At 42.6% G+C, this 72089-nt stretch overlaps 3 protein-coding genes across 5 annotated transcripts in view; 1 reads left to right on the top strand and 2 right to left on the bottom strand.

Annotated features, from left to right (window-relative positions):
- mylk5 (myosin, light chain kinase 5) overlaps positions 1–13755 on the top strand; it is a 15215-nt gene extending 1460 nt beyond the window's left edge. The window contains exons 2-17 of one of the 3 annotated variants that reach the window (XM_024390171.2): positions 2381–2536; positions 3132–3284; positions 3541–3720; positions 5720–5764; positions 7137–7261; positions 7380–7533; positions 7613–7930; positions 8328–8430; positions 10385–10588; positions 10758–10975; positions 11273–11396; positions 11581–11733; positions 11869–11998; positions 12121–12208; positions 12545–12685; positions 12983–13755. In XM_024390171.2, coding sequence (XP_024245939.1) covers positions 2381–2536; positions 3132–3284; positions 3541–3720; positions 5720–5764; positions 7137–7261; positions 7380–7533; positions 7613–7930; positions 8328–8430; positions 10385–10588; positions 10758–10975; positions 11273–11396; positions 11581–11733; positions 11869–11998; positions 12121–12208; positions 12545–12685; positions 12983–13188 — 2498 coding nt within the window. In that variant the 3' untranslated portion in view covers positions 13189–13755. The other 2 variants (XM_024390173.2, XM_024390172.2) reach the window with 2 other exon arrangements.
- Positions 13756–18383: 4628 nt separating this feature from the next.
- On the bottom strand, positions 18384–23524 carry si:ch73-141c7.1 (coenzyme Q-binding protein COQ10 homolog, mitochondrial). Its single transcript, XM_024390168.2, has 5 exons — positions 23310–23524; positions 21854–22006; positions 21393–21585; positions 19604–19705; positions 18384–18931 (listed from the first exon to the last, which is right to left on the bottom strand). Exons 1-5 carry the CDS (start codon positions 23411–23413, stop codon positions 18767–18769), a joined length of 717 nt encoding a protein of 238 aa, XP_024245936.2. The 5' UTR covers positions 23414–23524; the 3' UTR covers positions 18384–18766.
- Positions 23525–35353: 11829 nt separating this feature from the next.
- On the bottom strand, positions 35354–37631 carry LOC112225834 (estradiol 17-beta-dehydrogenase 1-like). The gene is made up of 6 exons (XM_024389934.2): positions 37232–37631; positions 36699–36860; positions 36332–36511; positions 36095–36188; positions 35805–35988; positions 35354–35618 (listed from the first exon to the last, which is right to left on the bottom strand). Exons 1-6 carry the CDS (start codon positions 37326–37328, stop codon positions 35451–35453), a joined length of 885 nt encoding a protein of 294 aa, XP_024245702.1. The 5' UTR covers positions 37329–37631; the 3' UTR covers positions 35354–35450.
- Positions 37632–72089: the final 34458 nt, after the last annotated feature.

Here is a 72089-nt window from a genome sequence, read left to right as displayed (position 1 = left end):
AGTGGGAAGAGCCTGGGGAAGTGGGAAGAGCCTGGGGAAGTGGGAAGAGCCTGGGGAAGTGGGAAGAGCCTGGGGAAGTGGGAAGTGCCTGGGGAAGTGGGAAGTGCCTGGGGAAGTGGGAAGTGCCTGGGGAAGTGGTACAGGGCTGAGCTCAATGACAGAGAGTGTGAAGGAGATGCTCTTTCAAACTGACATGTGGATGACATCTCTGAAGAAGAGCGGCCTGCCAGGAAAGTTTAAGGCATGTGGCTACCAACACAGGGTACTTCCCAGACTCCTCTGGCCACTGCTTGCCTATGAGGTACCTCTTTCAACAGTGGAGGCACGATAGGAAAATGAACAACTTCCTCAGGAGATGGCTGGCGGTCCCAAGAAGCTACTCCTTCATCTGCCTGTACAGCACAGACAGCAAGCTGCAGCTGCCAATACATTTTTTTTTGTAGAGGAGCACAAGGCAATTAAAGCACGTCAGGCTATGATGCTATGGGACAGCAAGGATGAGAGGGTTTGCCAGGCAGAGATCGAGGTCAGGAAAAAACAGGGCAGCTGGACATGCTGGAAGAGCGTGCAAGAGAGGGCACTTACCTGGCAAGACATCTGGAACATGGAGGTTTATGCTTTTCTCTGTGTATGATGTGTTGCCCACACCAACAAACCTCCACACATGGGGGTTGGCAGAGAGCCCCAGCTGCACACTATGTGGATGACCAGCCAACCTGGAGCACGTGTCCTCTTGACAAACAGCTCTGACCAATGGAAAGTTCAGGTGTCAGCATGACCAAATACTGACTCGGGACTGGCCGCGGGACTGGCTGCGGGAATGGCCGCGGGACTGGAGCAAGCAGGAAGAAAGCCCAAACAACTCACCTAGGCCCCCTTTTTCATCCACTTCCTCAGGCCAGGAGAGAGCGCAGCAAAGGGAACAAGGACCAAAGGGATCCTTTTCACAGTAGGTGACTGGGAGATGTCGGCCAACTTCAAGAAGCAGCTCCAGTTCCCAGAGAAGATAGCCAGCACAAGCCTCAGACCAGATATCGTTCTCTGGTCTAGAGGACCAAGTAGGTGGTCCTCATCGAGCTCACAGTCCCCTGGGAGGAGAGGATAGAGGAGGCACATGAGTGGAAGCTCGAGAAATACCAGTCCCTCATCCTTGAGTCAGCAGAATGGATGGAGAGCCTGGAATCTATCAGTTGAGGTCGGCTGCAGGAGCTTCGCAGGCCAATCACTCTAGAGAACCCAGGGGGTGCTCAGCATTGACGGAGTGGCAAGGGAGAAGCTAGTGGCTGACGTCAGCAAGCAGACAGTGTCATCCCGTTGCATCTGGCTGAAGATTAATGCCAAGGATCAATGTTAAGATGCAAATAAAGATAAATGTTTATTGTTGTCAATAAATGTGTATTGTTGCATAACAAACAGATTTACAATTCAGATACTGTAAGATGTTTTAGTGCCAAGATGTTGGCTGTGTGCTACTGCGCTCTTTATACTAATTTGGTGATCTGGTGGAGAAACAGAGGAAGTGTCTCAGTGTTTCTGCTGCAGATGTTTTGGTTCAGGCTTATTTTCCCAATATACATGTGTGGGTTTGGGCTATTTGTGTCTGTGTTGTAGACAATATAGTAGGTGTCACGGTATGCTGGAGTCTTTCCTGTAACAGGGAGAGCTGATAAATACTCTGCTAGATGAGAGATGTGGTTAACACAATAGAGCAGAGGAAGACCAGAACCACAAAAGCAGCGATAAGGAAACATTGTCAGCCATGCAAGATGACAGGCCAGGCAGAACACCCCACTGTTAGTACCGGCAGGCTGACCAAAAGTGTTTTAGCAGTTGTTTTCCCCCAGAGTGAGAAAACAGAGTGGCCAAATTCCACCCAAATTAGTAGGTCTGCCGGTATCCAAGTGCTACAGTACATGTACAAATTACCTCGACTAACCTGCACCTCCGCACATTGACTCGGTACCGGTACCCCCTGTATATAGCCTCGTTATTGTTACTTTTTATAATTTTTTACTTTTGTTTATTTGGTCAATATTTTCTCAACTCTTCTTGAACTCCACTGTTGGTTAAGGGCTTGTAAAGTAAGCATTTCACAGTAAGGTCTACACTTGTTGTATTCGGCGCATGTGACAAACAAAGTTTGATTTGACTGTTGATTGATTGATTAACTTCAGAGCACATGCACAAAGACGTTATATGTACGTGTGGTTGTTTCACATGCCAAAGCCACACAGCTATAGGAGCCTGCGTATAAGGCTGTCATAGAACAGATGGCCTGCTGTATGAATTTCAAATGTCTTATGATACTCTGTCCCCTGACCCCCATCCCACTCACCCCCTGTTACCCTGTCTCTCACCCCACCTGCACCATCTCATCCAGGGAGCAGCTGCCCCACACCTACCCATCTCAGAGGTCTGGATCCACCCCTGTTCACAGAGCCATTGGAGGACTGCTCGGCGGATGAAGGAAGTGACATCACACTCCGAGGGGTTATCACAGGAAGTCAGCCAATCAGTGTGTCCTGGCTGCACAATGGTGAGCTGAGGACGGGCCTTATTCTCCATGTCCTGCACAGTTTGGCTCTATGCCATTTAGAATTCAACATTATGTCCTGGCTGCACAATGGTGAGCTGAGGACAGGACTTATTGTCCATGTCCTGCACAGTTTGGCTCTATGCCATTTAGAATTCAACATTATGAATTTGAATAGAAAATGTCTTCATTAAAATCAATTTCCACTATGACATTTTATATCCACTGCCAAAGTGACTTGAACGTCCAAACAACAAGGTAAATAAAAAAAGCACATTTGTGTCACTCTGCTGCCCATGTTGCAAATTAGTACTACCTTGTGATGTTTTTTAGTTCTTTATATATCACCACGTTAGAAGGATAAGAAACTGCTTTCAAGTGATACTGCTTACGCTCCTCCGTTAACACCTTTAATTCAATTTTCATTTCAGGGTAGTGGGTGTTCACCCTCCCACACACTCAGTGGTCTCTCTCTTTCACAATCACACTCTCTGAGACGAACAGACACACACACACACACTGAAGCTGAGGACCAGTGTCAGTGGCCTGAGCTCTGAGAGAGTTTCATGTGGCTGTATATGGGTGTTCCCGTGGGCAGGTGAAGCAGTGTTTTTTGGGGAGCCCCTCTTCGATGGCAGTGAGACGAAGCTGGTGGTGAGGGAATGCCTACCTGAGGACGCGGGCGCCTACACCTGTGTGGCAGAGAACCGAGCGGGCAAGACCTCCAGCAGCGCAGCTGTGTGTGTGAGAGGTAAGACGACACACACACACAATGCTGAAGTGAGCTCAGATCACTGGTGTACCACACACAGGTCAGCGAAGCTTTAGTATGTCACTTGCTCAGATGATACAGCCTGTGGCTTTATTTTGCATGAACACCAACAACACAAAGGGTTAACTGCACTCCAGTAAAAGTTTAGATTCTGATTGTTGTTGTTTTTTTCTTCTTTTGTCCCTTCTGTTACGGGACACGAAACTGAAATGGTCCCCTGATGGAAACAATGCAGACTTCGAGACTATCTGCGGTGTCCTGAACGCAACTTCACACACTTCCCCTCCCCTCAACAACAGCATTATGGAGAACAGAGGCTCAAAGTTACTACTGTCATCCAACAATGACAGTGTGTTCAGACAACCCAGCTCCCCAAGAAGCTCTAACACCCCGAGCCCAGGAGGACCCCGAAAAGGTAGAACATTAACTCATTATAGACTCTCTCTTATACCCTGAGTGTACAAAACATTAGGAACACCTTCCTAAAATTGAGTTGCACCCCCTTTTGCTCTCAGAACTGCCTCAGTTTGTTGGGGCATGGACTCTACAAGGTTTTGAACGCGTTCCACAGAAATGCTGGCCCGTGTTGACTCAAATGCGTCCAACAGTTGTGTCAAGTTAACTGGATGTCCTTTGGGTGGTGGACCATTCTTGATACACACGGGAAACTGTTGAGCGTGAAAAACCCAGCAGTGTTGCAGTTCTTGACACATTCAAACTGGTGCACCTACTACCATACCCTGTTCAAAGGCACTCAAATATTTTGTATTGCCCAGTCACCTTCTGAATGGCACACATACACAATCCATGTCTCAAGGCTTAAAAATCCTTCTTTAACCTGTCTCCTCCCCTTCATCTACACTGATTGAAGTGGATTTAACACGTGGCATCAATAAGGGATCATAGCTTTCACCTGGATTCACCTGGTTAGTCTGTCATGAAAAGAGCAGGTGTTTTTAATGTTTTGGGCACTCAGTGTATATCTATTTCATATTGTATACAACTCTTTAAAAGCAGGCAAGGTTATTTCTGCAAAAATGATACATTTACTTTTGGCTCATTTCCAAAGACATTAATATGCTTTCTGTCCAGCACACTATGGGTTATTATGGACACCTGGTTATTTTCTCGTCATTCAGAAAAACCACATCAGCCATATTTGGCATTAATCACTTCAACCAATCAAGGCTTAATTCAACAACGGGAGTGTCTGCATGGACGTCTCATCCTGCTGACTGCCTTTGTACCGTGTCCCTTGTTCTGTATATCAATGCTGCTTTGTTCTGCTCTCTGTCCAGCACCATGTATGGGAAGACACAGTCCACAGTAGCATAGCTAAACCTAGAGACAGTGGGTGTGTCCAAATACCCATACTAGCGTACTACGAAGTAAAACTGCATAGTCATTTTGGTGTTTCAACTAGTAGGCAGGTAGCCTAGTGGTTAGCGTGTTGGACTAGTAACCGAAAGGTTGCAAGATCAAATCCCCGAGCTGACAAGGAACAACTCTGTCATTCTGCCCCTGAACAAGGCAGTTAACCCACTGTTCCTAGGCTGTCATTGAAAATAAGAATTTGTTCTTAACCGACTTGCCGGGTAAAATAAATAAAAACATGAACTCGTCTTTTCCAACTCATGTGTTTGACAACAACTGATAATCAGATAACTTGATCTGCTCTACCAAAATGAACGAATGACAAGAGTCAACGCAATCGCGCATTAGATGATGAAATTTCACATACTAAAAAACATTATTTTTTTCGCATACTATTTAGTACGCTGGTATTCAGAAAATTTTGTCAATAGAAACTGTAATTGTTAATTTGCTACGTGAGGTTTATATGATCGAATAGAAGTTTTGCAATTGTTAGGTTGTTACGAATGCTCTGATAAGTGGGCAAGTGTCATTTTCGGCAATTTACCCCAAAAATACTTTATATTGGAGTTTTTCCTGTTGTCATAGAGATAAAGGACTCATCATGGATATAACCCGTTTTAGCATGGATGTTGCCATGGAGGGCTTCCACCATTTTAAACTAGTCAACCAGGTGGAGATTCCAATGAGTTGGGAGCAATCAGCCAATGATGAAGGAAATTGACTACTTTAAAATGGAGAAGCCCATGCTGTCACAGACACTATAATGGCACAGATAAAAATATGAGCCCTCTATTTATCTCTATGTCTGGTGTTCACACGCCCTCTCATTGGCTAGAATGGTCTGACCTGATCTTGCTTGCCTTCCATATTTGAGGACATGTATTTCCATTGTTAGAGCTTTCACTTGAATATCTTGTCAATATAATAGACCATCTTTGTTTATGGTCCAGAGAGAGAGCTTAGCCACGCCCTCCCACACCCCTATCACTAACTACCTGCACCTGTGATCTCATCTCACATCACCTCCGTTCCACCAGTCTCCACAGAAGTCACGCCAAAGAAGAGAGCCAGCTCGGGGACAGGTAAGATACACACTAGTCTTTCTCTCTCCCTTCCTCTGTGAACAAGCCAAGTCTCTCTTTCAATGCATTTATTCTGTATATCATGTCCAGTTGTTGTCCTTTTGCTTTCATCTATTGTGTTAATATCAACCCACCGCTTTTGAATCCTATTGTCTCCCAGCCTCAGATACTAGAGCTACACATTTAGTTTGACCCTTTGTACTTCTCTGTAGTGCCAGTGTGTATTGTGCTGCTGTGGTGAGGGACTTTGCTCTGGTCTGGGTAAGGCTAGAGTGTTATTGTGTATGAACTGGGTAAGGCTAGAGTGTTATTGTGTATGAACTGGGTAAGGCTAGAGTGTTATTGTGTATGAACTGGGTAAGGGTGTTACCAGGTAGAACCATAAAAGGATGTATAGTTCACACGGGCCACCAGTTGCCCATCCCTGACTTAATTGCATACTTTTGTGTAGGTAACTTGTAACTTTGTCATTAGATTTAGGCTTACATCGTTCTGTGGATTGCCCAGAATCTGCTTTGTCATAATTTAATGTATGCTGGCTGTCCAGTCTTATCAGTTGCCTCTAATCTGTGTGTAAGAAAGAGGAAAGTTGTTTACAATTAGGCCAGTAAATGAATAATTTTATTCAATTTGAAATGGAGTGATTTTTTAAAATAGGGCTGTTTTGTTAGGCTAGACGGGCATCAGTTGAATGCATTCCATGGGAGGTTTTGTGACGTCAGTCCTTTTCGTCTCAAAGAGAAAGTGCTTTATACACTCACACCAATTAAAACAGAAGTACAGCTTTATCACAGTGGTTTTAGTCAAATGTACCATACCGATTTGACTACTGACCAGAAAGAGGCCGTGTCCACAAAGCCTTTTGGGTATTTGCTCTGAAAAGGAATTCTCTTCTGTAATATAATGTCAGGGTTATAAGGAAGTCATCTGTCCCTGGTTATAAATGATATCTAACCATTTCTATCTTCAGCATACTTGATAACAGTATTGGCATTTCATTTACATTGAAAATGAATGTTTGGTCTGTATGCTTTACCATGTTATGTACTGGTGTGTGTGTGCGTTTTGTAGTGTAACTTGTTGGATCCTCATGGTTTCATAAGGACTGCTCCTGCTTGTGTGGAACGTCATCTGTGTTTGGTCATGAAAACCTCCCTGCAGACCCGCACACTTAAACCCATACACACAAACACAACATCTATACAAACAAATAACCAGAACCACTCATACACACACCATAACACTTACATGTACAAGAACGCACACAGTTCTCACACGCAGTTAATAATATTTTGTAAACAAATAATTATTGTGGCCTCTTGAGGCCTCTAGTGGACTCTAGTCAAAATGGGGTTTACGCTGTCGTTCACAGCCTCGTTGCAGTTTAAGGATCCCCCATCCCACATTGAGGCACGGCTAGGAGAGACAGCCCGTCTGACGTGTGTGTTCAGTGGAAGTTCCCCTGTGGTGTCCTGCTGGATACGAAATAAAGAACCGGTACCAATATTATTTTCTGAAGAGTAAACAAGTATCACTAGCCTTCTTTTCAAAGCCTTCTGAGCGTGTGAGTGTACAGTTTGTCTCTCTGTGTGTGTGTGTGTGTGTGTGTGTGTAGGTTGTAGATGGGTCTGAGTTGTGGGTAGAGAGCAGTGATCAGAGCAGTACGTTGGTGATAGCAGAGCCAGGACCTGAGCACTCAGGACGCTACACCGTTGTAGTACGAGACCGCAAGAGCTCGGCGCAGCACACCCTCGCTCTTTCTGTCATAGGTAAATAACACTTGCAAAATATTTCTGTGTTTTTGTGCCGAACCTGTTTGTAACCTGTGCCGTGTCTTCTTGGTCCCAGAGCGGCCCCAGTCCCCAGCCTCCAGCCCTGTGGTGTCTCTCCTCTCTGTCTCTCCTCTCTGTTTGGTCCTGTCCTGGTCTGGGCCCTGCTACGACGGAGGCAGTGCCGTCCTGGGCTACGTGGTGGAGGTGAAGAGGAAAGGCCCCACTGAGTCTGGAGACTGGAGTGAGCTCACAGCCCATTGCAAGAGTACTTCTTACAAGGTGCGCGCCGGGCTTGAGCCTCAGGGGGAGTACTACTTCCGGGTGAGGGCCTACAACGTGGTGGGGGTGAGCGAGCCCAGTGAGGAGTCTCAGCTTATCAAGATGGAGCAGATAGGTGAGCCATGTCGGTGTCTAGTTGATTGGTTCCAGCAGGAGTCGTATACTGTGAACTTCATCATGTGTGGCTGTATATTGTGTGGCTCAGTTGGGAGAGCATGGTGCTTGCAACGCCAGGGTTGTGGGATCGATTCCTGCAGGGGACCAGTACAAAAAATGTATCCACTCACTACTGTAAGTCGTTCTGGATAAGAGTGATTGCTAAATTACTCAAATGTAAAATGTTAATGGAGTTTGTTTGTCACATGGACTTCATGCCAGCTGCAGAAAGGACCACATTTCAACAAGACTTCAACTCAATCTATTTCCTATAGATTTGTATCAATAGCATTAGGTGCATCGTATCGGATGACTGACAGCTCACATGTCTGTCTCTGTGTGTGTGTGATCTGTAGCTGAGCCACAAGAGGAGGAGTCTCCTCGGACATATGAGGACGTCACCATCGACTCCACCCACAAGGTCACTGATCACTACAATGTACTGGAGAAACTGGGAGTGTGAGTATCTCCCATGAAGCATTACACAAAACACACACATGCCTGTGTATGATGCAGTGTAGATAACAAAATGAGTTCAACTCACTGCCACCAGATCAGCAGGTTTAGCGATAACCTCTCTTATCCTCTGGTAGGTTGACATGAACAAAGATGTCTGTTCATCTAGACAAGGGACACTCACTATCTCGTTTCATGCCAGCTCTTGTTCACAAATGTTTTTCAAGTGCGAAAAAAAATGTTCCCTCCCCTCTGAAATGTCAAAGACATGACTGATCTAGCCTTGACAAAAACACTTGTTGGTTCAGTGTTTATTCAACAGAGAGGGGAATATTGCGTCACAGAGGAGAGAGAGAAGTGTTCAAACCCTAACCCTGATCATCTCCGTTTAGTCAGAATAAGGGATGTGGTTTAATTTTCTGACCCACTCACTCTACCATATCTTTTACACGTGTATGCAATCCTTCCTTTACATTCCTGGTCAGATCTCTATCTCAGATCTCCAGATAGAGAAAGTTGTTCTGGAGCCTTGATTATACAAACGGTTTGGCACCGATTACCATTGCATTATTGTCCATGGTGTTCGCAGCTCTGTGTGTCTATGTACTGTATGTCTATAGCAGGGGTGGGCAAAGTACAGATCCATCCCACGAGGCCATTCGATTCGGCCTGCGGGAGGTTTGAGAGTTTTTATACATTTTGGGGGGAAATTCTGATTATTATAGGTAAAAAAACAACACTCCAGATGACTCTTGAACATGTATAACTAGATATAAAGTTTGTAGAAATGATAAAGGACTGATATAACTGCCCTTTTTCTGGCCCGCAAATTTATTTTGACAAACAAATCGGTCCCCCAAAAAATCTGCGGGCCCTTTGTTGAATATTTAAATCCAGATGTTTGTCCACCCCCCTACACGCCCACCCCCTTACACGCATTAATGTAATCATAGACTGATTCTGATTTGTATGGACAAAAGTGTCTCATCAATCCATTGCATGGATGGCAATATTAATGCAAAGCAACTCTATTCGCTCTGTTTATGTGTAAAGCAGTTAAACTACTCTGTTGGTCATACTTATTCTTCCGCTGCCACCTGTAGGGCCAAAACCGTAAAAGCTACCAACACCAAAACAACTTTAAAATGTGCAGGCTGACCCTCCGCAGTGTGCCTGGGAAAAAAACTTTTTTTGATACCACTTATACTTTTCAGCTCCATAGGCTTGAACCATTAACTACCAAGCCAAAACAACTAACAGTGGTACTGTTGGTAAAAAAATAAAACCGTTTTGATACATATACGTTTCACACTACCACACTATTTGCATGAATCCCAATGGATTTCAGGGGTAATAGACTTGAATGTGAAAAATGACTACTAGTCCTCCACCGTTTAAGCTAGAAACGCCATTGAAAGTTTAAAACGTGCAGACCGGTCTGGAATAGGTTGCTTGTATACTGACCACAACCACGCAACTACTGACCACAACGACTGACCACCGCTACAAACCCCACCCTGACGTTGACATGTGCAGACTGACTCAATATAGATCCCTTCAACACAACTTGTTGCTATCATTCCTACTTCACAAACTATAAAGCTGGTTGTATCCCCGTTCATATCACTGGCGGAATGCAATCTTCGACATGAACTGAAATCAGTGCCACAACTTTTAGACAAAACATGTTGAGAGCTTAACACTTTATATGGCTTATGATGATATACTGTCGTGCTCCCTCTACCCTACTATACCAGCCCATTATAGTAACTCCACACCTACAGCCAATCTAAAATAGGTCACTATCACTAACCTGTAGCCTATGAAAAACATATTACTAGCATTATTACTACAGCCGCCACTACCACTTCTTTAATTCCTCTGAAAAACACCTAAAGAGGAGCAAGCAAACCACATTTTCTAGTTAATGACGTCGATCCCCTGTGACACTCCGCAGGGGGAAGTTTGGCCAGGTGTTCAAACTGACTCACAAGGAGACGGGTCGTGTGTGTGCCGGAAAGTTCTACAAGGGCCGGCGGGCTAAGGAGAGGGAGGCGGCCCGTAAAGAGATAGAGCTGATGAAATACCTGCACCACCCCAAACTGGTCCAGTGTCTGGGGGCCTATGATCTCAAGCCAGAAATGGTCATGGTCATGGAGTTGTAAGTTATAGAATCTAGACAACAACCATTGACCACAATACATGGCAGTGGTAGCCATGGAGCCCTGTAGAAGTAAATGCATGAGGTCCCCTGTCACTGATGTGAATTGAGTTGGATTGAATCAAGTTGAAAATACAACCTCATTGATCCTGTGATTGTATGTGTGCAGCATTGCCGGAGGTGAGCTGTTTGAGCGTATAGTGGACGACAGCTTTGTGCACACAGAGCCGGCCAGTGTGCACTACATGCAGCAGATCGTGGAGGGGATGGGCTACATGCACCAGCAGAACATCATCCACCTGGACCTGAAGCCTGAAAACATAGTGTGTGTTGACCACACTGGCACGCGCATCAAGATCATTGACTTTGGCCTGGCCAGCAAGCTGGGTGAGTGTGGGGCTGGCTGGGAGACAGAGCCAAGGGTGTTGAATGGTGCTGCAGGTTTTGGAAGCATTGTTGGTTTGCATTGCAATACCTGGAAAATGAATGTCTGCCTCTGTGTTCACTGTGATATATGGGCTGTGTCTTAAATGGTACCCTATTACCTATATAGGGAATCACTTTTGATCAGGGCCCATAGGGCTGTGTTTAAAAAGGCCCTGGTCCAAATTAGTGCACTATGTAGGATATAGGGTGTCATTTGGGATTCATCCTCATTACCCTGAGGTGTTGTCTCTCCTCCAGACCCCTCCACTCCCCTGAAGGTGATGCACGGGACACCAGAGTTTGTGGCTCCAGAGGTGATTGGCTATGAGCCTGTTAGCTTAGCTACAGACATGTGGAGCATTGGAGTCATCTGCTATATATTGTGAGTACTAAGGCAATTTTCTGTTTCATTCGTTCTCAATTAGACATTCTTCTCTACCTACAGCAGGACTTGACAAAATTGAGCTTTTCTGCCACCTAGTGGCCACACATTTCTATTGCTCATATATCAAGTTCAAATGTGTGTGTCTGCATACGTGTGTGTCTGCATGCGTGCGTGTGTTCAGACTGAGTGGCGAGTCTCCCTTCCAGGGTAACAGTGAAGCAGAGACCCTGGCCTTGGTGACTGGTGCTCAGTGGGAGTTTGACGAGGAGAGCTTTGAAGAGATCACTGACCAGGCCAAAGACTTCATCAGCTCCCTGCTCAACAAGGAACCAAGGTCTGGGACAACACCATATTCCATATACCTGTACCAATATATAGTCTCTGAGTGACTGTCTATGGATGAGCCTAGCTCTGTCTCCCCTCTAACCCTCCCCATCTGTCCTCTAACCTGCTCTCTGTTCCCAACCAGGCGCAGGATATCCTGTGACGAGGCTCTGGTCCACTCCTGGATAGCTGAGCCCATCTCGGCAGACCCCAGCACCACCAAGTGTCTCTCCAAGGAGAAGATGAAGAGGTACCTCGCCAAGCAGAAGTGGAAGGTAGGTAGTGGGTTCCCCACCAAGATGACACTTTGTATTTTACATTTCAGTTATTTCATTCTTCCATCATCCCCCAGTTGGTGTGTGAAACTGACTGAAGCCTCTCTGTGTATCTCCTGTAGAAAACAGGGAAAGCCCTGCTGGCGCTGAAGAGGATGGCTCTTCTGTCTAAAGCCGATGGACCTGGCTCTCCCACCACCCCTGCAGAAGGTGAGACCTCCCTCCATACTTCCAAAACCTGCCATACCCAATACAAACCATGGCAGTTTCTCATAACCCTACCATTCCTCATGTGATATACAGGCGTGCAACTTTTCATTCTGAGTGGTGCAACTTCATTCACCCCCCCCCGTTGAGGCAACGGTATGCTTTAGGACCATGCGGACCCACTTCTAAAACCACAGTTGGGCCCCTAGTGAGATATGACCCTGTTAGACCTGTCAACCAGATGAGCGCTACGCATACCATTGGTTGACCTGTCCTCAGTCTGGCTGACCAGGCTATGACTCTGATGTGAGCCTTGACCCTGTGTCTGACCCCTGACAGACAGCCCCCTGAGTCCTGAGGCAGAGCAGGCCTTGCAGTCTCTAGAGGTCAAACTCCAGGGGGTGCCCCAGTTCTCCCTGACCCCAACGGACCAGACTGTCTCCCAGGGCTCCACCGCCCGCCTCTCCTGTCACCTCACAGGTACCTACCTATACACTGCATTACACTACAAACGGCTTCCATCTCAATCGCTTTATTGGACATGATTGGTTGACCAAATTACACGTTCAGCTGGGGCTTGTAAGGATTTGAAAGTCTTTGTTTGAAAGTTGGACATGGATTAAGAGCCATCATGCCTTACTAAGTCCCTTGTTCAAGGACACACCTCTGCATCCTGCGGTGTAAAACACGTTAAGCTTTTTAGTTCGAGTGTGTAACTACATTCCATTCCTGAGCTCTTTTCATTGGATGTTTCCTCTCTCTCACTCCTCCTTACAGGGTATCCTGACCCAGAGGTGGTGTGGTTGAGGGGGGAGGAGCCTCTGGAGGAGTCATCCCGGGTGCAGATAGAGTATGAAGAGGATGGGCTCTGCACCCTGGTCCTGGCCCAGGTCGGGCCAGAGGACTCTGATGTTTACACCTGTCGGGCCTCCAACGACCAGGGGAAGGCACTGTGTTCAGCCAAACTCATAGTAAAGGAATAGGTTTGTTCAGAACTGTGAATATGTATTGAAACACAAACGAGCAAATGTGCAGAAATTCAGACAACCCATGTTTGTGAAATGTCTTTCAATCGTTCCAGAAAATGCTGTGTAGCGCTTGAACCACTAACTCGGTACATTACGGCTCTGGTGAAACAACTCTTTGATTTCTGATTGAAAACCTCTAAGTCCTGCTAATTATTTTGGACATGCGTACGTACGGGTTTGAAAATAGTAATCCTGTGAATTAAGACTGCTATTAAGACACTGACTCTATTGACAGTAAATTAATCCTTTTGCCAAATATGGTTGTTAAACATTTGCCAGATGTAAGTTTAATGTGATGTATTGTAACTGCTATGAATTTGGAATCATGTCTTTTTTCCCAGTGAACCATTACTGTACAAACATTTTATAGTTGCCTCTAAGACCAATGGCTTTTAATTTTTTACAGTTATGTCCACCAGATGACAGCATCTTCTTTTGAAAGAGTTTGTCTTGTGGTGGAACAGCAGCCTTTTGGAAAGTGTGACAATAAAAGACAGGAAGCATAATTCCACAGCATTGTAACCCCACTGTGTTACAGATGACTATTTTGTGTCTACTAACTTAAGGACTGGATTCAGATTCTTTGAAACTTTTTAAAGGTGATTTCCAATTGAGGCGGTTTGCTGTAAATGCAGTTGCCACTGACATTGCCTTTTTAAATGTCAATCGGGCTACAACGTGGAACTTCTGCGATACGGATCGAATACAACCCTTATATAAAGTAATTTCAACAATTTAGCTGTTGAAATGTGTTCCATGTTTACACGGGGAAGAGCAGGAATCCGCTGAAGGTGTTGAAGTACATGGTGTTGTCATAGACCAGCCTGTTATCCTGTAACAGCATGGACATGATCTCCCACCTCCAGAGGAATGACCACTGAGTTGCTGCCACTGTCATGGGCATCGGTTCCTACAGTGTCCCAGACGGACACCAGCCTCTGGCCATTCTTGGTCAAGCACACCACATAATTAGGGGGGTGTTCAGGTTGTTCATCATCGTGAAACAGAAGTAGTAAATTCCATTGACAGTGGCAGTGAAGATACCTGTAGGGACATAGCGTTTACTAAACACAACACATGATGCAACACACACACAGGGAATATCTAGTACCTGTGGCAGGGTTGTAGGTTTGAGAAGACCTTGTACTGCAGGGGCATGGGAGCGGTGAGAGTTCCCCCGTGCCTGTCTCCCGGAGAGACCTTGTACTGCAGGGGAATGGGAGCGGTGAGAGGTCCAGTGTCCCCTGTGCCTGTCTCCCGGAGAGACCTTCTACTGCAGGGGCATGGGAGCGGTGAGAGGTCCAGTGTCCCCTGTGCCTGTCTCCCGGAGAGCGATACAGGATGGATGAGATTATCTATCTTGAACTGTCAGTTGTATTAATGTCGTCAAAGATCAGAGGCTGTTAGAAAGTTAAATATAGGATAATCCCTGTAATAGAGGCAATGGGTGGATAGGAGGTTGGTGACATGTGAAAAGCGCTATATTACCTCCAGTTAGTCTCTTCAGCTCCTCCACTTCATTTGCACTGGTTTGTAACCGGGTCTTCATGAGTCTTGTTATCCCCCATAGTTCCCAGTTTCTCCCCCATGGATCCTAGTTTCTCTCCAATGGAGATCAGTTCTTTCATCCGAGAACCAGTGTCGGATGGGCAGCATACTTTCAAATCAAATCAAATCAAATCAAATCAAATTTTATTTGTCACATACACATGGTTAGCAGATGTTAATGCGAGTGTAGCGAAATGCTTGTGCTTCTAGTTCCGACAATGCAGTAATAACGAGCAAGTAATCTAACTAACAATTCCAAAAAAAACTACTGTCATACACAGTGTAAGGGGATAAAGAATATGTACATAAGGATATATGAATGAGTGATGGTACAGAGCAGCATAGGCAAGATACAGTAGATGATATCGAGTACAGTATATACATATAAGTATGTAAACCAAGTGGCATAGTTAAAGTGGCTAGTGATACATGTATTACATAAGGATGCAGTCGATGATATAGAGTACAGTATCAACGTATGCATATGAGATGAACAATGTAGGGTAAGTAACATTATATAAGGTAGCATTGTTTAAAGTGGCTAGTGATATATTTACATCATTTCCCATCAATTCCCATGATTAAAGTGGCTGGAGTAGAGTCAGTGTCATTGACAGTGTGTTGGCAGTAGCCACTCAATGTTAGTGGTGGCTGTTTAACAGTCTGATGGCCTTGAGATAGAAGCTGTTTTTCAGTCTCTCGGTCCCAGCTTTGATGCACCTGTACTGACCTCGCCTTCTGGATGGCAGCGGGGTGAACAGGCAGTGGCTCGGGTGGTTGGTGTCCTTGATGATCTTTATGGCCTTCCTGTAGCATCGGGTGGTGTAGGTGTCCTGGAGGGCAGGTAGTTTGCCCCCGGTGATGCGTTGTGCAGACCTCACTACCCTCTGGAGAGCCTTACGGTTGAGGGCGGTGCAGTTGCCATACCAGGCGGTGATACAGCCCGCCAGGATGCTCTCGATTGTGCATCTGTAGAAGTTTGTGAGTGCTTTTGGTGACAAGCCGAATTTCTTCAGCCTCCTGAGGTTGAAGAGGCGCTGCTGCGCCTTCCTCACGATGCTGTCTGTGTGAGTGGACCAATTCAGTTTGTCTGTGATGTGTATGCCGAGGAACTTAAAACTTGCTACCCTCTCCACTACTGTTCCATCGATGTGGATGGGGGGTGTTCCCTCTGCTGTTTCCTGAAGTCCACAATCATCTCCTTAGTTTTGTTGACGTTGAGTGTGAGGTTATTTTCCTGACACCACACTCCGAGGGCCCTCACCTCCTCCCTGTAGGCCGTCTCGTCGTTGTTGTTTCTAGTCCTTGTGGTCTCCCTGACCCTGTGTCAGACAGACAGCAGCATAGTGCCAGCAAAAAAGACTGCAATACCCTTAATTCTCAAAGCCTTCTGAAACCTTTCCTGCAGCATCATTCTGTATTGTTTCTCAGCCCAGTCTTCCTCTGTATATTGTGCACTTGTCAAATATTGCACAAGATGCTGGAAATTTTGAGGTGGTTAACAGAGGGAAAATACAGACTTGTGCAAAAAGACAAATGAACCTGCTTTGAAAAAAAGAGTAATGAAAAGTAAAGTCTGTCCTCGTGCTCCTAGACCTTAGTGCTGCTTTTGATACCGTCGATCACCACATTATTTTGGAGAGATTGGAAACCGAAATTGGTCGACACGGACAGGTTCTGGCCTGGTTTAGATCTTATCAGTTTGTGTCTTGGTTTGTCCTCTGACAAATCAACTGTAAATTTCGGTGTTCCTCAAGGTTCTGTTTTAGGACCACTATTGTTTTCACTATATATTTTACCTCTTGGGGATGTCATTCGAAAACATGTTAACTTTCACTGCTATGCAGATGACACACAGCTGTACATTTTGATGAAACATGGTGAAGCCCCAAAATTGCCCTCGCTGGAAGTCTGTGTTTCAGACATACAGTGGGGCAAAAAAGTATTTAGTCAGCCACCAATTGTGCAAGTTCTCCCACTTAAAGATGAGAGGCCTGTCATTTTCATCATAGGTACACTTCAACTATGCCAGACAAAATGAGAAAAAAAATCCAGAAAATCACATTGTAGGATTTTTAATGAATTTATTTGCAAATTATAGTGGAAAATAAGTATTTGGTCACCTACAAATAAGCAAGATTTCTGGCTCTCACAGACCTGTAACTTCAAGAGGCTCCTCTGTCCTCCACTCATTACATTTATTAATGGCACCTGTTTGAACTTATCAGTATAAAAGACACCTGTCCACAACCCATAGAAAATCTTTGGAGGGAGTTGAAAGTCTGTGTTTCCCAGCAACAGCCCCAAAACATCACTGCTCTAGAGGAGATCTGCATGGAGGAATGGGCCAAAATACCAGGGATGGGCCAAAATACAGTGTGAAAACCTTGTGAAGACTTACAGAAAATATTTGAACTCTGTCATTGCCAACAAAGGGTATATAACAATGTATTTGTCACGGTCTGACCATCGTTTGTGTGTGTTTTCCTTGTTTTAGTGTTGGTCAGGACGTGAGCTGGGTGGGCATTCTATGTTGTGTCTGGTTTGTCTTTCTATGTTTGACCTGATATGGTTCTCAATCAGAGGCAGGTGTTAGTCATTGTCTCTGATTGGGAACCATATTTAGGTAGCCTGTTTTGTTTTGTGGGTGATTGTCCTTAGTGTCCTTGTTCCTGTCTCTGTTAGTTTACACAAGTATAGGCTGTTTCGGTTTTCGTTACATTGTTTTGTAGTGTTTATAATTGATTCGTGTTTTACGTTTGTTTATTAAACGTGGATCGAAATCTACACGCTGCATTTTGGTCCGACTCTCCTTCACCACAAGAGAACCGTTACAGTATTGAGAAACTTGTTGACCAAATACTTATTTTCCACTATAATTTGCAAATAAATTCATTTACTTTCTCCTATAGAGCTCCATTTTTATGGAATGGTCTGCCTACCCATGTGAGAGACGCAGACTCTGTCTCAACCTTTAAGTCTTTATTGAAGACTCATCTCTTCAGTAGGTCCTATGATTGTGTAGTCTGGCCCAGGAGTGTGAAGGTGAACAGAAAGGCACTAGAGCAACGAACTGCCTTTGCTGTCTCTGCCTGGCCAGTTACCCTCTCTCCACTGGGATTATCTGCCTCTAACCCTATTACAGGGGCTGAGTCACTGGAGGGGGGAGGAGAACCACATCAGCGACTTAACCCACTCACCCCTCCTAGGGACAGCATGGAAGAGCACCAGTAAGCCAGCAAAAATGCTACAGGGTTTAAATTTTGTCATTCATCTCTTGGCAAATAGCCTAAAAGTGTCAGGTCAGTTTACAATCAGTCTTCAGGGTTTTTGTGTTCCTTCCTGGCTCTTACGCAACCAATTCTCAAGTCATGTGCCTTCCTGGTCCTGATGGAACAGAACATTGGTAGATAGTAGGAAAACAGGTTACTACAGGACAACTTTCTCTTAAATGGAGCCGAGTTGTTCTCTTGGCTGTTGAAACAATACTTTCTACACATCTGTAATCCTACCAACTTTAACCTAGCTCAATCTTGACGATTACAACAATGAACAGAAGACACGCAGTTGACAACATACAAAATAAATGCATGAGGCACAAAGAGTATCAAAATACGAGCTTTTTAATTTCAGTCACACACCAAAAGTTGTATTAGTGTCAGAAGAAAAAGCTGATGTTTGTGAACACCGCAAAGGAGTCACTTCATCTTCTGTAACACATATAAGGTCCCTTTCAAACATGAACATTTAACAACAAACATCCACTTCCATCCCAAATAAAAATAGTATGTACAGTCAAGTAAATTAAAGTTTCTGTAATGCAAATAAATAGGTGCTTTTGTGAACATAACAAAATCCAAAAGAGAAGACCCGGTCTCTTGCATAAGGCATTCCATGTTGAAATTGAGTGGTGAGGGGTTTCAGGTGGTGGTGGTAGGAGGGAGTGGGACTGTGTCGGTGAGTGAGGGGCCAGGTAGGTGTCTTCTCATGCTGCTCGCCTCCTTGTTGGCACCTCCTGGAGGGGACCGCGGTGGCCCCCGTATAGTTTGGCTGCCCGCGACTCAAAGGCATTCACCATCTGCTTCACCACCTCGTCAAAGAACAGGGTGGCCAGCTGGGAGTGCAGCGGGGACCTGAACTCGAAGGATATCTGAAGAGGAGAAAATAAGTACACTCAAACACCATAACCATGCTGCTGACAAGTCTACCTATCCATCTGAGGAGTATTGTTCCCTTTGAGGACAGTGCTCATATCCAAACGAGGGACCACCATCTGTATTTCTGATTTAATGACTGGCTGACAGACACACAATCAACTCATTCCATACTATTCATTATTCCTGCCAAAAGGTCTTTCTTAAATGAGGCTGTCCAAAAGACAGTCTGTCCTCCATCTCCCAAATCCCTCACCCCATTTCCACTACAGGTAACCTGTCCCAATATCTGGGTCACGAGGTAGAGAAGGAGAGATATCGCTATGACCTCTCTGGCCAGCTATATGAAGAGGCTAGGAACACTAAAAACTACTGGATATAAATACAAACCTAATTGCCTTTACTCAACTACTTCCTCCAAAAAAAAGTATCTATAGGTTGAGAGAAATGCAAGGCCTGGTGTAAAACTATCCCCCTGGCAGGCAATTTGATCTCAAGCCCTAAAGTTCACTCATGTTCGCGTGAGTAGACCGACGTAACATTCATAAATGTTAACACTAAGACGACGTGTACTTCAGTGGGCTATTATCTAACCTTGCTGACTTTTAGTCTCAGGCTGACACCAAATGAAAGTGAACTGTTCTGGTGGACAAAATGGTGGTACTCACATGGAAGTCGATGTTGCAGGAGTCTGGTTGGTCCTCGGCCGCAGGGGCAAACCTCCATATCGTCTCCAGGTGGCTGAAGAGGGATCCGTCTGTACACACGGCCTGTGAGACAACATGCACACTAGTCATTACACATTGCTCTTGTCCAGGACATGGCCCCAGACAAAGCCTCTCTAATCCTTGCTCTATGGACGTAGGAGCACAATGTTAGCAGCTAGGTGATAAAAAAAAACGACTTAGTATTTATCCCCTAGGAGGATCTAATCAATGCATTACAGACGATTTAACCCATTAATCCGGTCCCATAGTACATTTGAATCCTCTCAGGTTAAGAGTACTGAAACACCCCTTGACTGTTTCCACATTTTGTTGTGTTACAGCCTGAATTGAAAATGAATTACATTGGGATTGTGTCACTGGCCAACACAAAATACCCCATAATGTCAAAGTAGAATTACGTTTTTAGAAATTTGTACAAATGTATAAAAACGTAAAGCTTTAATGTCTTGAGTTAATAAGTATTCAACCCCTTTGTTACAGAAAGCCTAAATAAGTTCAGGTGTAAAAAGGTTGCTAAACAAGTCACATAAGTTGCATGGACTCACTCTGTGTGCCATAGTGTTTAAGGGAACCTATTGGTATTGATAAGCAGACATTGAATGTCCCATTGAGCATGGTTTTGTTATCAATTACATTTTGGATGGCGTATCAATACACCCAGTCACTACAAAGTTCCTAACCTTCCTAACTCAGTTGCCAGAGAGGAAGAAAACTGCTCAGGGATTTCACCATGAGTCTAATGGTGACATTAAAACAGAGTTTAATGGCTGTGATAGGAGAAAACAGACAATGGATCAACAACAGTGTAGTTGCGCCACAATATTAACATCATTGAGTAAAAATAAGGAAGCCTGTACAAAATAAAATATTCAAAAACTTGCATCCTGTTTGCAATTAAGGCACTAAAGTAAAACTGCAAAAAGTGGCAAAGAAATACATTTTATGTCCTGAATACAAAGTGTGTTGGATTTGCCCCAAAACATAACACGTCATTGTACCACTCTACATATTTTCAAGCATGGTGGTGGCTGCATTATGTTATGAGTATGCTTGTCATTGGCAAGGACTAGTGAGTTTTAGGATAAAAATAAACAGAATAGAGCTAAGCACAGACAAAATCCTTCAGGAAAACCTGGTTCAGTCTGCTTCCCAACAGACATGGGGAAAAAAAAAAAAATATATATATATATATAAATTCAGCATGACAATAGCATAAAACGCAAGGCCAAAGAAGACAGTGAATATTACTGAGCGTCAGAGTTACAGTTTGGCTTAAAAATAGTCTTGAAAATCTCTGGCAAAACTTGGAAATGGCAGTCTAGCAATGATCAACAACCAACTTGACAGAGCTTGAAGAATTTAAAAAAAATAATGTGCAAATATTGTACAATCCAGGTGTGCAAAGCTACCCAGAAAGACTCACAGCTGTAATCACTGCCAAAAACATTTCTAACATATGTTGACTTAAAATATAAATTTCTGCATTTAATTTAATAAATTAGCTAAAATATCATGTTTTCACTTTGTTATTATGGGATATTCTGTGTAGATAGGTAAGAATTATTATTTTTATCCGTTTTGAATTCAGGGTGTAACAAAATGTGGAATAAGTCAAGGGGTATGAATACTTTCTGAAGGCACTCTAAATAGGGCACAATTGCCATATTGATACAGGATGTCTACCCTCTCCGTGCTATAAACCGTGTTGTACAATGTTATCGGGGCTTACCCTGACTTGGTGGTTTGGGACAACCGTGACCTCCGAGGTGTAACGCTCCACGATGGGAGGGAACCCAATCTCCAGCTCGACCCGGACATCCCCGTTCTCTCCCTTCATGACCCGGGACTTCTTACACCAAGGGACAAAGTGCTGGTACTGGTCCACACTGGCCACCACACTGTACATCTGCTCTGGAGTGTACCTGGATGGGGAAGGAGAGGGGGATCCATCAAGAAGATGCTCAAAGGACTACCCATGTACACTTAAAAAATACTAAGTCAGGAGTAAACATTGGACTGTGATATAGGAAAGATACAATATGCTCCGGTCTATTTCAAGCCAACCACATGTTAACTGAAGTGTATTGAAGTTGAGAATAGGAAAGTGGGGCTTTAGAGTCACCTCTGGTCAACAGGGGCTGACAAGACAGAGGGGCAGAGAGGAGTTGTGGGTGTGTGATGATGTCTCACCCTAGTGTGCGGCTCTCAGAGTACTCCATCCTGCGGGCAGTGATGGAGGCAGCCAGGTTAATGAAGCTGCGGAAGGGTGTGGTCCGGAGGAGGGGGGAAGATAGCGGAAGGGCGGCACGCCATGCTGACAGGACCCCACAGCTGCCCAGGTGTCTGGGAGGAGGAGAAGAGGGAGAAAATGTGTTAATCTTTGGTAAAGCACACTGGTCTTAAAAAAGTCATCACAGAAGGTGACTAAACCAGTTTGATAGTCAATCTTTACAAACTCCAGAATAAAAAAATAACAGTTTTAAAGTATCATAACAAAGACCATCTAAATGATTGTCCCAGTTTGGTGAAAATAGCCTGGTTGTGTGCTTAAATCCCAGACTTAAAAACAATGAGATCAAACCCTTTCAAAAAGCTCTATAGCTTCCACTATGTAGTAGGCCCATCTACTGAACTCAGACGAATTTGATGGATAAAGTAAAACACCTGAGGGTTATGAACAGAGCATGTTGACTGCACCTTGTGTAGGAGCCTAGAAGACCTGCCAGAGGGACCTCCTTCCTCTCTCAGTCCTGTGACTCAACATTCCAATACAAAATCTCACATTGCTTTAAAAATGAAACCCCCAGCTTCTAGCCAAATTGATAGGCTTCCCTACATAATCACATAGGCCAGTCCTTCCTGAACGTTTTCACTCATGCCCCCATAGCCACGGGAAGATGTTTGCGGTGAGGTAAGCTGCAGATGGCTGTATCGCACCCCTAATACAGGAGTAGTAAAAGGCCTAAATATATTTTAAGGGGGCCCTACTTCCCACGGCTATGCATGCCCCCCTTTCATCATGAGGGAACATTTCCTGCCCCCCACAATTCTAGCCTTCAAATTTGTATTCTAAACATAATACAGAGGAATGATTGATTCTGCTGGTCAGAGTCCGGGAGACAGGTAGGCTGCCTCTTACTGGGGAGAGAAAGACATTTGAGCCTACTGCCTGACATTCAGAGAAACAGACATGTTGTAATTATGTAGCCTAATGTACGCCAATATAGGATAAATCGTTATCAAGCGCGAGATGTGCATCTTGTCACTTCGCAATATAAACTTTCTCCATTTGGATTTTTTTTCTCCATAATTCTTAACATGTTCAATTGTACTGCACTATTATTTGTTCCAAATTAGCTCAGGATTTTACCAATCTTAATTGTAACCGGACATCCAGCTATCTTCTCTAAATTTTTTGGGTTTTGTTTCTTATTTTGTTAGTTTATCATCTACCTCTGCTGCCCACCTGCAAACCCTAGGGGGAGCGTCTCAGATTTAAAACATTATTTTATTTCTCTTTTATTGCCGTTGTATTCAACCATTGTGAAAAAATAAATAAGCTACAGTTGATGAATGATCAAAATAGCCTACACGTCGCCGGTTGTTGCAAACTTGGAGGATCGCTCACCGGCATTTTTACACTTACCTGATATTTGCTCTGTTGGGATTTCCTCGTACAACTTTTGAAGAGTGTACTTCAGACATCTCAACCAGTGCCCGGAAAAGAAGAGGGGTGGTTTTGATGGCCATGCTCGAGGTTTGTGGGAATGCAAATTCTCAAAAGTTTGAAGAGAAGCATTCGTTTACTCCCTGCGTAGCCCGGCTTTGTCCAAGGTCTGCTATAAAATCATGTGTCACTCAGGTTGCATAAAATGGACCAATAATGTGTGACGTGGAGGGGGTATATGTTAGACAACCAATCGGAACGAAAGATGTTATAGGCTATCGAGTATATTCATGATCAATCAATCATCAAGCTGTAAATTCCCATACAGACCATTCATTATTTTGGGTAGTTTCAGTTTTTTCTGTTCGGCATATAGAACTGTATCTCTCTCTCTCTCTCTCTCGTACACACACGCACTCTCATTCCAGTTGTCGACTGCAGGTATGAAAACTATTTGCGCGATGAGTTTTCGATATCGCTCATTTGCACTTCACGTCAATGACATGTCACCGTGTGGGACTATGGGTCAATTAACCTTGACGGAGTGGGCGCCCTGAGTCTAGTTTGTGAGGGTCTCCCACTCAGAAGTACGAGATGGGGAGGGGGGACGAGGGCAGGTTGACCTCAGGTCTCCCCACTGGAAGCCCGAGGTAGGGGGAGCAGGGGAATCTATCAAATAGCGCGCCTCTAACTAGCGCGTCACACTAGGAAATGCAACCAAATAAACCACAATTCATTCATAGTACGGTACTGTGAATATATAGTTCCACAGACATATTGTTGCATTTTTTTCTGGTTTGTGTGAAATCGTTAAGAATAATATAAAAGAAGCCTGCACACCACCAAGGTGAATTGGTTTAGTCTTGACTCTTGGTTGACAGTGTTGGAGGATGGGAAATGTATTGATGCTCCAGTGCAAATCAACAAAAATGTGTTTCTATTTGTCTTTATTTCTTTTTGATATTAGTCTTATTTTTGTATATATTGTTATATTTATAAATGATTTGTGTTGTTCCAAATGTCTGAATTAAAATTACAGTTAGTGCAGAATGGTGCTGAAGGGGAGGGGGATGGGGGGGCTGAAGGGGGGGTTTGCCCAGGGAGCCATACAAGCTAGAACCTTCACTGGGCTGGACATAAGTAAAAGTGGCTGTCCAACATTTTCCAGTAATAATACAGCACAAATTCCCCCCCAACATATTTAAGTGAAAATGTGTACAATCACATTACATAATTTAACACACAACACAGGATAAATGTGACCAGGAAACATCACAAATTTCCCTTGACAAACAAGCACGTTATTATTGCAAAGTAGTCCGCGAAAGTGCACAACTGCGTAACTACACAACCGCTTACAACATAATGAAATATACAACGTGTCTATCCCCTACATATTCAGAGAGAGAGAAGAGGAGGAGAGAAGAATGGGAAGGAAGGAAGAATAGAAAGCCCTTAAGGCATTTTCATTCAGCCCAAAAGAGCACAATTTTTACCATTTGAAAACAGCCACACACAGTAACGGTTTTCTTGAGTCGAAGAAGAGGCAGACCAAAACGCAGCGTGGTTATTATTCATGGTTCTTTAATAAAGAAACTATACATGAATAGACTAACAAAACAAGAAATCTGGAAACCCAAAACAGCCCTATCTGGTGCAAACACAGAGACAGGAACAATCACCCACAAAACCCAACACAAAACAGGCTACCTAAATATGGTTCCCAATCAGAGACAATGACTAACACCTGCCTCTGATTGAGAACCATATCAGGCCAAACATAGAAATAGACAAACCAGACACACAACATAGAATGCCCACCCAGCTCACGTCCTGACCAACACTAAAACAAGGAAAACACACACGAACGATGGTCAGAACGTGACACACACAATACAATACAAAGCCTATAGGGTTACACCTTGAACTGTATGGCAGGTATGAAATGACTAGCTCACTTGAATCAGCAAACATAAACTTGGCCTACCAAGGCAGGCATGAAAACATGAAATCATCATACATGGCCTAATATCGGGTATGAATTGTCACAACCTGATCTGTTTCACCTGGCCTTGTGCTTGTCTCCACCCCCTCCCTGACCCTGAGCCTGCCTGCCGTCCTGTACCTTTGCCTCCTCTGGTTTACTGACTCCTGACTGCTCTTGACCTGTCTTTTGCCTGCCCCTGTTGGATTAGTAAACTGTTGTTTATCCGACGTTGCCTGCATCTGGGTCTTACCTTCAAATCTGATATGAATACAGTAGCTCACTTTGAATCAAACACATGTAGGCCTGGCCTACCAAGTCAGGCATGAAAACATTAGGCTAAATCATAAATAAACAGTATTCAGGTTGACCTTTCTTGTGTTTCACGTTTTACAGCATAAGGCGTAGATGCCTAGGTTTGGTGTTGAAAATTGAGATTATTTAATCATAGTGTAGTCCAAAGAGTCCTTTCAAAGGACAACAGAGCAGTCAACATGCAAGATACAGCCTGGAGTGGAGAAGAGTCTCTCAACACTTCATGAAGTCATAGGAAGGCTGATGTTGGCCCTGAGTAGTCTATTGAAGTTAGGGGAAAATGTCAGGGCTGCAGCTGTCCAAAACTTAAATAAGGAATTGTAATTCCTGACCTCCCCACAATCCAGCATCCTCAACAGAGATATGACAGTGATTACATGGGGTCAGCAGTGATTATTTCAGTGCATAAGTCCTATACCCTATCAGGCAGGCCACTGCTGCTCTCATTAGTCCATACTGATCCTCCTGGAACCAGGTGTGCAGCTCAGTCAGACCATTTAGAATTTGTTGATCATATTTCGATATGAATTTATAAAGATCCCTATCCTTGGCTTTTTGAAAAGTTTACATAACTTATGACTAGCTAGCTCTAGAATTGCAGGGGGGGGGGTACCATATGATTGTGATACAACATTAGATCCCAGGAACCTCCTATGCATGGGTGGGCCAGTGTTCAATCTGGCAGAGCCTCTGCCCAGACAGGCCCTGCCATGGCTTTGCCTATGGTCTCTGCACTCCGCCCCCAATTGAATGGTCAAATTCCAATGCAGTGTCCTCAACACTGTCACAGCGTTGCTCTTGTGGAGATTCAAAGTCCAAACCCACCGTGCATGATGTGGGTGGGTGGGTGGGTGTTTCGTGACGGAGGGGATGACTGAGACAAGATGACGGCCTGTCTGGTTATGATGCAAACCTGGACTTTGAACTGTGGGTTCAAACAAACTCAGGGCAACTTGCAAAGGATAGCAGGTTGACATGGGTCACATGACATGACCTACTGTACTGCAGGCAAAAAAAAAACATCCATATTGGTATTACCAAATTCAAAGGCCATAGGCCTATGTGCTATAAGTAGCATTCAGAATAACATTGCTTTAATCCAAATAAAAATATAAATATAAAAATAATAAAAATAATTGTGGCTATGCTGTGTGTTGACCTCCCAGATTAATTCATGTCCTATAGCTTAGGCTACTATGGTAGGTTAGGTCAGAGGCCATAGCTCGCTCTGTGCTGTAATGGTAGGTTAGGTCAGAGGCCATAGCTCGCTCTGTGCTGTAATGGTAGGTTAAGTCAGAGGCCATAGCTCGCTCTGTGCTGTAATGGTAGGTTAGGTCAGAGGCCATAGCTCGCTCTGTGCTGTAATTGTATGTTAGGTCAGAGGCCATAGCTAGGTCGCTCTGTGCTGTAATGGTAGGTTAGGTCAGAGGCCATAGCTCGCTCTGTGCTGTAATGGTAGGTTAGGTCAGAGGCCATAGCTCGCTCTGTGCTGTAATGGTAGGTTAGGTCAGAGGCCATAGCTCGCTCTGTGCTGTAATTGTATGTTAGGTCAGAGGCCATAGCTGAGGCCGCTCTGTGCTGTAATGGTAGGTTAGGTCAGAGGCCATAGCTCGCTCTGTGCTGTAATGGTAGGTTAGGTCAGGAGGCCATAGCTCGCTCTGTGCTGTAATTGTAGGTTAGGTCAGAGGCCATAGCTCGCTCTGTGCTGTAATGGTAGGTTAGGTCAGAGGCCATAGCTCGCTCTGTGCTGTAATGGTAAGTAGGTTAGGTCAGAGGCCATAGCTCGCTCTGTGCTGTAATGGTAGGTTAGGTCAGAGGCCATAGCTCGCTCTGTGCTGTAGGCCATAGCTCGCTCTGTGCTGTATTGTAGGTTAGGTCAGAGGCCATAGCTCTGAGGCCATAGCTCTGTGCTGTAATTGTATGTTAGGTCAGAGGCCATAGCTCGCTCTGTGCTGTAATTGTATGTTAGGTCAGGAGCTCGCTCTGTGCTGTAATTGTAGGTTAGGTCAGAGGCCATAGCTCGCTCTGTGCTGTAATTGTATGTTAGGTCAGAGGCCATAGCTCGCTCTGTGCTGTAATTGTATGTTAGGTCAGAGGCCATAACTTGCTCTGTGCTGTAATGGTAGGTTAGGTCAGAGGCCATAACTTGCTCTGTGCTGTAATGGTAGGTTCTTAGACTAGCGTTTGGCTCTTGGGTGTTAGAACCTCACACTGTATTTTACATAACCCACAGAGCGTGAAATAAGACCTAGTTAAAATGTTGTTTCTGGTGTCCTTTGACAGCTCTTTGGTCTTGGCCATATTGGAATTTGGAGTGTGACTGTTTGAGGTTTTGGACAGGTGTCTTTTATACTGATAACAATTTCAAACAGGTGCCATTAATACAGGTAATGAGTGGAGGACAGAGGAGCCTCTTAAAGAAGAAGTTACAGGTCTGTGAGAGCCAGAAATGTTGCTTTTTTTGTAGGTGACCAAATACTTATTTTCCACCATCATTTGCAAATAAATTCATAAAAAATCTTACAATGTGATTTTCTGGATTTGTTTTTCTCATTTTGTCTGTCATAGTTGAAGTGTACCTATGATGAAAATTACAGGCCTCTCTCATCTTTTTAAGTGGGAGAACTTGCACAATTGGTGGCTGACTAAATACTTTTTTGCCCCACTGTATATATGACCTTCACAAAGGAGACAAAACAAACCACCACTTATAGTGACGTCTTTACGCTTTAGAGACATCATCATCAGTCACCTGGCTGTTAAATAATTGTCACAACTACGTATGTTTTATGTTTAGTTGTGACAATTATTGAACTTTATAGACTTACCCCTCATTCAAATCAGGAACTGTATCAACAATCCAACACGATGGATAGGATTACAGTATATGTCACCTGGTGAACAAAATAAAGAACATCTGAGGAGCTTGTATGTGGTCTCTTGGAGGTTGACATCTCCTCCTCCAAACTGAAATACTTTTCATCAGATTTCACAAGTCACAACATGGACCTTAACCAGAACCACAGAGACTGAAATGTACCTCCTTAGGAACAGAACATTGTGTGTATGTGTGTGCGTGTGTGTGTGTGTGCGCACGGACGTTCATATGCTTTGTTTGTGTTCAACTGTTTGTCACTTTGTAGCAATGTTTGGAGAGGAAGGACAGAGAACTGTTTTTCCTCTGGGTTAGAGGTATTTCAAACATATCCATGAAACAGGTCACAGAGCTAGAAAATCACATGAGGGAGAAAGTCTGTACATAGTTCAATGTCAGAACGTTGTGAACTGGCAGGGAAAACACAATGTGTTGGGGAGTAGTGAACTACATTTAGTTCAACTAGTTCAAATTACATTTTGCAGTAGCTTGTTGGTACTTGAATTTAATTCAAATATTGGTAGTGTTATTGACTGTTTTTTACCATGTGGTGGTGTAGCAACTGTAACTACTGTAAACTACACACTACTTCTTCTGCAAAAATACAATTATATATGGGTGCAGTAGGCAAGAATTTCCTTTGTTTTTCGACATCAGACCTGTCTAATTCTCACTTGAAACATAGTTTTGTGTAAAATACACTAAATTAGACATTCTGTTGTGACTCCAGAGTGATCTGCTCTTGCAATTTGTCATCTATGACATTTAGATATGATCATTTTTCACAAAGTACTTTGGATGTAGTGAACTACTTTTTCACAGTAACTTTTGTTAAGTAAAATATATATTTTTTAAGGGTGGCTTAACTTCTTCCAGTGTGAAGTAATTGTTTGCTCAACACTACTAATGATTGACACAAACAATGAAATACAAGAACAGTTTCTCTCATACAGTGTCACGACTTCCGCCGAACTCGGTCCCTCTCCTTGTTTGGGCGGCGTTCGGCGGTCGACGTCACCGGTCTTCTAGCCATCGCCGATCCACCTTTCATTTTCCATTTGTTTTGTCTTGTCTTCCCACACAGCTGGTTTCAATTCCATCATTACATGTTGTGTATTTGACCCTCTGTTCCCCCCATGTCCTTGTCCGGAATTGTTTATTGTAGTGCTTGTGCACGTTATGCAGGTGTGTAAACAGGTTTAGTTTACCCATTCATTTATTGTTCTGTTTACAGTGGTTTATTTATTAAACTGCGCCGTTGTAAATCAGATTTTGCTCCCCTGCGCCTGACTTCTCTGCCGCCAGTATGCACCCTCTACATACAGACAGAACATGATAAATGCCTTGCTTGTCAAACCAATCTTTGTCTTGGAATGAAAGCTCTCCCTGACATCTGCCTGACATCTCACTCTTCCCCATGATAATCATGAATAGAAAAATTATGCTCAAAGGGAATATTCTGCAAGCGAAATGTTGGTATGTTTTGACGAGTGCCAGACAGACAGGGCCTGATAATCTGATCTGAGTCCTTGAGTCAAGGCCTGGCAGGCGACTGGGGGTGTAGTCTGTCACAGCTTGAGTAGGGCTGGTTGAACTTAACACACACACACATGGGGGCACACATGGAGGGCACACACAGGCATACGGGCACACACACGTTTGTGAGATAGTGACCCAAGAAGTAAATTGTTGGGTGGAATAATACCCATGACAGTTTCATATCCCTGCCATGCCCTTGAGAATTGTATCACACCCATGAAACACCAGTCAGCAACAGAGGCTTGTGGGAGGGAAAAGTACCAGCAATGTGCACCATAATAAATTATATGAACCCAAACACAAATACAGTATAAGTGCAAAATATTATTATATATATATTTTAATTTAAACATCTAATCATGGATTCGGAAGTTAAAAAAACAACAAGAAAAACAAATGAAGAGTTTAATTCCAAAACGCTATATATCCATTTTCAGAAATGTTGGTAAATTAGCTTTTATTGTTTAAAGAAATTATAAAACAGATTGGTGGGATTTTTTCACTATCTAATCATGTCATTGGGTTGCTCAATGACAGACATGAATTTGTTTAAAATCTAATCTAATAATTTCAGTTCAGAGAGCAGGGATTCTTGAAAGTCGGGACAAAAACTTAATTTTTAAAGTTGAAAAGGGGAATTTTGTTTCAATATTTGATCTTAAAAATTACATTTAGTGGAATTCTATTGGGGAAAATATGTGTTTTTGTAATTTTCCAAACATTTTAAATTGTATTAATTTCCATGTCGGCTCTCTGGCCGGAAATGCACATAAGATCACAATTTCAAACTCCACCAAAACTCCACCAGCCAGTGAAAGTGCAGGGCACCAAATTCAAACAACAGAAATCTCATAATTAAAATTCCTCAAACATACAAGTATTATACACCACTTGTTGTTAATCCCACCACAGTGTCCGATTTTAAAAAGGCTTTACTACGAAAGCACACCATGCGATTATGTTAGGTCAGCACCAAGTCACAGAAAAACACAGCCATTTTTCCAGCCAAAGAGAGGAGTCACAAAAAGCAGAAATAGAGATAAAATAAATTACTAACCTTTGATGATCTTCATCAGATGACACTCATAGGACTTCATGTTACACAATACATGTATGTTTTGTTCGATAAAGTTCATATTTATATCCAAAAATGTCAGTTTACATTGGTGCGTTATGTTCAGTAATGTTTTGCAGAGAGCCACATGAATTTACAGAAATACTCATCATAAATGTTGATGAAAATACAAGTGTTATACATGGAATTAAAGATATACTTCTCCTTCATGCAACCGCTGTGTCAGATTTCAAAAAAGCTTTACGGAAAAAGCACACCATGCAATAATCTGAGTACAGCGCTCAGAGACCAAAACAAGCCATAAAGATACCCGTCATGTTGTGGAGTCAATAGAAGTCCGAAATAGCAATATAAATATTCACTTACCTTTGATGATCTTCATCGGAATGCACTCCCAGGAATCGCAGTTCCACAATAAATGTTTGTTTTGTTCGATAAAGTCCGTCATTTATGTCCAAATACCACTTTTATGTTCGCACGTTTAGTTCACAAATCCAAATTCAAGAGGCGCAGGCACTTAGTCCAGACGAAAAGTCAAAAAAGTTATATTACAGTTCGTAGAAACATGTCAAACGATGTATAGAATCAATCTTTAGGATGTTTTTAACATAAATCTTCAATAATATTCCAACCGGACAATTCCTTTGTCTTTAGAAAGGAAAAGGAACGCAGCTAACTCTCACGGGCGCGCGCCTGACTGAGCTCATGGTATTCTGCCAGACACCTGACTCAAACAGCTCTTATTCTCTCCCCCTTCACAGTAGAAGCCTGTAACAAGGTTCTAAAGACTGTTGACATCTAATGGAAGCCTTAGGAAGTGCAATCGGACCAAATTTGACACTGTATATTGGATAGGCAAAGACTTGAAAACCTACAAACCTCAGATTTCCCACTTCCTGGTTGGATTTTTTCTCAGGTTTTTGCTTGCCATATGAGTTCTGTTATACTCACAGACATCATTCAAACAGTTTTAGAAACGTCAGAGTGTTTTCTATCCAAATCAACTAATAATATGCATAACGTAGCTTCTGGGCCTGAGTAGCAGGCAGTTTACTCTGGGCACCTTATTCATCCAAGCTACTCAATACTGTCCCCCAGCCATAAGAAGTTAACTGAAAAGTATCACATGTCGTTTCTTGCAATAGCCATCTCTGCCTTTAAGGAATATTTCTCTAAAAACTGTGATTCCTACAAAATGTGTCCAGAGTTTTGGTCAACTCCGTCAGATTTGTCTAAAATCCTAAATTAATCCGATTTTAACAGAGTCAGCTTTACCATGGTATTCCCTTCTTCATCTCCTGATTAACTGTAGTGTGACAAGACCACCCATGATCTGAAAGGTTCTCTAGTTTTGATAGATTTAAACAAACAATATTGATATCACCATGGTCACAACCATAACCTGTCAACTCCATCTCCATTATATATTAAGATAGAATATGAATTTTGGTTGAAATACGTAGGCTTTAGAGTCATAAAGTAACTGAGAAAAAACAAAATTGGTATTTTGTATAACATTTGAATGACGAAGAAAAGAAGCCATAACTCCGTAAAATGTCAGATTTTTTGTCGAACATCAACTCTGTCAGAGTGCTGAAATGGTAGAATGGTTATATATTTGTTGTGGATTGTTAAATACATTATTTACTATATTTTACAAATGTTTGTATTGTATTCAACTTATATTTTTAAAGACAAGAATATGTCTGTTTCGGAGTTTCTGTTGTCAACTCTGTCAGTGACTTGTCAACTCCAATTTTTTTTTGTAAATATTCTGAAAAATATATATTCATTGTCCTGCAATATATGTCAACTATTGAAGTACAGTACTTTCTGTGCTAGACATTCTTTATAAATCTTGTTTTATGTTCTGAATTTAGAAAAAACGTGCCAAAATGCTAAAACAATTAGCCTTATAAAACAGAACAAAAATAGATTTGGAGATTTGTATTACATATTTGAATAATCAAATTTTAGAATGAAACAATCAAGGCCCTTAAACGCTTGTTGGACAATAAATATACAAATGAAATGCATTTTATGGTGTCTGACTAAGTTGAGATAAATCCAGTTAGGTGCATTTTATGAAAAAGGTTTTAGTTAGGTTGTTCCTTTACATTGTGTGGTAGCCGATACTTTGGTTTATAAACAGTTATATTTCAAATGTTGTTAATATTAAGAAAAATACTTGTCAAAGAAAAGTTGATATTGTCTTCTTTCAAGAATCCCTGAGAGACAAATTCACCTCACTCTCAGATAAAGGAGTAGTACTGTTAGGTTTTACACAGTCAAATGTAACAATAACTACATTTTTAATAAAGAACTGTACGAATGATACATCAACATTTAAAAAATATATTTTAAGAAGCATTCAATACAATAATATGAGAGCTACATATTTTACATTTGAATAATTTAGCAGATGCTCTTACCCAGAGCAACTTACAGTAAAAGTACATTCATCTTAAGATGGCTAGGTGAGACAACCACACATCACAGTCAAATATACAGGATACAATCATTTCATTCCATGCTAAACAATGGATATATAGAGTTTTGCAAAAACATACGCATTTTCATACACATACACTAAAATCTAAGAACAGTAACATCTTGGACACACATGAAGGTACCCATTAGCAATCATTTCTGATGAAAAACATTGGCGGATATAGAGTTTTAGAAATAAACTCCTCAAATGTATCAAAACTTGTGACATAATTGCAAAGCCTCCACCTGGAAGTTGGTGGTTGAACATTGTGTGTAAAGAAGATGATTTTGGCCAACCATGTTGTTTGCTGAAATGATGTGCTTGTGTGTGGCTCCCAATGCAAATCATGTGTATAACATATGTACAGGCAAAAGTTTGGACACACCTACTCATTCAAGGGTTTTTCTTTATTTTTACTATTTTCTACATTGTAGAATACTAGTGAAGACATCAACACTATGAAATAACACATATGGAGTCATGTAGTAACCAAAAAAAGTGTTAAACAAATCAAAATATATTTTATATTTGAGCTTCTTCAAATACGCACCCTTTGCCTTGATGACAGCTTTGCACGCTCTTGGCATTCTCTCAACCAGCTTCATGGAGTAGTCACCTGGAATGCACTTCAAATAACAGCTGTGCCTTGTTAAAAGTTAATTTGTTGAATTTCTTTCCTTCTTATTGCGTTTGAGCCAATCAGTTGTGTTGTGACAAGGTAGGGATGGTATACAGAAGATAGCCCTATTTGGTAAAAGACCAAGTCCATATTATGGCAAGAACAGCTCAAATAAGCAAAATGAAACAACAATCCATCATTACTTTAAGACATGAAGGTCAGTTAATGTGGAACATTTCAAGAACTTTGAAAGTTTCTTCAAGTGCAATCGCAAAAACCATCAAGCACTATTATGAAACTGGCTCTCACAAGGAATCAGGCCATCATTGTCAAATTGCTGCAAAAAAATCCCTGCTAAAGGACATCAATAATAAGAAGAGACTTGCTTGGGCCAAGAAACATGAGCAATGGACATTAGACTGGTGGAAATCTGTCCTTTGGTCTGATGAGTCCAAATGTGCGATTTTTGGTTCCAACCTCTGTGTCTTTGTGAGACACAGAGTAGGTGAACGGATGATCTCTGCATGTGTAATTCCCACCGTGAAGCATGGAGGAGGAGGTGTGATGGTGTGGGGGTGCTTTGCTGGTGACACTGTCAGTGATTTATTTAGAATGCAAAGCACACTTAACCAGCATGGCTACCACAGCATTCTGCAACGATACACTATCCCATCTGGTTTGTGCTTAGTGGGATTATCATTTATTTTTCAACAGAACTATGACCCAAAACACACCTCCAGGCTGTGTAAGGGCTATTTGACCAAGTTGAATGATGGAGTGCTGCATCAAATGACCTGGCCTCCACAATCACCCGATCTCACCTTAATTGAGATGGTTTGGGATGAGATGGACTGCAAAGTGAAGGAAAAGCAGCCAACAAGTGCTCAGCATATGTGGGAACACCTTCAAGACTGTTGGATAAACATTCCTCATGAAGCTGGTTGAGAGAATGCCAAGAGTGTGCAAAGCTGTCATCAAGGCAAAGGGTGGCTACTTTGAAGAATCTCAAATATAAAATATATTTTGATTTGTTTAAGACCTTTTTGGTTACTACATGATTCCATATGTGTTATTTCATAGTTTTGATGTCTTCACTATAATTATACAATGTACAAAATAGTAAAAATAAAGAAAAACCCTTGAATGGATAGGTGTTCTAAAAATGTTGCCTGGTACTGTATGTATAAAGTAAAGGGTTATATTACATTCTATAGTTTGATGGCTATTTTTGTTCCCCTTTCCCATTGGTTGAGAAGATGATCTTGCTCATATTTCTGATGTACTGGGACCCGTCCAGCGCTGAGATCTTAGGGCTGCTGAGCGGAATGAGGGCATTGTTGGTGTAGTATCTGAATGCAGGGTTCGATGACTGGATGGCATCCAGAAATACCTATATTGAGAGGGGTCCAGCTATTAAATCTACTCATCAGTACTACTTACACTTCCATAGAAAATGTATAAATATCTAGTATCATATACATATGTATGTACATGCAGTATGCTCTGGAGACAGGTAGGAGCACCTTTATCAGATCAGCTAAATAACTAATAGATGTCAAGTAAGCAGTACCTGTACCTTCACAATATCCTCTGTGTCCTGAGCTGCGTTCTGGAACACCATCCCACAGTGTTGCAGGTACGTGTCATAGAGGCTGCGTGTGTGGGCATCGACCTGCTGCAGCGAAGAGTCCCCTGGCTCTGCCCTCTGCAGGTTGTCCAGGAAATCCGTGTTGACAGGGCCGCACTCAATAAGACTCACACTGCACGACGGTGGATGGAGTCAATCAGTACCAACACAGATACAGTGCACATCCAAAATGAAACACTGACAAAGGGATACATGAGCTGATGACTGTCTGGACTCACTGGATGTTGAAGTGCTGCAGGAGAATGGCCAGACTCTCACAGGCGCCCTCTACTGCAAACTTACTGGCACAGTACACCTCATTAAAGGGGAGTCCTACAATACAATAATCACAGATATGTGATTATCATGGCAATAAATACTAAACAAACCCCCAAATCTGACCTCAGAGCAGTGTCTAAGGGTAATTTCATCCCATTCCCAGCCCTGTCACCCCAGCCCTGCTCTCTCTCTCTCACCCTGTAGCCCACCGATGCTGCCAGTGACCAGGACGCGTCCATGGCCCTGGGCCTTCATCCCTGGTAGGAAGGCCTGGATGGTGCTGATGGTGCCCAGGAGGTTGACCTCCAGGATCCGTCTCATGGTGGCCAGGGACTGGGCCTCCAGCGGCCCCATCAACCCCACACCAGCATTACACACTGCCAACATGAATACCACAGACAAACAGAAAGCCAGAGCACATGACATCCTGTATGCTGTACACATGTAAAGAAATTGTCGTTGATGTAAAAATGTGAAGGACATCTGTTCTTCTGTTCCGCACACACAACCACACACACACACCCGATATAACACTATTGCTGTAAGTCATGACTCTGGTCATACCCAGAATGTTCACCCTCTTCTCCCTGACCCTGTCCCTGGCATCCAGAATGGACTGCTGGTCAGTGATGTCCATCTGGAGGATGTCCAGGGTGTCCTTGTGCAGGCCTTTCACACAGTCCAGCAGACGCTCCTTCTTGGCAAGATTCCTCATGGTGGCATAGACTAAACAGAGTTGATATCAGTGGTCAAGGACATCAGAGATTTCCCCATCAGAGATTTACCATTAAACATGTACGAAACAAAACGGATGAAATACAGAGCTTGACATTGACATTATGTTGTCACCATAGTTTCCAAAACTAGAATTTTCTGTAATTACATTGTGATGCAGATAAACCATAAACATATTTTCTAATATGTGGATGCCATGTAGTAAACAGCATAATAACCAGAGAGAGCTTACTGCTTCAAATCCCTCATGCAACAAACACGCCACGTATTGTACCCATACTGTTTATTGCATGATCTTATGGCACTGAATAAAATAAACGCTTTCTGTACAGTGATGTCCTTGCAAGTCAGTCACTGCTTACCTTTGTACATTTTCGCTGGATCCGAGGCCAGCCGGACGGCCAGACTGAGGCCTATCCCCGAGGAGCATCCTGTGATCAGCACCACTGTCTGCTCCATTGGGCTGCTGTGTCCACACGTCCTCTGGGTCTGCTAGCTAACGGAGAGATGAGGTCTGAGGGAAGGAGACCAGGAGATACACGGAGCAGCTCAGTAGGGCTTGATGAGGGGTGTGAGGTGAGATGGTATGGGAAGAGATCCAGTTGGTGTTGTTTACTGATGCTCAAAGTCATGTTTTCACTGTCATCCCTATCACAAGGTCCCTAGAATGTAAACATGCTCTCATTTCCCAGCCCAGGATGAAGTTTTGCTAGGCCAGGTGTTCCCACGAGGTCTGTCTGTGGCCATCAACCCATGACCCGAGCCCTTTCACTCCCTATTTGGTTCAAAACATTCTCTAAGACCTAAAACTCACCTGGAGTTGTGGAGCATTGAGCAAGTTGAGGAAGCTAAACTCCTAGGTATAACATTGGATGGTCACTTATCATGATCAAGTCATACTGACAAAGTTGTTGTGAGGATGGGGAGGGTTATGTCTCTTATAAAAATATGTTCTGCGTTTTTGACACAAAAATCAACTGTACTAGTTGTCCAGGCTCTGGTCTTGTACCATCTTGATTACTGTCCGGTAATATGGTCAAGTGCAGCAAAGAAAGACCTAGCAAAGCTGCAGCTGGCTCAAAACAGAAGGGTTGATGAGAGATTAACTGCTTCTCTTCTAGTTTTTATGAGAAATATTACTGTGATGAAAATTCCTGATTGCCTGCATAATCAAATAACATTCAGCTCAGACAACCATACATACCCCACAAGACATAACAACAGGGGTCTCTTCACAGTCCCCAAGTCCAAAATGAATTCACGGCAACGCACAGTATTATACAGCACCATGATCGCATGGATCTCCCTTCCATCTCCAATTACTCAAGCAAACAACAAAATCACCTTTAAAAAACGGATTAAACAACATCTCTCGGGAACGGCAGGGACTGTGAGGGGACAGACACACGCATACGCACACACAGACACACTCTAACACACACTATTTTTTAGTTGCATTGTTTGTATTATTTTTGTTGTTGTATGTTGTGTGTATATAGTTGTATTTAAAATGTGTGTGTCTATCCTTGTCTATCAGTCTATCAGTGTTTTGCTACTTGTCATGTTTTGTGTTTTTTTGTGGAACCTGGGCAGAGTAGCTGCTGCTTCTGCTAAAGCTATTGGGGATCCAAACCAACAAAATAAATGTGACCTACTGATAGAGACCGGAGCTTTTATTTTGTCCTCAGTGTTAGCCAAACTGTCACAGCAGTTAGTTACTTTAACCAGGAGATGGAAGCACTGTCATTATCAATGTGCGCAGCACAGGAGCCCTAGCCAGTGGGCCCTCTGGTCAGTATCGGGTCACACTCAAACCCACGCTGACCACACATTCTCCTAGAATACACAGTGGACCACTAACACTCCACCTAAAACAATAATGTTGAGAACAGTCAGTGAAGAACACAAGAGGATCTTGGATAAAAGGAAGAATAGAGACATTTTGGAGTATAATTAGTCTCTCGTTGGCTATACTGGCCAACTGACACCCACAAATACCAGCTGAAATGACTACATAGCCAGTAATGTAAAGCCTGTAAATCCCTGGTAGGATAGTTATAGAGCTCGTAGTGAGTGTCATGTGGATGCTCTTTGTTTTGGAAAGCTGCAGTCTAGTGCTAGACTGAAACATTGTTTCAAATCCATCCTAAGAACTGTGCCATTTTAAGTCCAGACCTCTAGCCAGAGGAACTAAGTTATAGTACAAATGTTAAAATATAGGCCTATGCATTATCTTGCTGGAATAGATAGCCAGAGGCCAGTACTGAAACCTTGACATTTGACTTCTGAGAACTTATGCAGCAGGTTAGGAGAATTAGGTTAAGTTTAGGAAAAGGGTTAGGGTTAGTTTGGAAAAATTGAAAGTATGCATCTTAGAAATAGTTTTCACATACAAACATTATATGTCCGAACTCAGAATCAAATAGGCTTCCAAATAATAACATGGTGTGGTAGAACATTTATTTTTATTGGAGAATTTCTGCATGGCTCCAGAGAGGCGCAGTGGTCTACAGCACTGCAGATCAGTGTTTGAGGCATCACTACAGACCCTGGTTTGATCCCAGGCTGTATCACAACTGGCCGTGATCGGGAGTCCCATGGGGCGGCGCACAATTGGCCCAGCGTCGTCTGGGTTAGGGGAGGGGTTAGCCGGGGTAGGCCGTCATTGTAAAAAAAGAACTGACTTGCTAGCGGCCATGACTGAATTCAAACTTGAGTTGGTTTTGGGGTGTGGTTTGATGTGGGTGTCGCTTGTGTGTGTTCGCAGGTGGGAAGAGTTAGCCAAATTATTTCACCAATTAACTTCAGCTGGCTGGTGTGCACCTATGGCAAAATTGGTTTCCCTTTGGATAGCCTGTCTCCGGGGCTTGTTAGGGACCGTCAATAAATTGCACAATGTAAATGGACAATATGTTCATGTTGCACACCTTTTAGTCTTTCTATTAAATGCTTTTAATATTTGTATATGAATTTCTACAATTTACAGTTGGTTTGAGATTTTTAAGTCATTGAAATTTGCTATTGGAATTTTTTAACATATTGTCCCATGTACATTGTGTAATTTACCGATGGTCTCTAACTAGTCCCATTGGGATGTCCAAAGTCAACCCAAATTTACCACAGGCATTACGATTGGATCGCATGCAGTTGCACTCCGAATTGATGATTACTTATGTGCTGCCAACTGTGGCATGTGGGTGGGTTTGAAAAAACCCAGCCTTCATGTGCATTGTGCACAGTCAGGAACACAAGTCTCACAAAACTCAGTTTTGGATGAGACTGATGTAGTTTGTGGGTTCTTTCAGTGGTGGATGGATGACTCCCTATGTGGATACAAATAGGATGGAGACTGATTACTCTTTTGTAGATTTAATCATCAACTGACCATTGTTACAGCCACTGAGGTATAAAAAAAATAGCAGACATTGGATGAATATAAAATGTTAATGTCTTCGGCTGCGGGTAATGAAAAAAAAATCGTTTTCAGTGACAATTTAAATAATTCAGTGGATGTTTAGTGCACAAATGTGATGACTAAAGTGTCTTATTAGGAACTTCTCTATGTGTCGTCTATGGAAATTGTCTTTCTGGGCCGGGTGTCAGTTAAACTGCAATACCGAAAAAAGACTGTAGGAGCAGTCAACTGTGCTTCTAGAACCAGAAACCTGGCACCTTGCTTACAGCCTGAACTGCCCAATGCCCTGTTCTCTTTTCAACAAGTAACAAACATCTGACCAATCAGAATATAACAAAGTAGGGGACAGGTAGAAAATCTATCATTCCAATTCCAAACAACTGATTCACCATATTTTAAAACTAACAACAGTGGCTTAGAAAACATTTATCATAAAATAATCCTACACTGACTTTATGATCCTATTTACACATTGTAGATCATTTTGACAATAGAATACATGTTTCTGACTCATATCAATGCCACATATAGGCTGTTTTCTAAGCGAGAAGTAGTTTTTTAGTGCAGTTGTTCTTTAATTATTTAGAGTATTCACAATAATCGTAAGCTTAGTATTTTTATCTACTATGTGCCTGCGCCCGGTCACCTGACATTTGAGTTTGTCCTACATTTCCATTTGGAGTCAGAAGGGCATGGGAAAAGGTGATAAAGGTCAGTATTAAATATGGTATTCAGATCAGTGGCGCCTGGCCCAGTAATAATTGAACGTAAGTGCACCATTATAATTCAATGCAAATAAACCAGGGGCTCAATCCATCACGCAAATATTCGCATGGTGGTGACGGTGACCTCATCCACAATGGCCGTCTCCAGTCAACTCCTCTGGGTAAAAGAGAAATGGGGTTTGTTCATCTGCCAAGAAGGCGTCTGTCCAGACAGCCCTTGATTTCCTCTGATATAGATCTCTTCCCCCCACGGCCATCCCAAATTCCAGGGCGCTCACAAGCCCACGCTCGACCACTGTCAGCAGCCCTCCCTGAAGTCCCAAGTGGCCGTAGATTAAAACGCATTCATTTTTAGCGCAAATATTTGCTGATTGGATCTGCATGCCAAGTGCATTAATCTCCCCCTGTCAGAAATTTGTACAGTACAGGCCATGTCTCCAGAGATGGGTAGTATTTCTGCTGCATGTATTTGAAATATGTATTTCAATTACTTCTAAGTATTTTGTCATTTCTATTACACTGGGCTGAACTACACGCCAATGTATTTTGTAACAAGATATTGTCAAGAGCTGTAATTTGTATTTTCAAAGTACCAAATACTTTTCTTTACCATTTGTTTTTATAGTGGTTCACCATTTTGTGGCCCCTTTCACCCTGCATTGGTATCAGAAATGTGATGACACTTTGGTTTGATAAGAGCGTCTGCTAAATTAACTAAATATAAATGTGTATGTAAAAATGGACAATTGCAAAGCATGCTGAGTATTATTCTAATGAGCTTAGCCCTGAAACAAGGTTTTGTCTAGAAGGGATACCATTTTTGTCAACATTGACTTTTCGTACCAGTTTTAGGAGAATTTACGCAGCAGGTTAGGAGAATTAGGTTAAACTGTGTCCCATCTAGACATGAAACAAGGCCAATAATAATACCCAGTGTCCAGAGTGACTTATAGACAGTGCATTCACCTAATGTAGATAAACAACACATATCACCGTCGTAGCAAGGAACAGTTACTGAGAATGTTGTTAGTGTTCGGGCTACTTGCAAATGTAGTTCTGTGTTTTATAATACAAAATATGTGTATTTTAAATACATTTCAAAATACAAGTATTTTGTCGTTTATTTTGATACATTGATCTTTATGGTATTTTGTCATTTTTGCCCATCCCTGTTTGTCTGCCAGTAACAAGAGTGCCCCAGTGATACAGAGTGATATTATTAGGCTGCTATGCTGTTCTGTGTGTGCTTTGAGGTATAGAGTGAGTCCTAAGGTTTGTAGGCCTAATAGATACATTAGGTCATGCATAGTGTGTAGTGTGTGTTTAGAAATACCTCCCATGGAGTGCTTGCATAGTGGTGTTTGTGTCCCAATTACTGAGCAAACGCACAATGTGATTTGCCCTCGACACTGTCACAGGCTTTCTCCTCACCTTCACGAGAGAAGCCTGGTAGCCGAGACTAGGTTCGCCCAATGTTCAGTATTGTCTGTCTCTGTCTGTGTGTATTATGTCTGTGTGTCCTACCATAGACTTTATAAATACTCACTAGGTGGTGATAAAGCCTCAGTTTCCAATACAGTATTAATTTTCTTTCACTGGATAGACCTACCTGGTCCCATTTTCAAGAATGACATTTTTTGAATGATTAGGATCCGTGTTTGTGGCTGGCTGATTGAAGATTAGATTGCACTGTGTCATTTGTAAGGATTTTGTTTTCCATATAGTCAGAGTCAGATGATGCTGTTTGTATTGTGCAATGGGGTGCACCATCAGGCCTATGTGATTCCCCAGAAGTTCATGTATTAAACATGTGCTTTGATATGGTAATAGTGACCACATACACCACTAGGTATTTTCCTATTTTTCCTTTACAAGGCTGTGCCCTCTCTTTCTTTCTCTACGGAGAGCTGAATTCCTCTTGACCAGCCCATGGTCCCTGGCTGCATGTTTATGCAATGGCCTGATTGTGATTGAGTGCATAGCAACCCAAAAGTGATAGGGATTTAACTTGTTAGGATACAAATGTCTTGCTACTGGCGTAGGGGAAGTGACATTGACTGTGTACAGTGTGTTGTCTGTGGAACATGTTCGGGTGCATGTGATTTGACAGTAGCATTGGTGAATTCAGCATCTCTTTATGTACCGCATGTCCTGATTTTGTGACCCTGAGGGAACCAGTGGGGGAACCTTCATCTGCTACCCTCATCACATCCCCTGGTGCGCTGTCTGTGTTTTCTCACACACTTTCGGCCAATTAGCTTGTCCCCATGTGTTTCTCTCAGTAGAAATGTGAGTGAGTGAATTTGGAGGATGTTATGGAGATGTACAATAAATGTCTGTCTGGCACACTGAGGAAAGAGTCCCTGTCATTGGTCTATGAGCAGTATGGAGATGGGGCTAAGCCACAGAGAGTTTGGCTAATCAAACGAAGCTAAATGCATTGAATGCATAGACTAAAGAGAAATATCTACATTTCGTGACAGCAGCACACGCTCAATAGGATGTCCCATGGGAGAAAGATGAGCAGAAGTGAAACAACTGCAGATTTTTTGTGGTGACTGAGCTTGAACTGAAATGTCAAGTTACCCATACCTTTATAGATAGCAGTGAGAGTCTGATTCTCATCTGCACTCTCACAGTGAGAGGTTCCTTAAGGTGAGACTGAACATTCTTGCACTGCAACTAATTCGAAGTGTGAGGAAGTCCTCATGTTATATCGATTCTCATTGCATCATCTCTCATCCCAATCCTTTATATCTTTAAGGTCCACATACCTTCACAGTATAAGGCTTTACATGCTGCACTGTTATATCAATACGACTTTTATAACACTCTTATAACATACAGTCTTCCCTGCTAACTTTACCAACGGCCCAACCCTCTTGCTTACATGAGTAAAACCAAAACCTGCTCTGCTGTCATCAACAGCATGTTCCTCATTTCTCAGCTCATTGTGGCTGTTTGTCTTGTCTGGGATTGGCTGATAGGGGCCATGCAGGTGGCTTTGTATCACCTGGGTAGTGTGAGAGGAAGGAGATAGGGGCTTGTTTAGTAAGGGTTTCACATGGAGATAATGCCTCTGCTTGATTCCACTGTGATCGTGTGATAGGATGATTATATCCACAACTAAATCTCTTTCCTAAACAATGAAGATGCTGGTGGCACCACTGACCATAAATTCAAGAACAACAACAATTTTTTTTAAAGTGTTAAATTATTTTGGTACTGAAGCTAATTGTGTGATAGTAAAAAATAAATGAAAAATATGTTTTATTGCAACATGCACTGTATAGGTGCAGTGAAATGTGTTGTTTTACAGGGTCAGCCATGGTAGTACAGCACCTCTGGAGCAAATTAGGATTAAGTGCCTCACTTAAGGGTACATCGAAAGATTTTTCACCTTGTCGCATTGCATATTAAAAACAGCGACCTTTCGGTTACTGGCCGAACATTCTAACTGACATTGATTTTCCTCTGATTGTGACAAGGTAATAGGCACAGTATGGCACAGTACAGACAATGAATGCAAGGTCCAGTCATTACTTTTTGAGTTTAGATAAACATATACAATCTATATCAGTGTGAAGATTTTAGAATTAAGAATTCATCCCGTATGATGCATTTTGCATCATGTGATGCTGCGTTTTGCATCATGTGGGTATGATTTCTGTATTTTGAAAATGACATATCTTGAAAACTTGATTGCTGACAAGCAAAACACACTGGGACAATGTCAACAATGGACTAATGAAACAAATATCAAAATATAGTTTTGGTGTGGACTTTTCCATTAACGTTTGCTAATTTTTGTAATAAGAAAATGACCTCAGGTTTGTCTCATCCGGTTGAGACGTTATCCTCTAGTGATGTTTACTGAAACTGACAGACAGAGGAGGGCATGCAGGTTACCTTTTGTCTCTGGTATCGTAAATAAAGTTATCTGACCATGCTGGACCAGCATACACACATAAAAAAATGTTCTTTACTGCTGTGATGTTTGTGAAGACCCATCCTGTTCTTTCACTCTCTACCATGTTTTCCTTTTATGGCATTAACTTCTTGCGACTAGCAATCCCGGATCCGGGAGCGTAATCATAGCCTCAAACGAATTAGCATAACGCAACGGACATAAATACCCCTAGAAACTTTTCCTATTCATGAAAATCACAAATGAAATATATTGAAACACAAGCTTAGCCTTTTGGTAATCACACTGTCATCTCAGATTTTCAAAATATGCGTTACAGCCAACGCTAGACAAGCATTTGTGTAAGTTTATCATGGCATAATGCTATGCTAGGCTCTGCTGGCAGCAGGCAACATTTTCACGAAAATAAGAAAAGCAATCAAATTAAATCATTTACCTTTGAAGAACTTCGAATGTTTTCACTCAGGAGACTCCCAGTTAGATAAAAAATGTTCCTTTTTTCCAAAAAGATTATTTTTGTAGGCGAAATAGCTCCCGTTTTTTCATCATGCTTGGCTGAGAAATTTACCGGAAAATGCTACCACTACAACGCCAAACTTTTTTCAAAATTAGCTTCATAATATCTATTTGCTACACTGTTAAAAAGTTACTGTAATTGAACAGTACACTACAGGCTACTGGTTGCAGTGAAAGTAAGGTAAACAACATGTTACAGAATGTATACAGCTGAATGAAGGTGTTATTGCTGTAAAAGGATAGTATGCTGCTGATTACTTGAGACTATACATCTCTTGGGATGTGAACTCGCAACAGCCCCAAAACATCCTCTAGAGGAGATCTGCATGGAGGAATGGGCCAAAATATCAGCAACAGTGTGTGAAAACCTTGTGAAGACTTACAGAAAACGTTTGACCTCTGTCATTGCCAACAAAGGGTATATAACAAAGTATTGAGATAAACTTTTGTTATTGACCAAATACTTATTTTCCACCATAATTTGCAAATAAATTCATTAAAAATCCTACAATGTGATTTTCTGGATTTTTTTTCTCATTTTGTCTGTCATAGTTGAAGTGTACCTATGATGAAAATTACAGGCCTCTCGCATCTTATTAAGTGGGAGAACTTGCACAATTGGTGGCTGACTAAATACTTTTTTGGCCCACTGTGAACAGGATTAATAGTGACCATTAGCAGGATAAATAGATTAATACTAACGGAAATCAATAATCAATGGCCAGCAGTGTACTGGAGTAGTACATCTAATCAATAATACTTTAGCAGCAGTGTATGTTGTGTCTCAGTGGATGGTGCATTAACATTTCAGCAGTGCCACCAGGTACATTTTTATTACCAAGAACATATATCCACACACTCTCAAAATTAGGGTATGGTTAGGGTACAGTGTAGTTCCCTGGGGTACAAAACGGTCAAAGGGAAACAAAGTACCCTCAAAGGTACACATAGGAACTCACAACATGATACTGGTCAGTTCCTTTTAGGGTACATGTGCAGATAATCTAGTATAATGGTCAATTTTTCTCCCCAATATTTTGAATATAAGGTACAATCATCACTGTGATTTGAAATGTAGGTGGGGCCAATGTACTGGTTTGGTTCATTAGCATATTTGTGGGCATGGTTTAATATATCTGGATCTGTGCCAACCGTCAGTGGAAGTGTTATACCAGTTTAAGTGGTTGATGGTTATACTGTCAGAGGTTGAGCACCTTATTTTTTTATTTTTTTTATTGACACTGGCTGTTCTGCAATTGTTGTAGGATCATGTGACATTAAAGAGCTGCACTGTTAAGTGGTTACTGTGCATTTCACAGTAACTTAATTAATGGAAGACAGTAGCCTGGAAGTTGCTATACATTGCTATACATTTTGCATTACTGAACTGGCAACCAGCTGTCAGTAAGTTATTATACAATAATTCACTGTAAATTAATAGCCAGTTACTGATAGTAACTCACTGGCAACTAACTGCTGGTAACATACTAGCAGAGGTGGGACCAAGTCACTATTATTTGAGTCACAAGCAAGTTGCGAATCACAAAGTCCGAGTCTCAAGTTGACTCCCAAGTAGAATGAGTTGAGTCTCGAGTCAAGTCCAAGTCGTGCATTCTAAGAGCAAGTCGAGTCACGTTTTTTCAAGTCATGTCTCAAGTCAAGTAAAATAAAAATGGATACATGCAAACAACTTGTATGTCTACAAAGCTGTGTTTATTTATTGAGGGACCTTGTAGCAGGCATAAGGGCATGAAATCAGCAGAAAGCACGGAAGGTTTACTGATGACCCAATGTTGAAAGTGTCATATCATAAAAAATATTTTAACATTGTGTGTCATAAGTACACCTGATGTATCGTATAAGTATAACGGTGAACCTGTAATACATTTTACCTGGAACCAGAGGGTTCTTCATAAGAGGGTTCAAAATGGAACTCAAAAGTTTTACAGAGACAAATCAAAGGGTTCTACGTGGCACCCAAAAGGGTTCCCCCAGGCTGTCTATTGGTTTCCATATTTTAACAAATTTATCACACCCACAGATCCAGTGGTGTAGCAGGAAATTCCGTGAGGTTGACCCCAAAATAATCCGAATTTTGCTGGTCTGCAAAACCACACCCATCATGAACATATTTCCCAGCATACTCTGTTGCAGTTTGATTTTTAGAAAAGTTTTTTCAATATCTGTGTTTTTGCACGTATATTGATGGATTTATTCATCAATTAATGTATCTTACGCTACACAAAGATAAATAACATTCATTTTCCTAAACTAATCCAATCCCATTACTGAAATGGTAGTTCCAGTTTAGATGGTTTAGCTACAGTAGTCTCCTATCTTAAATTATTTTTAACCCTGGCAGTCATTCTGAATGCAGATTGTGGGAATACACTCTGGCTGGATTCCAATAGGCTTTAAACAGCACTTTGCAAGCCATCATAATGTGATTTGATGCTGGTTTTGCTTCAGTCTACACTGGTCACCAGTGTCCAAAATGAAAAACACAAAGAGAAAAACACAACGATGGCTGATCACCAGTGTATACACAACGATGGCTGATCACCAGTGTATACACAACGATGGCTGATCACCAGTGTATACACAACGATGGCTGATCACCAGTGTATACACAACGATGGCTGATCACCAGTGTATACACAGTGATGGCTGATCACCAGTGTAAACACAACGAAGGCTGATCACCAGTGTATACACAACGATGGCTGATCACCAGTGTATACACAACGATGGCTGATCACCAGTGTATACACAACGATGGCTGATCACCAGTGTATACACAGTGATGGCTGATCACCAGTGTAAACACAACGAAGGCTGATCACCAGTGTATACACAACGATGGCTGATCACCAGTGTATACACAACGATGGCTGATCACCAGTGTATACACAGTGATGGCTGATCACCAGTGTAAACACAACGATGGCTGATCACCAGTGTATACACAACGAAGGCTGATCACCAGTGTATACACAACGATGGCTGATCACCAGTGTATACACAACGAAGGCTGATCACCAGTGTAAACACAACGAAGGCTGATCACCAGTGTATACACAACGAAGGCTGATCACCAGTGAAAACACAATGAATACTGGTCGCCAGTGAAAAACACAATGAATACTGGTCACCAGTGAAAAAGACAATGAATACTGGTCACCAGTGAAAAACACAATGAATACTGGTCACCAGTGAAAAACAACTAAAGCTGGTATGCCAGGATAACCAGACCAGCTTGACCAACCAGCACTGACCAGCTTGAAATCTATGCTGGTCTATGCTGTTTTCTTACACAGAGAATGTAACCACATCATAGAAATAAAAGTGTTTATTATTATAGAATAATGATATCCCTGATGACAATGATGATGATTACTGGTAGGTGTTTCCCTTATAGTTTGTGAATGAGGCTAGTGGCCTTGCCGTGTGACTGATAGAGAGTTGGTAGAGAGCTGATGAGAGATACGATATGTGATATGCACTTTCATGTGCCTTAATAACAAACTTGTATTCCATCCATAAATACAAATACAATTGTTAAATTACGAGCCTAGTTGGTTATGCCAGGGAAAAAGCCAGGAGCCTTCCCGCTAGTCATGATTGGCTGAGATAATGGATGGGCTGGACGTGCCGGGAGATGAGTTTGGATTGGTCTGCCATGTAGCATGCTTCTGTCTATAACATGTGTTGACAGGCCTTTCTACCACGCCGGTTTTGAAAGATATAACGTTAGCCATTGAAAACTACAAAGGTTTTGCTACTTTCTCAAAACCATTGATAGCCTGCATTTAGCAGGCGCTATCGACTGTTCAGTTGGAAAAAGTGATGGGCTACTTTCTGCACACACCACGGTCAGTGTGAACCGGAGTGACTTGACACAACACTGGCCAAACAAGATGTAGCTACAAACAAAATGAGTTCAATGGTTCCAGTCTTCCATGAAGTGTTCATCCATGCATACGGATAAGATTCTATCTACATTTTCAGATATAAGTTTCAAATTTTGTCAGAAAGTTGTTTTCATTGCACCTTAAAGCGTACTTTTAGTTAGCTAGCAAACGTTAGCTTGCTGGCTCGCTAGCTAATGTTACATGTATGATCTGTGTAATAATATCATTCTAATCAGAAGCCCATTTGCATTGCTAGTTATAGCCTAATGTTAGCTAGCTAACATTGAACCTAGTTTGTTAGCTTTAGCTACCTGCAGATACATACTACAGCTATGACAATGTTTTGTATTGATAATAGTATAACTTGTGATTATGCCGGTTCATTGTTTAGCTAGCTAATCAGCCAGATTATTACATAACCCATCAAATTAGCCAGGTGTGTCTGGGGGTGATTACAGCCATCTATTGTATTTCATGAACATGTGTATATGTCTAGACAATAGTGACCCATCCACTTATCTAGATGTGGCTGGGAGTTAGTTATAGCATTTCCTTCACATGACCCATCAATTTAGACAAGTGTGTCGGGTAAGCGTCAGCTAATAATGATACAAAATGTAGACAATATTTTATCTGGACACTTTCTCTTTTTGATATTGCCACTATGCATTTGTGAATCCTCACATGTGAATCCTTAAAGAGATGGGTGGGGCTAAGGCTTAAGAGGGTGTGAATGATGCTGAATAGGTGTAGATAAAGAAGAGCTCTCCAGGAGGTGTACCAAAAATATTCAAGGGCCATTTTCTCAAAGTGGGGTTACAAGTTTAACTTTCAAAGCAGAATTACTTTCCCACTGTTTTTAAACTGCAGCGTATGATATACCATTTTCTAGCTCTGAGTCTCTACTGTTATCCAATGTAAAAAACCCAATTTCTAATTTTCGAGGCGGTCGGTCGCATACTGTAGATTTTGGTGTGATATTCGGTAAAAATGAAAGGTATTTCTCCATTCTGTGGAACTCATCAGGTCTGCAGGGACAGTGGTGGGAGATTTAAAGAATTCCCCCCTTTGAGAGAACTTTATCCAAAATGGTAAAAACCAAGGAGCTATAACTTTATATGCCTGCTTAGGGCTTCTAAACCACAAACAGATGGGAAACGTGGAGAGTAGGAATAGTTCCATTCTTGCTACCATGGAGTAGATGGCAGGTTTACAGAGGCAGAGAGAGAAGAGAGAGCCTGAGAAATGCACAGCACATTTTTCACAAGCTGGCACGGAGGGAGCAGCTTTCACTCCTCTCTGGTAAAGTCATCAAGGCCCAAACACAAGAGGAAGGGTGGAAAGAATGGATCGCTCTGAGCTAACAGACTCACTTCGAAGCACAATCAGCACTTTTATACTGTGCACTTTTCACATGAGATGAAATGGAATTAGTTCAGTTCACATATTTTCTAAATTACTCACTTGACAAAACAATAAAAATGGTTGAGGGAGCATGCCATACTGAAGTGATAACGCATGATAATAAATACTTTGTAATGAAATACGCTTTCAGAACATTGATAATCTTATCGGTATTTGAAGCCGTGCCGTGGCACCGCTAATATCAATAATCTGAGAACTGGACAGATAAATGATACATTGTACAGCTCATTGCAACAACATTCCCAGGAAAAACATATTCGACATCCAATGGCTCCAGCAATAGTCCCCAGGGAAGCCACAGGCAAATCATATGCCACAGGATAAAGTTAAAGGTCACTCAAATCCTGTCACGGCCATGGAGCAGAGGGTCATATATTATGAATGTGTATTTTCCCAGGGAGCCTTGGTGCAGGTCTGCAGAGTGATGTATGGGGCAATGGTGGGTATGGACGTGTCCTTTACGGGACCAGAGTCTCAGTCAGTTTTAACCCTCAGGGCCACCACAGCACCCAGCAGTTTGGCATTCCACTAGTCCAGTTTCTGTTTTGAGTCCCAGCATTCCAGGACATGCCGGGAATTGTTTCGTGGGAAATTTCCCCCATCTACTTGAATAGACGGCCAGCCATTCTTTATTTTCAGTTATGTTGGGGACATCCTGTTCCCGGTTTCTCTTTTAGTCCGGCAGCTCTTGAGTTTGCTCTAGGCCCAGGGCAAGCCTGTTTTCAGCCCTGAGGTCTTGGCTGTTGACTAAGTCAAGGTCTGGGTCAGTGGATGACAGAGCTAGTGGGGATACGTGACCTGGCTATGCAGCTGAAGCATCATGGTGGCTTTTCTGATGAATGAGTCTGTCAGATTGACAGGCATAAAAAATACATGTCAGAATGAACAGGGCTGATACGTATCTTCCCTGTTCAGTCATTACAGTGAGATCTGTCATGCTGGATGTTATATGTAACAGGGTTATATTGGTGATTCCCCTTGCCACTTTGTTAAGCCAATGGGTTTTTGGTTTGAGTTTGTCTTGCCTTCACCTACTCAACATGGCATCTGGTGGCTGGTTTGCGTAGCTTGCTTACGAGGGGGGATGTTCCAGTTAGAATCGTCCCAGTGAACAAGCACCAAACCAGCGGTAAGTTGTTGGTTGCAAAGCACTGTACATCAAAAGTTATTTTTATACTCCCAAGTGATGATTTAAATGTACAATTTATATCAAATTGTTTGTAAATGTTATTCGAACATCACACATAAGATGCAGCGGTTTTTGGAGAATATTTGTTGTGCATTTTGTTGTAAAGAATTCCCTCCAGTACTAGCTAGCGACATACTGTGTCTGGTGGGGGGTTCATATATTTTGTACAGTGCGTGAGTGCAGAGTTGGATGGTGAGACGTGCATTGCATGACGTGCAATTTTGTGCCATTCCTAACAGAATAAAGCTACATGACTGGTGCTACATGTTGGAGTTCCGTGTCGATGACTGATTGTACACAACGCAAGACAAGTACTGTTACATATACATAGGAACAACAAGCCATTTTTTCTTTCGGCATAGATTCATCACAGGTCAGATCAAGTCAACCCCATACATTTAACATAACTTTACAAGTATGACATAATTGAAACCATTGTTGTTTGAGTTCATGAGACATGTACGTCAACCATGAAAACAAGTTAGCAATAAGAGGACCCTGGCTCCATACTCAGAAGCTAATTGGAACATTTGTTGAACAGTATCACAAATTCCAGTTAGTGTGCCAGTAAACTAAATTCCAGAGCGCTTTATCTTTTCCTCTCTGGCACAGTGTACCTAGCCCCAGGTGCTGCTGGGTGAGACTGCCAGGGAGCGCTCTGCCTGCTCACCTATGATGTGGGAAGCTATAGTGACAGGGGGAATGCAGGCACTGCAGGTGAGTCAACCATACAGATATGCACCTAATTGTTCCCTGCAGTTTAACCAGACACATTTCCACCCCACTGCCCAGCGCTCAGATAGGTTCACACGCTATACTCCCTCAACCAGTGCTTTCTCAACCTGCTACAGCCTCTTCCTGTCTCTATTCTCGTTCTCTCTCTTTCTTTTCTTCTTTCTCTTCCTATAGTACTGTATATGTCCTTCTGGAAAATATATTTGATCCTTCCTCCGTTCCCACTCTCGCTCCCACACACTCGCTATCGATCTCTCCATCTCTAACTCTGACACACTCCGTCTCTCGATCCGCCCCCTCATTGTTTCAGTATAGCTGCCTGCTGCCTGGCGTGATTGTCTGTGCTCTCTCATCTATAGAAAGAGCTGATGAGCTGTGTGGACCCGAGGGCAGTGGTGTGCTCTTTCACCACCCTCCGTCCCTCTCTGTTTTCAGCTGACTCCGTGTGTTGGCATGGTGAAGTGGGTTGTGGAGGTGGTTGCAACTGTCTGAAGGACAACAGAGTGCCTGTAGAGGTAAAGGTAACATGGGCCCTGACACACACACAAACACATTACTTTTGCACGTTTTAGCAAAACGTGTTTCTGCCTTCTCTTGTCTGAGGCTTTTTCCTGTGTTCTCTCTCAGTGAGATGCAACATTTTGTGTGCTGGTTGCTAAGACCCACTTCCTCAGCCACTCTAACACAGGACACAGGACAGAACAGAAAACAAACACCACATCATTATACAATGAAATATGTTTGTGATTGGGCTTTGGCTCTGTACAATACTACAATACTACAATTTTGTCAGGTTTGCCTACCATTGCTTTTTTTTTAACAAGATCAGCTTCAAAACCATATCTCTCTGTTACTTTTGTCTTTCATGAGTTACAGACAGTTTTTTGCATCATCTCGTTTTGTTGCTTCTTTTTTTATTTTTTGTTAAAAGTATATATTATCTTTATTCCACGTTTCAAAATACAATTTTTCTATTGGTCACATGCGCTGAACACAACAGGTGTAGACTTTACAGTGAAATGCTTACTTACGAGCCTGTTCCCAACAATGCAGAGATAAAAAGTTGACCTAAATACAGTTTTTTTCTGTTGCTTTGGTACTATTTTCACAAGTATGTGGTATAATTTCCCAACCCTTAGTTCAAAACTCAAAACAGATCATCAAAAAGCCAGTTTTCCCAAAATATTAAGCACATTAATCATATAAAGTCATTGCCTTTCCCAATGCAATGCTCACAATACTTTTCATATGATTTTCTTCTCATTTTAATACATTTGACTTAATCCAACTGCGCTTAATGGGCTAATCACTTAACCGTTTGGTAAACCTATAGATTTAATGGGCTAATCACTTAACAGTTTGATAAACCTATAGATTTAATGGGTTAATCACTTAACCGTTTGGTAAACCTATAGATTTAATGGGCTAATCACTTAACAGTTTGATAAACCTATAGATTTAATGGGTTAATCACTTAACAGTTTGATAAACCTATAGATTTAATGGGTTAATCACTTAACCGTTTGGTAAACCTATAGATTTAATGGGTTAATCACTTAACCGTTTGGTAAACCTATAGATTTAATGGGTTAATCACTTAACCGTTTGGTAAACCTATATGTTTAATGGGCTAATCACTTAACCGTTTGGTAAACCTATAGATTTAATGGGCTAATCACTTAACAGTTTGATAAACCTATAGATTTAATGGGTTAATAACTTAACCGTTTGGTAAACCTATAGATTTAATGGGTTAATCACTTAACAGTTTGATAAACCTATAGATTTAATGGGTTAATCACTTAACAGTTTGATAAACCTATAGATATAATGGGTTGATCACTTAACCGTTAGGTAAACCTAGAGATTTAATGGGTTAATCGCTTAACCGTTAGGTAAACCTAGAGATTATAAACCGGTTTGTCTACTTTATGTGGATTTTGAGAAGTACAGAACTAAAATGTGTGTTTGTAAAGTAGAAACATCTAAATGACATGTGGTCAAAGAGGTGGCCAAGGGCCCTGTGAAAGAGGTGGACATCAGAGAGAGGGAGGCAGACGGCAGGGAACTGTTGTGTCTAATGTAGTCCAGCCCATCATCGATCACCATGTGGTCAAAGAGGCCTTACCATGACAGAGGCTGACATTAGTTTACCCCAATTTGAAAAAAATCAACTGTCAATTAGATCATGAGAACATTTTGCCAATAAAACCGGTTAGCTCTTCAGGATGTACAGAGGGGCAAAAAAGTATTTAGTCAGCCACCAATTGTGCAAGTTCTCTCACTTAAAAAGATGAGAGAGGCCTGTAATTTTCATCATAGGTACACTTCAACTATGACAGACAAAATGAGAAAAGAAAATCCAGGAAATCACATTGTAGGATTTTTTATGAATTTATTTGCAAATTATGGTGGAAAATAAGTATTTGGTCAATAACAAAAGTTTATCTCAATACTTTGTTATATACCCTTTGTTGGCAATGACAGAGGTCAAACGTTTTCTGTAAGTCTTCACAAGGTTTTCACACACTGTTGCTGGTATTTTGGCCCATTCCTCCATGCAGATCTTCTCTAGAGCAGTGATGTTTTGGGGCTGTTGCTGGGCAACACGGACTTTCAACTCCCTCCAAAGATTTTCTATGGGGTTGAGATCTGGAGACTGGTAAGGCCACTCCAGGACCTTGAAATGCTTCTTACGAAGCCACTCCTTCGTTGCCCGGGCGGTGTGTTTGGGATCATTGTCATGCTGAAAGACCCAGCCACGTTTCATCTTCAATGCCCTTGCTGATGGAAGGAGGTTTTCACTCAAAATCTCACGATACATGGCCCCATTCACTCTTTCCTTTACACGGATCAGTCGTCCTGGTCCCTTTGCAGAAAAACAGCCCCAAAGCATGATGTTTCCACCCCCATGCTTCACAGTAGGTATGGTGTTCTTTGGGCACAACTCAGCATTCTTTGTCCTCCAAACACGACGAGTTGAGTTTTGACCAAAAAGTTATATTTTGGTTTCATCTGACCATATGACATTCTCCCAATCTTCTTCTGGATCATCCAAATGCTCTCTAGCAAACTTCAGATGGGCCTGGACATGTACTGGCTTAAGCAGGTGGACATGTCTGGCACTGCAGGATTTGAGTCCCTGGCGGCGTAGTGTGTTACTGATGGTAGGCTTTGTTACTTTGGTCCCAGCTCTCTGCAGGTCATTCACTAGGTCCCCCCGTGTGGTTCTGGGATTTTTTCTCACCGTTCTTGTGATCATTTTGACCCCACGGGGTGAGATCTTGCAGGGAGCCCCAGATCGAGGGAGATTATCAGTGGTCTTGTATGTCTTCCATTTCCTAATAATTGCTCCCACAGTTGATTTCTTCAAACCAAGCTGCTTACCTATTGCAGATTCAGTCTTCCCAGCCTGGTGCAGGTCTACAATTTTGTTTCTGGTGTCCTTTGACAGCTCTTTGGTCTTGGCCATAGTGGAGTTTGGAGTGTGACTGTTTGAGGTTGTGGACAGGTGTCTTTTATACTGATAACAAGTTCAAACAGGTGCCATTAATACAGGTAACGAGTGGAGGACAGAGGAGCCTCTTAAAGAAGAAGTTACAGGTCTGTGAGAGCCAGAAATCTTGCTTGTTTGTAGGTAACCAAATACTTATTTTGCACCATAATTTGCAAATTAATTAATTAAAAATCCTACAATGTGATTTTCTGGATTTTTTTCCCTCATTTTGTCTGTCATAGTTGAAGTGTACCTATGATGAAAATTACAGGCCTCACTCATCTTTTTAAGTGGGAGAACTTGCACAATTGGTGGCTGACTAAATACTTTTTTGCCCCACTGTACACTGTTCTTTACCATTACATTTACAGTAAACAACATATTGTAATGCCAAACATGTTACAGTATTCTTATAGTGTGATCTATTGACAGTGTACTCTGTACTACCCTCAGAATTGACAGAAGACCCCATGGTGGTGGCCGTGTGCTGCCTGACCAGAAGGAGTGGGCAGTGGTGGAAATGGTGAGGGCTAGGATTGACATACGGCTGTCCGAAATAAAGCAGGCCATTGAGGAGACCACCTTTGCCAATGTAGCATCCTTCAGCCTACCTGACAATCACCCGCCTTTTGATGAGGAACCAGGTATCTATGAAACACATTTACCTGGTGCCTTACGAGAGAAACAACAACTGGGTGAAACAACTATTGGCTGAGTGTTCAGGTACAGCGCTATATACTGTATTACTGTTACTATTTGATGCACATGCTACTTCACAACATCCTATTAGAGTTATACTGTAAAAATAACTGACCAAAATATATTTTTAGAGGGTGATGGTGCTTGATGCTGCTGTGAACCACCACAAGTATATACACTATTTGTTGATGGGGTGGGCTTCGACCTGGCCAAAACCCAGCGCCATGGCGGAACCTCATCGGCTAACGGGCGATCGTCCAAGTACCTGGACAACGTGGGGGAAACATCTCCATGTATGCAGCTGTCTCTGAAAATGGTCTGGTAGAACGTTGCCCATTACTTGGATCCGACAACGCTGCACACCTCATTGTGTTTCTCAATGAAATTGAGCAGGCCTGTCAAGTTGAAGGGGTCACCTATGTCATTGTGTGGGACAGTGTCAGGTTCCACCTTGCAGGGGTGGTTCAGGCATGGTTTCCGTCCCATCCCAGGTTCATGACCCTATACCTGCCCCCATACTCTCCTTTCCTCAATACTTATTTTCAGCATGGAGGTGGAAGATCGCCATCCTCATGAGCGTGCCACCCTCCTTCTGGCCATGGATGAGGCATGCAACAACATCATCAATGCAGATTAATGTCATGCTTGTTTTTACATGAACAATGAGGACATTCATTGTGATGTGGATGAGACAGGCTTGAATTTGTGCTAAACACTATGTTTTATTTTCATTCATTTCGTTTGTTTTATTACATTTCTTACATTTTATTACAGACAGTACACCTATGTTGCAATTATATATATATTTTTTAAATGGCCAGGAATGATTGTTGAGGATGCCTTCATTGATCACACCTTTGAATACACATTGGATAGATATTATGGAAATTATAGATTTTCTGTACATTTTTCTGGGTAATGTAAGTGTATTGCCTATTGTGAAAACGGTGTAATCTACTGTAATTTACGGTACTGTAGCATGTTACTTTCAGCAGCAGTACTTCTAAGGGCAGTTTGAAACATACTGTATCTTGCATTGCTTGCTATTGGATTAACTGGTAGTTAAAACAACAAAATTGAAAATATATCATATTGTGTTTTCGTGTGTGTGTGGCATGGGCCCTCAGATCCTCAAAAAGTTATACGGCTGCACCATTGAGAGCATCTTGACTGGCTGCATCACCGCCATTAGTGTGTTGGAGTGTGAGTGTAGCTTGTGAGTGTGTGGGTAGAGTCAAGTGAGTGTGCATAGAGCCAGTGCAAGGGAGTCAGTGCAAAAAATTCAGGGTAGCCAAAAAAGTCCAGGTAGCCATTTGATAAGCTGTTCAGCAGTCTTATGGCTTGGGGGTAGAAGCTGTTCAGGAGCCTTTTGGTCTCAGATAGATCAGTCTATGACTTGGGTGGCTGGAGTCTTTGTCAATTTTTGGGGCCTTCCTCTGACACCGCCTGGTATAGAGGTCCTGGATGGCAGGCAGTTCGGCCCCAGTGATGTACTGAGCCGTACGCGCTACTCTCTAACGCCTTGTGGCCGGATGCCGAGCAGTTGCCATACCAAGCGGTGATGCAGCCAGTCAAGATGCTCTCAATGGTGCAGCTGTATAACTTTTTGAGGATCTGAGAGCCCATGCCAAATCTTTTCAGCCTCCTGAGGGGGAAGAGGTGTTGTCGTGCCCTCTTCACGACTGTGTTGTTGTGTTTGGACCATGATAGGTCCTTAGTGATGTGGACATCGAGGAACTTGAAGCTCTCGACCCACTCAATCCAACCCCATTGATGTGAATGGGGGCATGTTCGGCCCTCCATTTTCTGTAGTTCATGATAAGTGCCTTTGTCTTGCACATGTTGAGGGAGAGGTTGTTGTCATGGCACCTCACTGTCAGGTCTCTGACCTCCTCCTTATAGGCTGTTTCATTGTCGTCGCCCGCACAGTTGTAGGTGAACAGGGAGTACAGGAGGGAACTGAGCACGCACCCCTGAGGGGCCCCCTTGTTGAAGGTCAGTGTGGCAGATGTGTTGTTTTCTACTCTCACCAACTGGAGGCACTCCGTCAGGAGTATCCAGTTGCAGAAGGAGGTGTTCAGTCCCTGTGTCCTTAGCTTAGTGATATGTTTGGAAGGTACTATGGTAATGAACATTGAGCTGTAGTCAATGAATAGCATTCTCACGTAGGTGTTCCTTTTGTCCATGTGGGAAAGGGCAGTGTAGAGTGCAGTAGAGATTGTGTCATCTGTGAATCTGTTGAGGCGGTATCCTAATTAGAGTGGGTCCAGTGTTTCTGGGATGATGGTGTCCAGTGTTTCTGGGATGATGTGAGTCATGACCAGCCTTTCAAAGCATTTCATGGCTACAGATGTGATTGCTACAGGGCGGGAGTCATTTAAACGGGTTACCTTGGCATTCTTGGGCACAATCTGTCTGGCCCTGCGGAATTGTGAATGTTAATCTGTTTAAAGGTCTTACCCACATCGGCTACAGAGAGCATGATTATACAGTCATCCGGAACAGCTGGTGTTCTTCTATGCTCGCTTGACTCAAAGCGAGCATAGAAGGCATTTAGCTCGTCTGGTCGGTTCGCATCACTGGGCAGCTCTCGGCCGGGTTACCTTTTATAATCTGTGATAGTTTGCAAGCCCTGCCACGAGCATCAAAGCCGGTGTAGTAGGATTTGAACTTAGTCCTCTATTGATACTTTGCCTGTTTGATGGTTCATCATAGGGCGTGGCAGGGTTTCTTATAAACACAGCTTAGTGTCCCTTTCCTTGAAAACTGCAGCTTTAGCCTTTAGTTCAATACGGATGTTGCCTAATCCAAGGCTTCTGGTTGGGATATGTACATATGGTAAATGTGGGGACATTGTCGTAGATACACTTATTATTGAAGCTGGTGACTGATGTGATAAACTCCTCAATGCCATCGGATGAATCCCGGAACATATTCCAGTTTGTGCTAGAAAAACAATCCTGTAGCTTAGCATATGCTTCATCAGACCACTTCCGTATTGAGCGTGTCACTGGTATTTCCTGTTTACGTTTTTGCTTGTAAACATGAATCAGGAGGATAACGTTATGGTCAGATTTGCCAAATGGAAAACAAGGGAGAGCTTTGTACGCGTCTCTGTGTGTGGAGTAAAGATGATCTAGAGTTTTTTTCCCACCTAGTTGCACAGGTTACATGCTGGTAGAAATGAGATTAAACACATTTTAGTTTTCCTGCATTAAAATCACTTGCCACTAGGAGCGCAGCCTCTGGATGAACATTTTCTTATTTGCTTATGACCCTATGCAGCTCGTTGAGTGCGGTCTTAGTGCCAGCATCGGTTTGAGGTGGTAAATAGACAGCTACGGAAAATACAGATGAAAACTCTCTCGGTAAATAGTATGATCTACGGCATGTCATGAGGCATTCTAACTCAGGTGAGCAGAAACTTGAGACTTCCTTAATATTAGAGCTGTTGAAGAAGAAGACACACACCTCCCCCCGATCTTACTGGACTCTGCCGTTCTGTCCTGCTGATGCATAGAAAACCAGCTAGATGTACATTATCCATGTCCTTGTTCAGCCATGACTATGAGGATCTGAATAATGGGAGAAACTCCCAAAATACACGTGTGTAGTATCATACCCAAGAGGACTCGAGGCTGTAATCGCTGCCGAAGGTGCTTCAACAAAGTACTGAATAAAGGGTCTGAATACCTATGTAAATGTACATTTCAGTATTTTTATTTTAGGGTTAGGATTAGGGTTAGGGTTAGATACATTTAAAAAACTGTTTTTGCTTTGTCATTAGGAGGGAAAAAATATTCAATCAATTTTAGAATAAGGCTGTAACAAAATGTGGAAGAAGTCAAGGGGTCTGAATACTTTTCGAAAGCCCTGTATATGTTTTTTGGGGGAGTTGGTTATATTTCGCTGGTTGTTTGGGATCAAAGAGAGGTGATTAATCCATGAGGGACTATACATTTGTTATCCTTTTTGTTCAGTCAGTAATTACTATGATTAAAAAAATACCCCAAAAGATTTTGAAAACTTCATGTGAAATGTCTGGAAAACAAAGATATGATAAATGAATTGAAATTTGAAACACAGAAAATATGTGAACTGGAAATATTAACAAAAACTGACCTGTGGGAAATTATGAAGTCCAGAATATATATATATTTTTAAATCAAGTGCCAATATTTATATAAACCACAAAATAACAGATAGGCCTATATAGAGATATTTAAATGATATCTTAAATCTCTGGTCTTTGAATAGGGACATTGTCCGTAGTTTGTAGTAAATATGCTTAAGTTACTTGTTTTTCCTCCTTTTCTTCTTTTCTCTTCCCTTCTCCAGAGAGACCCGTTGTCTTTTCAGACCTTCCGGGATGATGTGAGTGCTGGTGGTTGGACCATCATTGGGAGGTAGGGGTGGAGGGGAAGTGGGGAGGGAAACAGGGAGGGATGGGAAGAAGGATAGGGACTTTACTGGGTCCATGTTTTTCTTCTTCTGCTGTCTTGGCTCTCTCTCTCCTGGGCTCTGTCACCTGGACCAGTAGCTGTGACTGCACACACTGCCACAGCGTGAGCGGTAGTCTTGCTGACTGTCTGGGGTGCTGGGTCAGATGCTGCCGGCTCACTTTCTCTCTCTTCCTCCTAGTCAGGCCTGGGATTAGAGGCTGCACCTGTTCTTACCATGCCCAGGTAGGCCACTGGACATTGAAAGAAGCTTCTTCAGTACAGTATTTTGCTTTATGGCCCAGGCCAGCACATTTCCAACATTTAACATTATGACCATCTCTGACCTCGTGGTCCAGACTCTGACATTGCCAAATCTGGCATTTCAGGTATTTTTCTAGAGAGGGTGCTCCACCCAGAGCTTGTTATTGAAGGGAAGCTTTGCACTGATTGGTCTGCCAGCCACACTATAAGTATATTGTTACCTGAGAAACCTAACTACAATAACACACATATGAACACGTTATGTAAGGGCAGTGGTGGAAAAAGTATCACATGTTCATACTTGAGTAAAAGTAATGATACCTTAAAAGAAAATGACTCAAGTGAAAGTAAAAATCACCTAGTAAATACTACTTGAGAAAAAGTCTAAAAGTATTTGGTTTTAAATGTACTTAAGTATCAAAAGTAAAAGTATAAATCATTTAAAATTCCTTACATTAAGCAAACCAGACGACACAATTTTCTTGTTTTTTTAATTACTTACGGAAAGCCCGGGGCACAGTTCAACACTCGGATATAATTTACAAATTAAGCATTTTTGTTTAGTGAGTCTACCAAATCAGAGGCAGTGAAGGGATGACCGGTTATTTATACCACTGTGTAAGGGAACATATTGAAGGGTACATAGGGCTGAGGGAACATAGGGCTGAAGGAACATAGAGTCCCGGGAATATAGGTTGAGGGAACCTAGGGCCATGGGGACATAGGGCTGAGGGAACATAGGGCTGAGGGAACATAGGGCCATGGGGACATAGGGCTGAGGGAACATAGGGCTGAGGGAACATAGGGCCCATGGAACATAGGGTCCAGGGAACATAGGGTCCAGGGAACATAGGGTCCAGGCAACATGGGGTCTAGGAAACATAGGGTCCAGGGAACGTAGGGCCCAGGGAACATATGGTCCAGGGAACGTAGGGCCCAGGGAACATATGGTCCAGGGAACATGGGGTCCAGGGAACATGGGGCCCAGGGAACATATGGTCCAGGGAACATAGGGTCCAGGGAACATATGGTCCAGGGAACATAGGGTCCAGGGAACATAGGTTGAGGGAGCATAGGATCCAGGGAACATAGGGTCCAGGGAACATAGGGTCCAGGGAACGTAGGGTCCAGGGAACGTAGGGTCCAGGGAACATAGGGTCCAGGGAACGTAGGGTCCAGGGAACATGGGGCCCAGGGAGCATGGGGTCTAGGGAACATAGGGTCCAGGGAATGTAGGGCCCAGGAAACATGGGGTCTAGGGAACATAGGGTCCAGGGAACATAGGGCCCAGGGAACATAGGCCCAGGGAACATAGAGTCCAGGGCCCAGGGAACATAGGGTCCAGGGAACGTAGGGGACCAGGGAACATATGGTCCAGGGAACATAGGGTCCAGGGAACATAGGGTCCAGGGAACAGGGTCTAGGGAACATAGGTTGAGGGAACATAGGATCCAGGGAACATAGGGTCCAAGAACATAGGGTCCAGGGAATGTAGGGTCCAGAGAACATAGGGTCCAGGGAACGTAGGGTCCAGGGAACATGGGGTCTAGGGAACATAGGGTCTAGGGAACATAGGGTCCAGGGAACATGGGGTCTAGGGAACATAGGGTCCAGGGAACATAGGGTCCAGGGAACATGGGGTCTAGGGAACATAGGGTCCAGGGAACATAGGGTCCAGGGAACGTAGGGCCCAGGGAACATAGGGTCCAGGGAACATAGGGTCCAGGGAACATAGGTTGAGGGAACATAGGATCCAGGGAGCATGAGGTTCAGGGAACATGGGGTCTAGGGGACATAGGTTGAGGGAACATAGGGCCAAGGGAACACAATGTTATAATGTCATTGCAGTTTCACAACCCAGGTATGCAAACAACACTAGGGAGATCACCTGAAATGTTTTTCTTCACTGCTATAATTGATGCTATTATATTATTATATTTCCTGATAAGAATGTGTTTTCATCTAGCTAGCTACCTACTCCCTGTACTCGCCCAGTAGCCCAGCCTAGCTACCTTGTTTTCACAGTGAAACTAATCCTCACAATTAAATCAACTGTTCCTCCTCCCTGAATAGGGCTGAGACCTCATAAGAAAGAAATGTCACCGGTCTTCATTTTGAGCATTCCTGTCATAGTGAGTCATTGTTCTGAGACCTTGTTGATTCTTATTGATTGTTTCCTCATTGTTCAGCAGTTTCTAGACATGTAGTATCTGGATGGGTGCGGTTTACCAGAATCATGTTTGTATGGCCTAGATCTGCCATACCATGAATCACCACAGATAGTTTTTTAGGTTGGATGACTATATATAGGCATCAGTGGAGAGACAGGTGTGCATCAGCACCGCACATAGATGTTTATTTTCCTTTCCTTCTCACTGTTCTGTTCTTTCAGAATGTTCTTATAGACTTCAGATTGATCTTTGTGATTTTTCTAGTGGTGATATGAGCCTTCGATGGAGAGGCACTACGGCCATTTAATGGCTAAACTAACCCTCTGAAATCTCACTGGGTGAAATCATCTGGCTAGGTTCATTTGAAAGACAGGCCCAGCAGGAGTCTCACCCATTTTGACTGGTGTCCAGACCAGGGCTTGCCTTCTGGGGTTTTTGTTTCCACTGGGGGGAATAATGTGTCACCACCAAACTCAGATAGCCTGTCTACACAGGAGGCATTGCAAGTCTGCATATTATTATGGTGCCTCACTTTGACATGGGGGAATAATTGAAAGACACTGCTCCCCTAAGTCTCTCCCAAGCTGGGAAAGTTTGGGGAAACAGAAGTGAGAGAATGGTAAAGACATCCAGGTCAGACTGAGTTTGGTATTTTAAGGGCATTTAACTCTAAAATCCCATGATTCATTTCATGAACCAGGGCCAATAAAACGTACATTTAAATCAAACCTTAAGTAACAATCACAAAGCAAAACAAGGATAATATACCTCTCAAATTCACTCTCCAGACACATTGTTGGCCCCCTCAACATTAGGAAAGGATAGCAGCGAGTTGGGATGATTCATTATATCATGGCCATTTTCCAGAAATCCCATTCATCCCGTGAATTTATTTGTTCTATATAGACCCCCCCCAGTCCCCCTACTGTTTGGGAGGCTGTGGATGCACATTCAGTGTACTCAGAAACATTCCACAGGCCCATCTGTCTCTTATCGTTTCACAGCATCACTTCCTTCTCATAAAAACCAGGGAGACTGGAGAAATGGAGCCAAGTTCTGAATTGTGTGAGTGTTTTTAAAAGGCCGTACGTGCCTATCAGACATCGCCACTGACTGTTTGTTTACCTTGTCCCAGGACCCCGGCCCTCACTTGACCTGTTCTATGCATCTGTCAATTCATTGGCAGTAATGATACATTGCAACTTGCAATGTTAAGTGATATTTTAAGTGCATTGTTAAGTGACATTATCTTGACAAATGAATGGGTCTATGCCATTTTGTCTGACCCAGTACATTGACTATACGGGGTGATACGGGGTGATTCGGCCAAGGTCGATGACCGTCTCTCGGGAACATGACGTGCTGCACGTCTCCCCGGAAGTCTCTTTAAATTCCTCCACCAACAACTGATTCCTCAGCTACACTTGACCCTGATTTGTTCTGTTCTCTGTTTGCCAGAAATCGGTCATACTTACAGTGATTTTATAGATATGTGTTTTAATAAACATGATTTATTGGTTTGGACAGTAAGTAACGTTGATTATGTAAGGACTGAACGAAAACAGCCTGAATAGCGCTCATGAGCAGCCTGGCCATGCAAAATCATGTCAAACCTGTCCTGTGGCAAGTCAAGTTTAGCTCTGGGAGTATTTCCATTAGAGTATTCTATTGACGTTTGAGAGGAACGCCAACTCCACCCAGATTAAGACAGAGCAGAGCTTCCAATTCAAGTTAACTCTCCTTTATGAGTTCCAGTCATTCAGAAGGGTACTTCCTATGCTCCTTTCTAGGTGTCATCACCCATCCTGTGAACAGCACCCTGTGAACAGCACCCTGACCAGTATTCTAAGGCTTACCTGGAACGTAGTGTTAAACATGTAATCATAGAGGACACTTGTCATGACCGGAGTCCTCTGCTGAGCGGTCGGTTGTATATTTCCGACCCAGGTCCGTCACGCTCTCATGCCTGACTGAGTGAGATCACGTGACTGTTGTTATGTGTCTGTCTCTTTGATCAGTGCCCGGTGTTGTACACCACAGTGGACAGCTATTGTGGTCGTCAGCAAGGTCACTCTGACCACAAGAAAGAGACAGCTTCAAAGGAACTGGGAAAACACTGAACTGACAAGATAAGCCAGATCGGCCTTGAATTCGCTAGAACTTTGATAATGTGCAAAGCGTGAGAAAGATTTTCAGACACATCACAGTGATGTCGTAAAATATGTCATCCACGGCATGTGGTATAAGTATTTTAATCATGTTATTGTCTATTGAGAGTAGAGGGAGTGATTCATGGCATGTGACAGTGGGGTTGGTGATGTGTGTGAAATGCTCTCTGACTGCCCCAGTGTTGATCTGCTCTCAGAGTTGGTCCACAGACAGTCTCAGGCCTGTCTCTGAGTTTAACACTGGAGTGGCAGCAGATTCTTGTTGCTCCAGCCTTGCGTCAGCAGGGGGATTCCTCTGGGCTCTTTGTCTGTGAGCTGCATTCCTCCCGGTCCCCACGTGTTGCCATCCCCACACTCACGCGCCAGCACAGTGGCCCCGCTGCACACAGAGACACAAGCAGGGCCTGTGCTGCAGCTGAGGAGAGGCAGGGGTGTGAGAAACATGCACACTGAGGTCAGAGTTATGGTCCGGGAGGCGAAAAGTGGCCCACACCCAAATAACCTCAGCCTACAGTGAAGAGCGCTCCATCTTCATCAGCACCCCTCAACCCCCTAACAGCCCCTCCTCAGGCGAGGAGACGGGACAATGGTGCAATTCAACATCTCTCAACACAAGAGCCATCCAAATGCTCAATTCTGCTCTATGTATGAAAAGGAAGTGTGGTCAGCCTAAGTTACCCGACTTCAAAAACACAACAGCAGGACTTTGATCTCATCGGGATGGGAGAAAAAAAACATCTGGAGAATCTCCACCCACAAGCTCCACCACCACCAACACCATGTAGTAATCTCAGATCGTAACACACCACTGACATTGATTATGAAGAGGCTGTTTAAGCTAACAGATGGTGTGCTGCCCCCCTTCACCCCTCCCACAATAGGCATTTTGGAGGAGGAGTGTCCCCCCCCGGACCCCTCCCACAACCAGAGGTGTATCCGTCTAGGGTGCAACAGTGGTGGGACATCTATTCTAGACAGGCCACTCCCTCTGGATGTCAGTACAAGGGACAGGGTGGCTGAATCACAGCCAGTGTGTTGTATGGCCACATTTACAACATTTACAACACGGAGAGGTCTGAGCAAGGTGCAACACACCAGACGAGTAAAAATCTGACACCCTCTGAGATCCTTATAGTATATTTTGGCGGAGGCCATATTTCACCAAACTTTCACCTTTCATCATCTTACACATTTGTACCTAATCCTCTGGAGTACTGTAAAACGTGAAGCCTGGCTATGTCAATGTTTCTGGTGGAAAATCCAGTCATCTGAAACTCAGAAGGCAGTGTGTGAGGGAATTGGTGCTGAGCGTTGATGGTCCGGTTAAGGGAGTAATGTGTTGAAAAGCAGAGGGGGAATGGGGAGTTGTATGGTAGGTCGTTTTATCACCGGGGTCATGAGGGACACATGATTAACTGGCTGCTGACATGTGCTATAACTCATATATGTTGGGTCCTCAAGCTGGAGGAAACACTGACACTCTCAAGATGTGAGGTCGCCCTGAGGTGTCTGATAGGCCAAGGGGTGAAGGACTACTAAAAGAACCCAAAGAGTGGGTTTATGGGAGAGGAGAGAGCTACACCCTCATCTAGGGTTCCTAAAAAATCTCTAACTTGGGATTTAGGATCTATAGGAGGCGATCTGTTTGTGTGGAAGTGAACAAAACACAGGAAGCACAAGCAGAGGCAGCTGGGCAAGCGCCAGTACTGCTCCTCACCATTTAATGGGGTGAATCTGAATGAGTTCACCAGACAGACGAGCAGGACTGTGCATGATCAGCTCACACGGACGGAATCAAAGAACTAGAGTGTGGAGAGAGAGAAGTACCCCCCAGCCCTTCTTCCTTCTTTCGTCAGATTCTGCAATGCTTGTGTTGCCCCCCCCTCAGAGTTTTCAAGGACCCATCAGCTCTGCCCTCCTGACCTCATCTCTTCATACACGCTACGACCCCTCACTGAAGCCAGCTGTGAGCTGGATCTGGTCCAACGCCCCCCTTTCATCCAGCCACTTTGAGGTACCGCAGGAAATCCAGGAAATTCCGAACGGATCTGTGGTCCAGTCCAGTGTTCCACAGGGGGAGGTTCAGGTTAGGAAACGCTCGCTGTCATCTAGTGTTTGTGGAACTGTAGCAACTATAGTGTAAGGATCATGTACACTCAGTGGTGATGAAGACGTTGCTCATGGCTTTGTTGTGGTGCTTGTATGATTATTCTGGCTGATGTTGAGTATGAGGTAGACTACATTCCAAGGCCCAATATTAAGATTAAAAGAATTGCCCCATGCAGAGGTAGTTTGGATTCCAGACGCCAATGGTCATACTTTTGCTGTAATGCCAGAGTATGAGTGAGCTATCAATATTGTAACTGTGGACATTATGTATAGCGTCTGGATTACTCATATTGAAGAAGTAAATCAGTGAAACAGGCCACTTTTTACATTTTCCATGTATTTGTAGGGGAGAGGGAGAGTCATAATTTCATGGAGTCTGGTGGAAAAGGTGGTAAGCAAGATGGGTCCACATGTATTTTGTTATAGGTTTCATGATGCTTGTATCTAAACCAAGGTAGATGTTTTAAGATTGTTTTATACATCATATACATGCAGTCTCTATAAGCTACAATATGAGGTCCTAAACCTAGCATGAAAGTGCATCCTTGTAGCTGTGTGGGTTAATATACTCAAAATGTTTGCCTTGGGTTAAGTTGAGCCAATAGCCATGGGGTAAGTTGAGCCAATAGCCACCATAACCCATACAAATTATAATTACATTTTGTCAGTTTTATACATAATATGCATAGTATTTTTGCAATGTGTCATGCTGTCATGGCCACAAGTCATGAAGGCAGTCAAATTCTGCCTGACCGTTTAGTCACGGTAATTAGGGTTCTCCAAGCTCTCATGCTGCTTCTGGTCATTAGTAGCCTACAAAACATGATAACTGCCTCGTACTCAGTACTCTATTGTCCCTCTAATCACTCTGACATCAATGCAAATGTATTCGAAAATCTAATCAAACACTTCATGAGAGCCCATGAACTCATGTTTGCGCAACATTTTTATAGGCTATCCAATTGCGGGAGAAAACAGAGTGATGACCTCTAATAAAAAGAGGAGGTTCAGCTTTCTATAGGCTAGGCCTACTATATTTATTTTTCAACTTTCCTAATATTGAGTACATTGCTTATATGTACAGAAGGAGTATAGCTACCTGGCAGGCATGAAAATAAACCACGGGGAAAAACGTCCTCCATTCGTTATTTAAGTGCATAGATTAAATATATTTTACAGCTGACCCTGTTTCGATACAGGTGCATGATAATGGTTCATTCCAAATCAAAACAAATGTCACACATATATTATTTAGTACATGTAAAGACAAGATTAAATCAAGAATAGTCTGATGGGTGAAAATAACAGCCTATCACTTGTGAATTATATATTATCACTTGTGAATGATGCCCAGCATCATTTTTGGGGGTGCATTATGGCCACAAAGGGGATGAAGCTGTAAAATTTGCTTGTCAAATTGTGAATGAGAGACTGATGTAGTGTGTACAGCCTGCGCAAAAAAAAAACAGAGCTCATGCCTTTCAAACAACTATTTTCAAATCATCATTAGAGTCTCGTCATGCAGCCTTAAAATGTCTTAAACATCAAAACATATAGCCCAATGTTTGTAGAACAACTAAAGATACATTAATAACTGTAAATTAAGCATATAGCATATAGGAGTACATATTTCTTTGTTTCTTTGTTAACCATTCAACACAGAATAGCTGCATGAGTACACACCCTCAAATCGTTTGGAGAAAATGTTTATATTTTATTCAGCTTTGTTCAATTGTATTCTTCATACTATGAAATAATATAAAATAATGCCACATAATTATGAGCAAATGCTGTCTGCTAAATTAACCACTGTCGCCCACAGCCATTTGGCAAAGCCATATCAGACCTAACATAAGGACACCTCAGAGTATGCTTTTAATTTCTTCTGAAAAAGACCACATCTTCTTCATATCATGCTTCTTTAGACCTGTCTAAATTTAATAATGGATTTATTGTGAAGGTGTAGGCTATATTACATGGATTTATTAGACTTTTTAAAATGGCTGTAGGCTATGTGTGGAAGCCAGGAGATGCTAAATGTGTTTATGTTAATTAAGGGTCGATTTCTGTGAGACCAACAGTTATTTGCTTGACAATCAGCCCTCTGCATATGAACTCAAGATAATGCATTTTTATTATTTCAGAGATGAATCATCATGCCCCGTGTGTGTATACAAATGTAAAACAAGCACGGATCTAGCCCCCTTTGATGTCCTTGACAGAGCATCCAAGGGAGGGAGCGAGAGAAGGGAGCGAGAGAAGGGAAGAGGTCCATTCGAGCTGCAGCAAGGGCTAAAGAAATGTACCGAATTACACTGAAGAAGTACACTGACAAATAATACAACAAACGTACCTGTGTGAAAGAGAGGCTATGATAGAGTTGCAGAGGCACGCAAGGTCTTATCTGATGATGTGGAGTCTGGGCTTGCGAAACATATCACAAATCTTGCAGACCAGTTTCGTGGGTTAGCTAGTAGCCTCAAATGCAGAGGAAATTGCCTATGAATTGGTACATCGAAACAACATCCCCGTCCCAGACAACAGGTCAATAAATGGAAGGGTAAGTGGTATTGAACAGAGAGACCTATATTTGAATGTAGGCATACATTTAAGATTTACAATATACCACACCCCCATTCCATGAATGAAACTTCACCATCACCCACTCTCACAGGACATCACCCACTTACCCCTAGATGCCTCACCTTACTCTGTCAATGTACCCCATAAATTGTGGCAAGAGAGCACTTTTTTTGGACAAGCTATGTTTTCAAAATTGTTATGTTTACATGAATTTTTATTTCCAGGGATACACAAGATTCTGACATATACAGTACCAGTCCATTTTTAAAAAAACAAATCCAAATATATTTGGGATTTTAGATTCTTCAAAGTAGCCACACTTTGCCTTGATGACAGCTTTACACACTCTTGGCATTTTCTCAACCAGCTTCATGTGGAATGCTTTTCCAACTGTCTTGAAGAAGTTTTCACATATGCTGAGCACTTGAAGGCTGCTTTTCGTTCACTCTGCGGTCCAACTCATCCCAAACCATATCAATTGGGTTGTCGGGTGATTGTGGAGGCCAGGTCATCTGATGCAGCACTCCATCACTCTCCTTCTTGGTAAAATAGCCCTTACACAGACTGGAGGCACAAACCAGATGGGATGGCGCATCACTGCAGAATGCTGTGGTAGCCATGCTGGTTAAGTGTGTATTAAATACTAAATAAATCACTGACAGTGTCACCAGCAAAGCACCCCACACCATCATACCTTTTCCTCCATGCTTCACGGTGGGAACCACACACGCGGAGATCATCCGCTCACCTACTCTGCATCTCACAAAGACACGGCAGTTGGAACCAAAAATCTCACATTTGGGCCAAAGGACAAATTTCCACCGGTCCAATGTCCATTGCTCGTGTTTCTTGGCCCAAGCAAGTCTCTTCTTATTATTGGTGTCCTTCAGTAGTGGTTTCTTTGCAGCAATTTGACCATGAAGCCCTGATTCACGCAGTCTCCTCTGAACAGTTGATGTTGAGATGTGTCTGTTACTTGAACTCTGTGAAGCATTTACTTGGGCTGCAATCTGAGGTAGAGTTAACTCTAATGAACTTATCCTCTGCAGCAGAGGTAAACTCTGGGTCTTCCTTTCCTGTGGCGGTCCTGATGAGAGCCAATTTCATCCTAGATGGTTTTTGCGACTGCAAGAAACTTTCAACGTTCTTGAAATTTTCCAGATTGACTGATCTTCATATCTTAAAGTAATGATGGACTGTTGTTTCTCTTTGCTTATTTGAGTTGAGTTGTTGTCCTTGCCATAATGTGGACTTAGTCTTTTACCAAATCTGCTGTATACCAACCCTACCTTGTCACAACACAACTGATTGGCTCAAATGCATTAGGAAGGAAAGAAAATCAACAAATTAACTTTTAACAAGGCACATCTGTTTATTGAAATTCAAAGAGTGTGCAAAGCTGTCTTCAAGGCAATTGGTGGCTACTTTAAAGAGTCTCAATTATAAA

This window comes from Oncorhynchus tshawytscha, linkage group LG27, assembly GCF_018296145.1.
Source record: "Oncorhynchus tshawytscha isolate Ot180627B linkage group LG27, Otsh_v2.0, whole genome shotgun sequence".
NCBI lineage: Eukaryota > Metazoa > Chordata > Actinopteri > Salmoniformes > Salmonidae > Oncorhynchus > Oncorhynchus tshawytscha.
Note: the sequence above shows the minus strand (reverse complement) of the source record. Positions and strands in the feature narration are given on the sequence as shown.

Excerpts from the sequence above, each read along its gene's own strand:
- si:ch73-141c7.1 (XM_024390168.2), bottom strand. The coding sequence starts at position 23,413 with ATGGCCATCAAAACCACCCCTCTTCTTTTCCGGGCACTGGTTGAGATG. Across the intron at positions 22,007-23,309 it reads CCCAACAGAGCAAATATCAG|ACACCTGGGCAGCTGTGGGG; the intron begins GTAAGTGTAAAA and ends TCCTCCTCCCAG. Across the intron at positions 21,586-21,853 it reads TCTGAGAGCCGCACACTAGG|GTACACTCCAGAGCAGATGT; the intron begins GTGAGACATCAT and ends TTCCCCATCCAG.
- LOC112225834 (XM_024389934.2), bottom strand. The coding sequence starts at position 37,328 with ATGGAGCAGACAGTGGTGCTGATCACAGGATGCTCCTCGGGGATAGGC. Across the intron at positions 36,512-36,698 it reads GAAGAGGGTGAACATTCTGG|TGTGTAATGCTGGTGTGGGG; the intron begins GTATGACCAGAG and ends TCATGTTGGCAG. Across the intron at positions 35,989-36,094 it reads CTGCAGCACTTCAACATCCA|TGTGAGTCTTATTGAGTGCG; the intron begins GTGAGTCCAGAC and ends ACCGTCGTGCAG.